This window comes from Tachyglossus aculeatus (assembly GCF_015852505.1).
Source record: "Tachyglossus aculeatus isolate mTacAcu1 chromosome 12 unlocalized genomic scaffold, mTacAcu1.pri SUPER_6_unloc_2, whole genome shotgun sequence".
NCBI classification, from domain to species: domain Eukaryota; kingdom Metazoa; phylum Chordata; class Mammalia; order Monotremata; family Tachyglossidae; genus Tachyglossus; species Tachyglossus aculeatus.
In genome coordinates, this window is record NW_024044829.1 from 12,215,107 (window position 1) to 12,287,195 (window position 72,089).

The 72,089-nt window shown below is 47.4% G+C and overlaps 1 pseudogene; it reads right to left on the reverse strand.

The window, feature by feature from the left end:
* Window positions 1-15,665: 15,665 nt before the first annotated feature.
* On the reverse strand, window positions 15,666-51,035 carry LOC119921368 (annotated as a pseudogene).
* Between the last annotated feature and the right edge of the window lie 21,054 nt (window positions 51,036-72,089).

Sequence of the window (72,089 nt, forward strand, 5' to 3'; positions counted from 1 at the left end):
TATGGGACCTGATGATCTTGTAACTACCTCAACACTTAGTACAGTGCTTGGCATATAGTGAGTGAGTGTGGCTTCGTGGCAACAGCACGGGCTTGGGGGTCAGAGGTCATGGGTTCTAATTCCAACTCTGCCACTCATCAGCTGTGTGACTTTGGACTACTCACTTAACTTCTCTGTGCCTCAGTTAGCTCATTTGCAGAATGGGTATAAGGATATAGGATGTTCTTCAGGAAAGGAACTGTTAAAATTTATACCCAATCCTGGCCCCAGTCAATCAATCAATCAGTGGTATTCACTGAGCACCTACTCTGTGCAAAGCACCGCATTAACTGCTTGAGACGTAGCATGGCCTAGTAGTACAATGCCAAGATCCTCCCTTTCCTCTCCATCCATACCACTACCCTGCTCATACAAGCTCTCATCCTATCCCGTCTGGACTACTGCATTAGCCTTCTCTCTGATCTCCCATCCTCGTGTCTCTCCCCACTTCAATCCATACTTCATGCTGCTGCCCGGATTATCTTTGTCCAGAAACGCTCTGGGCATATTACTCCCCTCCTCAAAAATCTCCAGTGGCTACCAATCTGCGCATCAGGCAGAAACTCCTCACCCTGGGCTTCAAGGCTGTCCATCACCTCGCCCCCTCCTACCTCACCTCCCTTCTCTCCTTCTCCAGCCCAGCCCACACCCTCCGCTCCTCTGCTGCTAATCTCTTCACCGTACCTCGTTCTCGTCTGTCACGCGATCGACCCCCGGCCCACGTCATCCCCCGGGCCTGGAATGCCCTCCCTCTGCCCATCCGCCAAGCTAGCTCTCTTCTTCCCTTCAAGGCCCTACTGAGAGCTCACCTCCTCCAGGAGGCCTTCCCAGACTGAGCCCCTTCCTTCCTCTCCCCCACGTCCCCCTCTCCATCCCCCCATCTTACCTCCTTCCCTTCCCCACAGCACCTGTATATATGTATATATGTCTGTACATATTTATTACTCTATTTATTTATTTATTTATTTTACTTGTACATATCTATTCTATTTATTTTATTTTGTTAGTATGTTTGGTTTTGTCTCCCCCTTTTAGACTGTGAGCCAACTGTTGGGTAGGGACTGTCTCTATGTGTTGCCAATTTGTACTTCCCAAGCGCTTAGTACAGTGCTCTGCACACAGTAAGCGCTCAATAAATACGGTTGATGATTGATGATGATTGGGACTGTGAGCCCACGTGGGACAACCTGATTACCCTGTATCTACCCCAGTGCTTGGAAAAGTGCTTGGCACATAGTAAGTACTTAACAAATACTATTATTATTATTTATTATTATTATTATTATCAATAACAAATACCACACTTATTAATTATCATTGGGAAAGTGTAGTACAATAGAGTTGGTCCAGTCCCTGCCCACAAGACTAAGCCCCCACTTTCCTCTGCTCACCCTCCCTGACCCATTGTCTCAGCTTGCTCCCTTTGTTCTACTCCCATCCCCACCCCACAGCACTTGTGTATATATATTCATATTTATAATTATGATTCTATTTATTTTTATTAGTGATGTACATATATCTATAATTTTACTAATTTAGTAAGATGCTACTGATGCCTGTTTACTTGTTTTGATGTCTGTCTCCCCCCTTCTAGACTGTGAGCCCGTTGAGGGCATGGATTGCCTCTATTTGGTGTTGAATTGCAAATCCCAAGTGCTCAATAAATACGATTGAATGAATGAATGAATGAACCCTTGTACTGGTGGTGGCCTACAGCCTGCAGATGGTGACAGAACCCCTGGAATGGTGGTGGCCCCTGGCCTGGTGACTGTGAAAATAACCCTGTATTGGTGGTGACTTACAGTCTAGTGAGGGTGACAAAACCCATTGATTAGTTCTGGCCCACATACTGGTGAAAGTGCAAGACACTCTGAACTGGTTATGGCCCACAACTTGCTCAAGGTGAAAAATGCCTGTACTGGTTTTGACCAATGGCCTGGTGAGGGTTACAGACCAGAGCCTGGTGAAGGTGACATAAAACCTAGACTAGTGGAGGCGTACAGCCTGGATAGTGGGACAGAACCGTTATACTGGTGCCAGTCCACAGCTTTGTAAGTGTGGTAAAGCACCCGGAGGGGTGGTGGCCCACAGATTCCTTAAGGAGAAAGAGCCCCTGGACTGCGCACAGCCTGGTTAAGATGACAGAGCACCTGGGCTGTTGGTGACCCACAGCCTGGCGAGGGTGGCAGAATCCCTGGCCAGGTGGTTGCCCAAATCCTGGTCAATGTGACAGAACTCCTAGACCCATAGTGACTCACAGCCTGGGGAGGGTGACAAAGCACCTGGACTGTGGGAGGCCCATATCCCGGTGAAGGTGAAAGGTCCCTGGGACTAGTCCTGGCCCATAGCATGGTGAAGATGACAGAACGCCTGTACAGGAGGTGGCCAGCAGCCTGGCGAGGGTGAAGGAATCCCTAGACTTCTGCATCACCCTGAATTGCTCCCTTTACTCGTCACCCTCCACCCAGCACTTGTGCATATATCTGTATTATATTTATTCATATGAATATCTGTCTGCCCCTCTAGACTATAAGCTTGTTGTTGGCAGAGAATATGTGTTATATTTCTGTGTTGTACTCTGCCAAGTCCTTATTATAGTGTTCCGCACACAGTAAGTGCTCAATATATATGATTGATTGGAATTCGATTGATTCAACGAATGGTGGTGTCCCCTAGCCAGGTGATGATTACAGGACACCTGACCTTATGATGGCCCACAGCCTGGTTAGCAAGAAAGAACCCCTGGGCTGGTGGTGGCCCACAGTTCCTTATTGACACCCATGCCCATCATTCCCGCCAGCTCTTCCATACATTCAACTCCCTTCTCAGGCCCCCGGTTCCTCCCCATCCTCCTTCCCTCACCCCCAACGATCTGGCCTCCTACTTCATTAACAAAATTAAATCCATCAGGTCCGACCTCCCCAAAGTCACTCCCCCCCCTCTTCTCCAACCCCCCGGCTCTCAACACTCTCTGCTACTCTCCCATCCTTCCCAGCAGTATCCTCAGAGGAGCTCTCCTCCCTCCTCTCAAGTGCTACTCCGGCCACCTGTGCTTCTGACCCCATTCCCTCTCATCTCATGAAATCTCTCGCTCCATCCCTTCTTCCCTCCTTAACTTCCATCTTCAACCACTCACTCTCCACTGGTTCCTTCCCCTCTGCCTTCAAACATGCCCATGTCTCTCCCATCCTAAAATAACCCTCTCTGGACCCCAACTCACCTTCCAGTTATCGCCCCATATCCCTCCTACCATTCCTTTCCAAACTCCTTGAACGAGTTGTCTCCACGCGCTGCCTCGAATTCCTCAACACCAACTCTCTCCTCGATCCCCTCTAGCCTGGCTTCCGTTCCCTTCATTCCACGGAAACTGCCCTCTCAAAGGTCACCAATGACCTCCTGCTTGCCAAATCCAACGGCTCATACTCTATCCTAATCCTCCTCGACCTCTCAGCTGCCTTCGACACTGTGGACCACCCCCTTCTCCTCAACACGCTATCTAACCTTGGCTTCACAGACTCCGTCCTCTCCTGGTTCTCATCTTATCTCTCCGGTCGCTCATTCTCAGTCTCTTTTGCAGGCTCCTCCTCCCCCTCTCATCCCCTTACTGTGGGGGTTCCCCAAGGTTCAGTGCTGGATCCCCTTCTGTTCTCGATCTACACTCACTCCCTTGGTGACCTCATTCGCTCCCACGGCTTCAACTATCATCTCGGCGCTGATGACACACAGATCTACATCCCTGCCCCTGCTCTCTCCCCCTCTCTCCAGGCTCGCATCTCCTCCTGCCTTCAGGACATCTCCATCTGGATGTCTGTCCGCCACCTAAAACTCAACATGTCCAAGACTGAACTCCTCGTCTTCCCTCCAAAACCCTGCCCTCTCCCTGACTTTCCCATCTCTGTTGACGGCACTACCATCCTTCCCGTCTCACAAGCCCGCAACCTTGGTGTCATCCTCGACTCCGCCATAGAGCGCCGCCATAGACGCCCGGGACTCCGTTCCCGAGAGGCCCGCCCGCCCACCCGCCATCACACCGCGAGACGCCCGGGACTCCGTTCCCGAGAGGCCCGCCCGCCCGCCATCACACCGCGCGGCCTTGCTGCTCCCGGAAGGCTCCTCTCCTCAGAGCGCGCCGCCATAGACGCCCGGGACTCCGTTCCCGAGAGGCCCGCCCGCCATCACACCGCGCGGCCTTGCAGCTCCCGGAAGGATCCTCTCCTCAGAGCGCCGCCATTGACGCCCGGGACTCCGTTCCCGAGAGGCCCGGCCGCCCACCCACCCGCCATCTCAGCGCCCCCACGGACGCTCCCCCGGCTTCCACCCCTCCACTTAGGAGGCCTTCCGTAAAGTGCCCCTCATCCCCCCCCCTTCCCGGTCCGGTCCTGACTGACTCTCCCCCCGCCCCCAGGTAAAAAGCCCTTGTTAGCACCATGTTACATTAACGACAACCTCATTCACACCTACTCAGCCCTCCCATGCTAGTTGACTGTTCGCTCCCCTCCCCAGTTATCTCTGCTCCCTGACCCCCCTTAAGTGACCCATCCTACTCCAGCTCTTAATAGTTTGTATCTGCTCTCTGTGGCATCATTATCTGCCAATTCTATTATTGCCATAGCATATTGATTGCTTAACTACACCCTGTGATGCCATCGCCTACTTTTATCATTGCTACTGTTTTATTGCTTCTGCATCTCAATTGTTAACCCCCCGCTGTACTGTCACTCGCCCTGCTGACCTCACCATGAACTTTCAGTTCCCTTGCTCCCAACTGCCATTCCCATTCCTCACCTTCCCCTTCCCCTCTCCCACCCAGCTGTTTCCCTCCCTCTCACCCACCAAGACCACTCCCCCTCACCCCCTACCAAGGATTCCTCTGTACCAGCGCAGGTCCTCCGCTTCTCCCTCCCGGCCCCCTCCCTCCGCTTCTCCCCGCCCCCACCCCATCCCAGTTCTCCTTTCCCATCGCCGCCCCCCTTCCCACTCTCCCCGCACAGGCCCCCGCCAACTCATCCCAATCCAAACCCTCCCCACCCCTCGCACCCTTCCCCCTCCCTCCCCACCCTCGACAGCTGCTGCCAAGTGTGGCCTCTGGAACCCCCGCTCCGTTTTAAGTAAGATCCCTTTCATCCTGGACCTTTTCCTTTCCAGTTCTCTACTCCTCCTCGCCCTAACTGAAACATGGCTGTCGCCGGACGACACAGTCTCTTCTGCTGCTCTCTGCAGTGCAGGCCTCTTCTTCTCCCACTCCCCCAGACTCACCGGAAAAGGAGGAGGTGTCGGTTTCCTTCTCGCCCCCCAATGTCGTTTTCGCACTATCCCTCCTCCCCCTTCCCTTTCCTTCCCTTCCTTTGAAGCCCACATTATTCGCCTCTACCACCCCCTCCAGATTCTTGTAGCCGTCATCTACCACCCTCCCGGCCCCACTTCCAACTTCTTTAACGACTTTGACCCCTTCCTCACCTTCCTTCTCTCCTTCTCCATGCCCACTCTGATCCTCGGAGACTTCAATATCCACATGGATATCCCTAACGACTCCTCTGCCGCCCGCCTTCTATCTCTCCTTGACGCTGCCAACCTCTTCCTCCACCCCACCTCACCCACTCACCAACTTGGTCATACCCTCGACCTCATCATCTCCTACCGCTGCACTGTGTCGACCCTCACCAACTCTGTAATCCCTTTCTCTGATCATAATCTTCTCACCTGCCTCCTCACTCACACTCCTTTCCCCTGTAAATCCGTATTACTCCCTCACAGAGATCTCCGCTCTCTGGACCCCACCCATCTTTCGAAGCGCCTCACACCCCACCTCGCCGCCCTCTCCTCTCTACCCAGTCTTGATGATCAGATTACTGCTCTCAACTCTACCCTTTCTACTCAGCTAGACTCACTCGCTCCCCTTTCCCTTCGCCGCTCTCGCACCACTAACCCACAGCCCTGGATCACTGCCACTGTCCGCCTCCTTCGCTCTTATGCTCGAGCTGCCGAACTCTGCTGGCGAAAGTCTAAACACCCTGCCAACCGCGTTCACTTCAGGTTTATCCTTTCCTGCCTTAACTCAGCCCTCTCTTCTGCCAGACAAAACTATTTCTCCTCCCTTATTGACACCCATGCCCATCACCCCCGCCAGCTCTTCCGTACATTCAACTCCCTTCTCAGGCCCCCGGTTCCTCCCCCTCCTCCTTCTCTCACCCCCAACGATCTGGCCTCCTACTTCATTAACAAAATTAAATCCATCAGGTCCGACCTCCCCAAAGTCTATTCCCCCCCTTTCTCCATCCCCCCGGCTCTCAACACTCTCTGCTACTCTCCCATCCTTCCCAGCGGTATCCTCAGAGGAACTCTCCTCCCTCCTCTCAAGTGCTACTCCGGCCACCTGTGCTTCTGACCCCATTCCCTCTCATCTTATGAAATCTCTCGCTCCATCCCTTCTCCCCTCCTTAACTTCCGTCTTCAACCGTTCACTCTCCACTGATTCCTTCCCCTCTGCCTTCAAACATGCCCATGTCTCTCCCATCCTAAAAAAACCCTCTCTTGACCCCACCTCACCTTCTAGTTATCGTCCCATATCCCTCCTACCATTCCTTTCCAAACTCCTTGAACGAGTTGTCTACATGCGCTGCCTAGAATTCCTCAACAACAACTCTCTCCTCGACCCCCTCCAGTCTGGCTTCCGTCCCCTTCATTCCACGGAAACTGCCCTCTCAAAGGTCACCAATGACCTCCTGCTTGCCAAATCCAATGGCTCATATTCTGTCCTAATCCTCCTCGACCTCTCAGCTGCCTTTGACACTGTGGACCACCCCCTTCTCCTCAACACGCTATCTGACCTTGGCTTCACAGACTCCGTCCTCTCCTGGTTCTCCTCTAATCTCTCCAGTCGTTCTTTCTCAGTCTCTTTTGCAGGCTCCTCCTCCCCCTCCCATCCTCTTACTGTGGGGATTCCCCAAGGTTCAGTGCTTGGTCCCCTTCTGTTCTCAATCTACACTCACTCCCTTGGTGACCTCATTCTCTCCCACGGCTTCAACTATCATCTCTACGCTGATGACACCCAGATCTACATCTCTGCCCCTGCTCTCTCTCCCTCCCTCCAGGCTCGCATCTCCTCCTGCCTTCAGGACATCTCCATCTGGATGTCCGCCCGCCACCTAAAGCTCAACATGTCGAAGACTGAGCTCCTTGTCTTCCCTCCCAAAACCCTTGTCCTCTCCCTGACTTTCCCATCTCTGTTGACGGCACTACCATCCTTCCCGTCTCACAAGCCCGCAACCTTGGTGTCATCCTCTACTCCGCTCTCTCATTCACCCCTCACATCCAAGCCGTCACCAAAACCTGCTGGTCTCAGCTCCCCAACATTGCCAAGATCTGCCATTTCCACTCCATCCAAACCGCTACCCTGCTCGTTCAAGCTCTCATCCTATCCCGTCTAGACCACTGCATCAGCCTTCTCTCTGATCTCCCATCCTCATGTCTCTCCCCACTTCAATCCATACTTCATGCTGCTGCCCGGATTGCCTTTGTCCAGAAACGCTCTGGGCATGTTACTCCCCTCCTCAAAAATCTCCAGTGGCTACCAATCAATCTGCACATCAGGCAGAAACTTCTCACCTTCGGCTTCAAGGCTGTCCATCACCTCGCCCCCTCTTACCTCACCTCCCTTCTCTCCTTCTACAGCCCAGCCCGCACCCTCCGCTCCTCTGCCGCTAATCTCCTCACTGTGCCTCGTTCTCGCCTGTCCTGCCGTCGACCCCCGGCCCACGTCATCCCCCGGGCCTGGAATGCCGTCCCTCTGCCCATCCGCCAAGCTAGCTCTCTTCCTCCCTTCAAGGCCCTACTGAGAACTCACCTCCTCCAGGAGGCCTTCCCAGACTGAGCCCCTTCTTTCCTCTCCCCCTCGTCCCCCTCTCCATCCCCCATCTTACTTCCTTCCCTTCCCCACAGCACCTGTATAGATGTATATATATATACATATATGTTTGTACATATAAATATGTTTGTACATATTTATTACTCTAGTTATTTATTTATTTATTTTACTTGTACATATCTATTCCATTTACTTTATTTTGTTAGTATGTTTGGTTTTGTTCTCTGTCTCCCCCTTTTAGACTGTGAGCCCACTGTTGGTTAGGGAGTGTCTCTACATGTTGCCATCTTGTACTTCCCAAGCGCTTAGTACAGTGCTCTGCACACAGTAAGCTCTCAATAAATATGATTGATTGATTGATTGATTGATTGACTAGTGATAGTCTAAAGCAATGATGAGGGTTAGAAAACCCATAGACCGTTGATGGAAAACAACCAGGGGAAGATGACAGAATCCCTGGACTGGTGATGGTGATAAAACTCCTGGAATTGTGGTGGCCTATAGTTTGGTAAAGGGTTCAGAAACCCTGGACTGGTGGTATTCTACAATTGGTTGAAGTGACAGTATCCCTGACATGATGGTGGCCCACAGCCCTATGAATGTAAAAGAACCCCTGAACTCTTGTTGGCCCACAACCTGGTGAGAATGTCAGAACACTTGGACTGATGGTTGGCCACAGCTTGGTGAAGGTGACAGAATCCGTGGTTTTGTGGTGGCCCACAGTCCGGAGCAGGCAATAGAACCTCTGGACTGGTGGTGGCCTGCAGCCTGACAGGAAAGACAGAACACCTGGACTGGTTATGACCCACATCCTGCTTAAGATGAGAGAGCCACTGGATTTGTGGTGGCCCACAGCCTTGTGAGGGTGACAGTGCTCCTCCACTGGTGGTGGCCCATAGCCTGCTGAATGTGAAAGTATCCCTCCACTGTTGGGGGCCTACAGCCTGGTGAGGGTGACAGAACACCTGGACTGGTGGTGGCCGGAAGACTGGTGAATGTGACAGAACCCCAGGACTGGTGGTGACCCCCAGCCTGCTGAGAGTGACAGAGCCCCAAAACTACTGGTGACCCACAGCCTGGACAGGATGACAGAAGGCCTGCACTGGTGGTGGCTCACAGCCTGGTGAGGATTATGGAACCTCTCACCAGGTAGTGGCTCACAGCCTGATGAGGGTAACAGAACTCACGGACTGGTAGTTACCTATTGCTTGATATGGGTGAAAGAATCCCTGGACTGGTGGTGGCCCACAGTCAGCTTAAGGTGAAAGAACCATTGGACAGGTGGTGGCCCACATCCTTGTGAAAGTAACAGACCACCTGGACAGGTGGTGGCCCACAGCCTGGTGAGGGTGGCAGAATCCCTGGACTGGTGGTGACCCTTCTTCTTTGATGTGTTTGACTTGTTTCTGATTCATAGTGATTTTATAGATCTTTTTCCGTAGAGTTTTCTTTGTAAAAAAATGCATGTGGTGCAACATTGCCTTCTTCTTCGCAGTAGAATCTTAAGTCTCTGCCATTGTCTTTGATCAACATTTTGATCACTTGATCATCCATCTTTGAATCTTTCCTATACCTCTTCTGCCCAGAGGTTTGTCTGATGCCTCAGCTTAGACCTTTCTGTTTCCCTTCCCCTCCTCAGGCTTATGGTCTGTGGCAGAGAGGTGAGCCCTGCCTGGTCTCTAACCCAGAGCCCCATGCAGAGAGCCTTTGATGCCTCGAGGCATCCCCATGTTGCTTCTAATGCAGCCCCCCCCCCCAAGGCGGTTTTCCCTCATTGTTTCTTCCCCTCCCTGGCTCCAAACAGCGGTCTGGGTTGTGCTCCGTATCAGCGTGGAGAGGGAGATTCAAGCTGCCTTGTTGACCCTGTGGTCCAAGGTGGCCCTGCAGCGCAGGGAGGGATCGCCCCAATGTTTTGATGTTTTGGGGGTGCCCCCTACCCCAGACCACATGGCTCTAAGATGGCGGATCGGGCCATGAGACAGAAATCAACAGACCACTGGAGGCGGGACGAAGAGCAATGAATGGGGACCACTGGAGAACAAGGTATGCCACCTTCGTGCTCAACCGCCAGTGAGAAGCCTCGGAACCTGATGGAAAGAACCGGGACCAATGAGGGTTCTGTCCTGTGGGAGCATAGTCGGGAGGGCCAAGGGAAGCTGCCTATGTAAGCTGGAGTGGGCTTATACAAACAAGAAGTTGTCTTAAAATCCCGCCCATGTAAGTGGCCTGCACTCAGTATGTAGACCGCTCAGTCCTCAATTCTTCCTGTGTCTGGACTGGTGGTCGTGGGATGAGTTCTCCTGGGAGGGAGTAGGTTTAGAGTTGCCTGACTTGGGGGAAACTGTGGTGTTTGTCTTTTCTATACTACACCTCACCGAGAGTGGTAGCTTTCTCCATTATTGGTGATCCTGAAGAGAGTATCTCTCAATGGCATAGCTCTAAGCTTCATTAATGTATGCAAACTCTCCTGCCACGATAAACTCTCCTGCTTCATATGAAAGAACCACTGGACTGGTGGTGGCACACAACCTGGTGAAGGTGACAGAAACCATGGACTGGTGGTGGCCCACAGCCTGGTAATGGTGACAGACCACCTGGACTGTTGGTTGCCCACGGCCTGTTATAGGTGACAGAAGCCCTGAACTAGTGGTGGCTCACAGCCTGGTGAGGGTGATAGAACCCCACAACTGCTCTCCTACTACCACCCGGTCTGCATACTTTGATCCTCTTTTGCCAACCTACTTACTATGCCTCGATGTCTTCTGTCCTACTGACGACTTCTTGCCCACATCCTGCCTGTAGTCTGGAAAACCCTCTCTACATATCCAACAGATGATCACTCTTCTGACTTTCAAAGTCTTATTAAAAGGACATCTCATGCAAGTGGCTTTCCCTAACTAAGCCCTCATTTCCTCTTCTCCCACTCCCGTCTTCATCACCTTTTCACTTGGATATGCACACTTTATTCCCCCTCCCTCAGACCTAAAGCACCTATGTCCATATCTGTAATGTATGTATTCAGATTAATGTCTGTCTCCTCCAAGATTGTTAGCTCCTTGTGGGCATGGAATGTATCTGCCAATTCTGTTGTATTGTACTTAGTAAACCGCTCTGCACACCGTGTTGCCCTCAGTAAATATTATTGATTGATTAATTAACTGGTGCTAGCCTGTAGACTCGTGAAGGAGTTGGAGCCACTAACCTGGTGTTGGTTCACAGCCTGGTGAAAGTGATTGACTCCCTGGCCTTTTAGGGCTCCATGGCCTAGTGAAGGTGACAGAACCCCTGGAATGATGGGGGCTCACAGCCTGGTGAGGGTTATAGAACCCCATGAATGGTGCTGGCCCAAAGTCCGGTGAAAGTGAAAGAACCTTTGAACTAGTGGTGGCTGACTGCTTATTGAGGGTGACAGAAATACTAGACTGGTGGTGACTCAAGGCCATGTATAAGTGAGAAACCCCTGACCTTGTTGTGGACCACAGCCGGGTGAAGGTGATTGTTGGAAGAGTGCCCTATCTGTGAATTCACCCCCGCTCTCCACCTGAGCAACCCACAGCAAGAACGCAGAACTGCTACACTACAATGTTGCAGAACGGGAACTGTCCCAATCAGATAAACATCCTGGGAACACGGGGAGGGCTAACCGGTATGAGGGGGCTTCACACACAAACGCATGATGAGTATATAAGAGGCATTGCTGCAATCATTAGTTGTAGGCGTTTAGAACTAGCCCTGCAGAGCCTGCCCTGCTGATTAGGACTCGGACCTGCTCCTTGGCTTGTTTGCTGCTCTACAGCTATGTGAGTACACCCAATAAAGAGGCAAAACTGATCACTCGGGGTAGATGTCTGGTCTTTGGCTCATCGTCACCCAATCTAAAGAAGCCAGAGCCACCCTGTGGTCAGCGATGCCAGCTGACTTGGGGGGCATCTCCCCACAACCGGCGTAGTCTGCAGGATTGAGTGGCGACATCCCAAACCCCAGACATGGATAAAAAGGAGGCGGGACCCCCGGGATCTCAGATCCCGGGGTTTAACTTGGAGGTGTGGACGGGTGTAGCTGAAGTGCTTGATATGGCTGCCCGCCCCCCCCCCCTCATCTCCGGGAATGGGGTACTCTAGTGGAGACCTCGAAAGGCATAGAGGACGCTCTGTGAGTCCTGGACACCCCTAAGATGTCGAAATCAGAGAAGAAAGCCGTAGCGAACGTGGGGTGGCTGCTGGTGGTGGCATTTCAACATGAAACGAATTTACAGCTGGAAAGTGAAAGTAAGGCCCGCGAAGCCGAAACGGCGGCTCGCGAGAACCAGGAGTCCAAAGAGATTTATGCGGGACTCCTACAAATGGCAAATAGGACCACCGAAGAAGCAGTTGAGAAGGGGGTCGCCCTGGAGGGGCTAACTGCAAAGCCTAGCAGGGTTCGAGGGGTGGCCAAAACTATCCGCTCCAGAAGGAGCAATACAGAATGTATCCCGATCCCAAATGTGGAGGGATTTAATAGCGGCCGGGACCAAAGGAGAAAAGAGAGACAAGCAGCCAAACACCGTGCTGTTCGCCCTGGGGAAAAAAATTACCCAAGGATCAAAGGTATATCACAGGGGAAGGCAGACCCATAGCTAAAGCACCCGAAGACATCAGCGAGCGCAAAAAAGGGGGCCAGTTCACTCAGCCCAGGGTGGTGCCTTCTGCACCGCTGTACCTGGACCTGAGCGAATGGAGAGGCCAGCTGTAGGGAAGTAGCCAAGGCCCCTCCCTTCGGGTCAGGTCAATCGGAGGGGATCGGAGGCCATACGTTACCCTGACCATTTACCGGGGTCCCCAGAATATTCAGTCCACCCTCGGTAGACACTGGTGCATACGTCACACCCATACACGGGGAACCCAGCAAATTCACGGGGCCCCATATGTGGATTGAAGGGTTTGGGGGGCACTGCACCTCTGCCGTGAGAACCACCCTATGATTTGGTGTGGTCCGGATAGCCCCGCCACCTATCAGGTACTCATCATGGCGGTACCAGATTATATATTGGGTTGGTGACATTTGAGGACAGAGGACTCCCTCCCTCGATCCCAATTTGCGACAACTAGCTGGTGGAGAAGGGGGAGGGGGCGCCGGCACCTGGAACATGGTACACTGACGGGTAAGCCAAAGGGAACCCGAGTCCGTGGGCTGCAGTTGCTGTCCACCCCCGCAAGGATACCATCCTCTGGGAAGAAAGATTCTGTCAGTCAAGCCAATGGGCTTGACCCAGGAGGTATGGATGCTCCTATCCATCCACCTTGAGGTAGATGCCTTGGCAACCGACTCATGGACTGTACACAGCAGACTAGCCTCATGTTTGGGGGTGTGGGAAGCCAAGGGGTGGATGGTAGCATGGGGCGAGGTATGGGAAAAGCGATGTGGTGTGACATCGCCCGAATATTAAGAGCCCGGGAGATCTGCCTCACTGTGTACCATGTGCCAGCGCATCGGGGAATCCCCAGGAATGAGGAGGCAGATGCGCTCGCACAAGTGAGGGAGGCAAAACCCACCAATGTCATACAGGGGGTACATGAGGCACTAGCTTAAACAGAGTGGATGCCACGTATCGAGCCCTCCGGGGACCAGGGTGGGAAGGAACCCGCAGGAAGGTACACGAATTCTTGCAAGATTGTTAACATTGTATGCAAAAGAATTCCCGGACCTATGGCCAACATAGGGCCCTGCCCCTAAGCCAGGGAAAGAGACACGCGCTCACCGTGTTGGGTATTTGTACGGGAGTGCGGTTCGCCTACCTGGTAGCAGCAGCCATGCAGGTTGCTACTATACAAGGGCTTCAGGTGATGGGGGTTGGATATGTCTTGCTGCCTACATAGATTCTGATCGGGGACCCACTTTATGAGGCACAAAGCCAAGGAGTGGGTTTCGCCACTTGACATTCTGTGGCCCTTACCCGGCTGGAAGGTGACAGAACCACTCCAGCGCCATTGATCCGCCGAACCGAAGTGTGGTGGGACGCCGCCCCTAAAGGATGACGGTTGCCTGCACTGTAATTGCAGTCAGAGAATACAATGGGCCGTGGGAGACTGTGAGCGTATTCAATACCATTGTGCAGGTGCCCTGCAACATGCTGGATACTTCTCATGATTTGAGTGTGAGCGTCATGATGTCAAAGACAAATGTCACCAATGTCACCACAGAGGGCAGATCACCAATGACACGGGCACGAAAATGGCCTGGATGCACCTCAACCCGAAAACCGAGAAACTGGCCAGATATGATGGTCATGGAACATTAGCAGCCCACATCCCGCTGCCTAGGAGATTGCACTCCTGGATCACCCCTCCATGGCACAAGTATGGTTATTGGCTGAAAGCCCCCACCCCGGACTGGGAAACTACCGCAGATGTTTCCTAGAACTCGGTCACACCCCTGCTGGTTGTCGAAGTGATGATACCGGACAATATGGACAATGGATACCCAGGGACCAGGGCCGCATATCGATGGGAATTCACCCTGGGAGGGGCTCGCCTGTTCACCTACACTCGACTACCAAGGCAATCTCCTGGTAGCTACAACCGTAGTGGGTAGATACCCATCACCCGAACTGCTCCACTGCTCTGGCCCAGCTCCGGCGACAATGAGCCTGGTGTGTAGGGAACTGGACTCCAACAACGGCCCCCGGACGACGGAAGAGAGACATCACCGCGTGGGTCGGCAGCATGCTGGGAGTATGGAAGCAAGCAGATATACAAGGCCTATGGGATGCCCGAGGCCGAGACCTCCAATATTCATTCATTCATTTAATGGTATTTGTTGAGCGCTTACTGTGTGCAGAGCACTGTACTGAGCGCTTGGGAAGTACAAGTTGGCAACATATGGAGACGGTCCCTACCCAACAGCGGGCTCACAGCCTAGAAGCCAGACTGTGAAAGCCAGATCCAGCAGCTAATTAGCACTGGAATGTTGCAGGACGCCGGGGGATGGAGAAGTATGGCATTGTCAACTGGAGCTCTGAAGACATACTCACAGGGGAGCTGGCCTGTTGGGCCCGAAACGTCGCCTGGTCAGATGCCTGCATCCAGCCTCAGCTGGGACTGCTACCATATCTCACCACCCTAACAGAAGAAGTAACCCAAGCACAGTGGCCTCCCAGCCTGGCTTGCCTGTATCCAGCCTCTGTCTCATGGTCTCATGGTCGGCCACTCAGCTACTATACAGCGGGTGTACCGACCATTACTGTAAACTGAGAGTACGCCCCCCGGTGGGCAACCTGTCCCTGCGAGCCACGGCCCTAGTGGGATTAGGGATACCGCAGGATGGTAAGCAGGTGGTCCCCCTGGGAGAGAGGTGTTGATGATGGAATGGGTCCAGGAATCAATGGGAGCCCTTCTCCCCTTCTGAATGTACCCAAGTAAAGAGGGATTGGTTCTGCTCACAGGACCCCAGGGGGCGTGAGGGCGTACAGGACAGTTGGCCTATTTCCATCACCGGGGTGGAGGAGGGAGACTACTGGTATTCGGGTAATGGGAAATTCTGTTGGACGTGGGGAGAATATTTAAACATAACCATGATCACTTTTAATTATAACGTTAGTGCAGCCTGTGCTAATTTAAAGCTTGTTTGTAATAATATGTCTTTATTAGGGTTGCACATTGGTAATTGTATCAGCCCCTCCTGATGAGAGCGAAATGAATGCCACACCCTCCTCTGGGATGTTCCGACGGATCTAGTGGACTCAGTAGCTTGGCTAGAGTAAGTGGAGGAGGCCACGAAAGTGATACTACAAGCCCTGGCTGATGCACAGCAAGACAAGAACCGCATCATGCTCCATGTAACCAAAGCCAGACTTCAGATACGAACACTGAACCAAAAGATGGTGGCAGACTGTGGGTGGTTCTCATGTCTGTCGGGGTGCGGGAGTGTGGGAACGGGACATTGGTCCCTGTGGATCGTGCTAGGGTGCTTCGTGCTCTGCAAAGCTTTGGTGCTTGGATGCTGTTACTCACACAGTCCCTCCACCAAGACTACTGTGGTCCCCAGCTCCAGGTTGCTCTAAGTGTACGGAGTGGGCGAGGTGGGTGGAGTGTGGGAAGAGTGTCCTATCTGTGAATTCACCCCCTTCCACCGCCTGAGCAACCCACAGCGTCCCCCCCCCTCCCCCCGCCCACCACCCCTGGCCTAGTCTACTGGTATCCCCAGCTCTAGGTATACGGAGGGGGTGAAGGAAGGGGTGGAGTGTGAGAAGAGTACCCTATCTGTGAATTCAACCCCTTCCTCCACCTGAGCAACCCACAGCAAGGACACAGAACTGCTATACTACAAGGTTGCCAAACGGGAACTGTCCCAATCAGGTAGACATCCTGGGAATAAGGGGAGGACTAACCGGTATGAGTGGGCTTCGAATATAAGAGGCATTGCTGCCATTTTTAGTTGTAGGCGTTTAAACTGAGCCCTGCAGAGCGTGTCCAGCTGATTAGGACTCGAACCCCCTCCTTCGCTTGCTTGCTGCGCTACAGCTATGTGAGTACACCCAATAAGAAAGCGGAAGTGATCACTGTGGCTCAGTGTCTGGTCTTTGGCTCATCATCGCCCAATCTAAAGAACCCAGAGCCGCCCTCTGGTCTCTGACCCCAGCTGACTTGTGGGACATCTCCCCAAAGAGGGACCGTGAGAAGGTTAGCACCAGAGGAGCAGAGTGTGTGGGCTGGGTTGTAGAAGGACAGAAGGGAGGTGGGGTAAGAAGGGGCAAGATGGGGGAGAGATTTGAAGCCAATAGTAAGAAGTTTTGCTTGATACGGAGGTTCATAGGCAAACACTACATTGCCTAGGATACAAGCAAAGCATATTGGATACAGTCCCTGTACCACATGGGGCTCACAGTTTCAATCCCCATTCTACAAATGAGGTAACTGAGGCCCAGAGAAGTGAAGTCAGTTGCCCAAGATCCCACAGCAGATAGGTAGCAGAGCTGGGTTTGCAACCCAGATCCTTCTGACTCCCAGGTACCTCTCCTTCCAAATATGCCAGGTGGATATATGCCTGGTGAATGTGACAGAACCCCTGGATTGGTGGTGGCTCACAGATGGTGAAAGTGAAAGCACCCCTGGTGCTGTCTCCCCCTTCTAGACTGTGAGCCCGTTGTTGGGTAGGGACCCTGTCTATTTGTTGCCAACTTATACTTCCCAAGCGCTTCGTACAGTGCTCTGCACACACGAAGCGCTCAATAAATGCAATGAATCCTTGACTCTGCTCTCTCATTAACCCCATGTATCCAATCTGTCACCAAATCCTTCCAGTCTCACCTTCACAACATCTGCCCTTTCCTCTCTATCCAAACCAGTACCAAATTAGTATAATTACACATTCTATCCCGACTAAATTATTGCATCAACCTCATTTCTGACCTCCTGATCTCCTGCCTCTCCCCACTTAAGCCCATACTTCACTCCACTGCCTGGATAATCTTTCTAAAGAATAGTTCAGGGCATGTCACCCAAATCCTCAAAACTCTCCATGGTTGCATCAATATAAATAAATGTAATTATAGATATGTAGATATATACATAAGCGCTGTGGTGTGGGGAGACGGGTAGAGCAAAGAGAGGGAGTCAGGTGTATGGGGAAGGAGGAGGAGCAAAGTAAACGTGGGGCTCATTCTGGGAAAGCTTCCTGGAGGAGGTGAGCTGTGGAGCTGTGGAGTAGGGCTTTGAATGGGGGAAGTGTGCTAGTTTGTTGGATATGAGGAGGGAGGACATTCCAGGCCAGAGGTAGGACGTCGGATTGACGACGGGACAGGCAAGAAAGAGGAAGAGTGAGGAGGTTAGCAGCAGAGGAGAGGAGTGTGTGGGCTGGGCTGTAGCAGGAGAGGGAGAGCAGGGTGGAGCGCACATATGAAGCCCAAACATGGAGAGGTGGGATTTTTTCTGGCTCCAAACCATGCTCTGGGTTGAGCTCCATGGTGAGGAAAGGGAGATTCAAGCTGCGTTAAAACAATGGGCCAGAGTTGTCCCTGTAACATGTGGAGAGGGGTCTCCAAGATGCTATTTCTGTGGAGACGAGACTACCTCTCCCCTCTTCCTGTCCCCTTTCACCTGTGGCACTGAAGGCCTGACCTGCTGCCACTTCAGAGTGCCCCTGCAGTTTTCAGAAGGTGCCTCTTTGCCTAAATTCATTGCCTCTACCCACTTGCCGCCCGCACCCCTTACCAGTCCTAGGGCCTGGCTCCATTGTCAGATTTGCTCCAGTGGTCCAAGACTGCTGCCCCATTCCCGCACACAACCTGATGTTGAGGTGTGGCTCCCAGCCCCTTTCCCGGAGTGTATCCCTCAGTGATTTCTGGAGCCACTACCACTGTAGGACTCTTTCAACCCCTGCCCCATCACATCTTGGGATGGACCCTTAGTGCTAGGTATTTTCCCAGTGTCTTGGAATCTGTTGTCGTTATTACCACACACCGCCCCCGCCCGCGCCCCCGCCCCCCAACCCCCCCACCAAGATCACGTCATTCTGAGATGGCAGATCAGGAAACAAAGTGGAAATCTGTGGACCATTCATTGGAGGTGGGACTAAGAGTGATGAGCGGGTGTCATTGGAGACTGATTGCCGCCAACTTCCTGCTCAGTTACCAAAGAGAAGCCACAAACCCAGCTGATAGCACAAGGGCTAATAAATGTTCATTCCCTAGGGGAGAGTCTTCTGGAGAGCCAAAGGGAGCTGACTGTGTCAGAATGGGAAGCAGCCTGCGTAGAGCACGGGCCTGGGCGTCAGAAGGTCATGGGCTTTAATCTTGGCTCTACCACTTGAATGCTCTGTGATATTGGGCAAGTCACTACACTTATCGCTGCCTCAGGTATCTCACCTGTGGGACTGAGACCATGAGCCCCACATGGGACAGAGACTATGTCCAACCTGATTGGCTTGTACAGTGTCCCACGCTTAGTACAGTGCCTGGCATATAGTAAGGGCTTGACAAATGCCATAAGTATTATTATTATTATTAGAATTGGAGAGTCCGAGGCCGAGAGAGGAGGCGAGGACCCTGAGAGGGAGGAAATCCAAAGTGCTGCTTAGTCCAAATACATACGATGCTCTGTGTTGTATCTCTGCCCCACTAGAGGCTTCATGCCCACATTACCAGCAGCCCCCCAAGGGAGGTGGAATGGAGAATTCGGGAGCTCATCAAGTGGTGATCACCTGCCTGTTTCTGCAGGTGAGGGAAGCAGTGACTAAAGAAATAGAAACTCCTTTCTATTGACTTTCAAGAATTCAATTTTCTTGTACACTCCTATCTTTCATCGCTGATTCCTTATTACAAACCAGATCAAACACTATGCTTCTCTAGAATCAGCTTTCTTACTGTTCCCCAGTCTTATCTATCTCACCACCAACCTTTTTCCACATCTTCCCTCTGGACTGGAATTCCCTCCTCCTCCGTATCTTCAGGACCACCAATCTACCCATTTTAAGGCCTTATTACAGTCATATCTCCCCCAAGAGGTCTTTCCTGATTTTTATTTCAGTAGAACTTGTTATATACTTGATATGTGCTAAAGAAAACCATACTAAGCACTGGGGTAGATATGAGATAATCAGTTTAGACAAAGTTCCTACTATATATAAAGGTCACAGTCTTAATCCTCATTTAACAGATGAGACAATTTAAGATGCAGAAAAATTGAGTGACTTGCCCAAGTTCACACAGCAGACAAGTGGTGGAGCTGGCATTAGAACCCAGGTCTTCTGACTCCCAGGTCCATGCTCTTTCCATTAGACCCCACTGCTTCTACATAGATCCAATTAAGCCATCTTTTTCACAGCTTCCATTCCCTTCTTCCTTGTCTCTACATTTAGAATGGTGATTGGGCATTTGATAGTCACCTTACCCGACAGCATTTGTGTACATATCTATACATCATATATTATAAATCACTTATTCACATTAATGTTTGTCTCCCCTACTAGACTCTAAGTACAATGTGGACAGGTAACATCTCTACCAACTCTGTTGCATTGTTCCTACTTGTGCACTATTTCCCAGCACCTAGTAAAGTGCTGTCTGAACAGAGTAAGTTCTTAATAAATACTGTTACTACTACTCTCCCAATCTCTTAGTACAGTGCTTTGCACACAGTAAGTGCTCAATAAATATGATTGATTGATTCATTGACTGTGGGTAGGGAGCATGTCATTTCATCATTCTGTACTTCCCAAGCACCTAATTCAGTGGGTGCTCAATAAATGTGGCTGCTGCTGCTGTTGCTGCTGCCCTTGAGAAGCAGCGTGTCCTAGTGGGAAGAGCATAGGCCTAGGAATCAGGAAATTTGCAATCTAATTCCAGCTTCACTCCTTGCCTGTTGTTTAACTTTGGGCAATTCATTTAACTTCTCTGGACCTGAGTTTCCTCATCTGTAAACAGTGGTTTCTAGATCTCTTCTCTATCCCCTTTAGACTGTGAGTCCTATGTGGAATAAGGACTTTTTCCTACTTGATCATCTGTGACCTTGGGCAAGCCACTTAACTTATCTGTGCCTCAGTTACCTCATCTGTAAAATGGGGATTAAAACTGTGACTGTAAAATGGGGACAATCTGAAATCCTTGTATCCCCCCAGCGTTCCAAACAGTGCTTCACACATAGTAAGTGCTTAACAAATACCATAATTATTATCATCTACCCAAACCTTTATTATAGTGCTCAGTACATAGTAAGCACTTAAAATATACCACGAGTTTTGGAAATTGGGGGTGAGAAAGAAGAAAAGAATGGTGTGCTGAGATTTGGGGTAATGGGAATAAATCAGGGACCATACCGGGGAGGGACAAGATTGTAAGAACTTTCCTCTTAGAACCATCCTCAGAGCCACCTTCATGTCCATGTTCCTCAGGCTGTAGATGATGGGATTCAGGGAGGGAGGTAGCACATTTTATAGCATGGGAACCAGTAGTTCGGTGACAGATGGAGCATCTCGACTCGTTTGGGTAATGTCAAAGCAACCGGTCCTGAGGAAAAGAGTGACTGCAACAAGGTGGGGCAGACAGATGGAGAAGGCATTGGACCGGCCCTCTGCTGATGGCACCCTCAGCACATCAGAGAAGATGTGAATGTAAGAGATAACGATGAGTATAAAACAGGTTGAAGCTAAGCAGATAGTGATGGCCACACTCACCTCTTCAGCCACATGTGAATCTGAACATGCCAGCTTCACTAGCTGGGATCCATAACAAAAGAACGGGTGGATCTTTTAATTCCCTAATTACCTAATTCCCAAGCACCTAATTCAGTGGGTGCTCAATAAATGTGGCTGCTGCTGCTGTTGCTGCTGCCCTGGAGAAGCAGCATGTCCTAGTGGAAAGAGCATAGGCCTAGGAATCAGGAAATTTGCAATCTAATTCCAGCTTCACTCCTTGCCTGCTGTTTAACTTTGGGCAATTCATTTAACTTCTCTGGACCTGAGTTTCCTCATCTGTAAAAAGCCATTATATGTGGAGAAGGTTTGGACCACAGAAGGATAAGGAGAATATGCTGGCTGTGTGCATGGTGGCATGCAGAGTGCTGGTGATTCATTCATTCATTCAATCGTATTTCCTGAACGCTTACTGCGTGCAGAGCACTGTACTAAGCGCTTGGGAAGTACAAGTTTGCAACATATAGAGACGGTCCCTTCCCAACAGCGGGCTCACAGTCTAGAAGGGACCAGGTTCTGGTCACCATCTGCACACAGGCTCCCCTGCTGCTTACCACCTCATATTGCAGAGGGTGGCAGATGGCCATGTAGCAGTCGTATGACATTACCGTGAGGAGAAACGCTTCTGAACCAGCAAAGAAAGAAAAAGACTTGAGGGGTCAGCCCAGGAGCGAGATGGAGTTGCTGTGGGTTATGGAGTTGATAATAGATTAGGGGATGATGACTGTGATGATACCAATATTGAGGAAGGACAGGTTTTTCAGGAAGAAATACATGGGGGTGTGGGGGTGTGGAGGTGTCGATCAAAGGGGGTAGCAGTGATGATGAGATTCCCCATTATGGCCAACAGGTAGACCAGGAGGAACTGTGCAGTGTGAACTAGCTGCAGCTCCCAGACATCGGAGAATCCCATGAGGAGGAATTCAGTCACTGTGGTGAAGTTGGCCATACCCGGAGAGATTTTGTGAATTGACTATGGATAGAAATAGGGGAAGAATTGTCAGGATTACAGGGAAGACTACCCTAAAGAGAGGGCCGTGTGGAGTGGATGAAGCTGGAGCGGCTTTGAGTTTGACAGATTGAGTCCCAACATTGCAACTGATTCTAGTGTTTCCTCGACTAGTTATTCAACTGCTACTGACACTTGTTGACAGGACTATATTTGGATTGCCATTAAATCTTATAGTCAGTCTTTTCTCTGCAATATGGTACTTTGCTGCAGTCATTTCCGCTTATGAATGACCCAGATTATCTAAAAAACCATCATATGCATTCTACAACATGCTGCACCCCCGCCTAACTACTCATTATACTCCACCACAGCAGGGACATTGTTGGCAGGATTAAGTAAGTGTAAATGAGGCTTTATCTTGATCCTTCCAGAAAAGACACAGTGCTGTATTTACATGGATGAAGTGTCTAAGAATAGCCGAGTTGGATTCGACTGTGTAGGTGACACAAGGAAAAAGAAATATTTGGGGTGGTGAGAGATTCATTCATTTAATCGTACTTATAGTATCAGTAGTATAGATTAGTCAGGGAAAACTTCCTAGATGAGATGCAATTTTAGAAGGGCTTTGAAAATGGGGAGATCAGTGATCTGTCATGTACGAAGGCAGAGGGAGTTCCAGGGAGGGTGTGAGCAAGGGGTCAGTGGCGAAAGAGAAGAGAGCAAAACATGATGAGTAGGTTGGTATTAGAGGAGCAAAGTGTGCAGATTGGATTGCAGCTAGAGAGGAACGAGGATAAGTACAGAGTAAAAGTTCTTCACTTCAGCACTTCTGAACACCAAACCACCCTTAGCATTACTGTATGTTTATCAAGTTACTTACTGTTTATATTCATTCACTCAATTATTCGTCTTCCAGCTTTGCTTCCCCTTGTGTGTTCTTTCTTCTCCTAAGTAGAAATGATTTATTTATGGGCATCTCTCCCATTAGTCTCTAAGATCCTTGAGATCCAGGACTCTTTCTTTTACTGTCTTGAACACTTCCAAATGCTTAGCTTATTCTGTTGTATTGTATTCATCCAAGCACTTAATACACTGCTCTGCATATAGTAAGCACTCAAAAATACCAGACTGCTTGCTTGATTATCTCACTGCTCCACCTACAGTAGGTGCTGTATCACAAGGCCCACCCTACTCCAGCACTTAATATTTTGTATCTGCTCTCTGTGACATCATTATCTGCCAATTTTATTATTGCCATAGCATATTGATTGTTTAACTACACCCTGTGATGCCATCGCCTACTTATATCATTGCTACTGTTTTATTGCTTCTGCATCTCAATTGTTAACCTCCCACCGTACTGTCACTCGCCCAGCTGACCTCACCATGAACTTTCAATTCCCTTGCTCCCAACTGTCATTCCCATTCCTCACCTTCCCCTTCCCCTCTCCCACCCAGCTCTTTTCCCTCCCTCTCCCCCACCAAGACCACTCCCCCTCACCCCCTACCAAGGATTCCTCTGTACCAGCGCAGGTCCTCCGCTCCTCCCTCCCGGCCCCCTCCCTCCCCTTCTCCCCGCCCCCACCCCATCCCACTTCTCCTTTCCCATCGCCACCCCCCTTCCCACTCTCCCTGCCCAGGCCCCCGCAAACTCATCCCAATTCAAACCCTCCCCACCCCTTGCACCCTTCCCCCTCCCTCCCCTCCCTCGACAGCTGCTGCCAAGTGTGGCCTCTAGTACCCCCGCTCTGTTTTAAGTAAAATCCCTTTCATCCTGGACCTATTCCTTTCCAGCTCTCTACTCCTCCTCGCCCTAACTGAAACTTGGCTGTCTCCAGACGACACGGTCTCTTCTGCTGCTCTCTGCAGTGCAGGCCTCTTCTACTCCCACTCCCCCAGACTCACCGGAAAAGGAGGAGGTGTCGGCTTCCTTCTCGCCCCCCAATGTCGCTTTCGCACTATCCCTCCTCCCCCTTCCCTTTCCTTCCCTTCCTTTGAAGCCCACATTATTCGCCTCTACCACCCCCTCCAGATTCTTGTAGCCATAATCTACCGCCTTCCCGGCCCCACTTCCAACTTCTTTAACGACTTTGACCCCTACCTCACCTTCCTCCTCTCCTTCTCCATGCCCACTCTGATCCTCGGAGACTTCAATATCCACATGGATATCCCTAACGACTCCTCTGCCGCCCGCCTTCTATCTCTCCTTGACGCTGCCAACCTCTTCCGCCACCCCACCTCACCCACTCACCAACTTGGTCATACCCTAGACCTCATCATCTCCTACCGTTGCACTGTGTCCACCCTCACCAACTCTGAAATCCCTCTCTCTGATCATAATCTTCTCACCTGCCTCCTCACTCACACTCCTTTCCCCTGTAAATCCGTATTACTCCCTCACAGAGATCTCCGCTCTCTGGACCCCACCCATCTTTCGGAGCGCCGCACACCCCACCTCGCCGCCCTCTCCTCTCTACCCAGTCTTGATGATCAAATTACTGCTCTCAACTCTACCCTTTCTACTCAGCTAGACTCACTCGCTCCCCTTTCCCTTCGCCGCTCTCGCACCACTAACCCACAGCCCTGGATCATTGCCACTGTCCGCCTCCTTCGCTCTTATGCTCGAACTGCCGAACGCTGCTGGCGAAAGTCTAAACACCATGCCAACCTCGTTCACTTCAAGTTTATCCTTTCCTGCCTTAACTCAGCCCTCTCTTCTGCCAGACAAAACTATTTCTCCTCCCTTATTGACACCCATGCCCATCACCCCCGCCAGCTCTTCCGTACACCTAACTCCCTTCTCAGGCCCCCGGTTCCTCCCCCTCCTCCTTCCCTCACCCCCAACGATCTGGCCTCCTACTTCATTAACAAAATCAAATCCATCAGGTCCGACCTCCCCAAAGTCTCTTCCCCCCTTTCTCCATCCCCCCGGCTCTCAACACTCTCTGCTACTCTCCCATCCTTCCCAGCGGTATCCTCAGAGGAGCTCTCCTCCCTCCTCTCAAGTGCTACTCCGGCCACCTGTGCTTCTGACCCCATTCCCTCTCATCTCATGAAATCTCTCGCTCCATCCCTTCTCCCCTCCTTAACTTCCATCTTCAACCGCTCACTCTCCACTGCTTCCTTCCCCTCTGCCTTCAAACATGCCCATGTCTCTCCCATCCTAAAAAAACCTCTCTTGTCCCCACCTCACCTTCTAGTTATCGCCCCATATCCCTCCTACCATTCCTTTCCAAACTCCTTGAACGAGTTGTCTACACTCGCTGCCTAGAATTCCTCAATAACAACTCTCTCCTCGACCCCCTCCAGTCTGGCTTCCGTCCCCTACATTCCACGGAAACTGCCCTCTCAAAGGTCACCAATGACCTCCTGCTTGCCAAATCCAACGGCTCATACTTGGTCCTAATCCTCCTCGACCTCTCAGCTGCCTTTGACACTGTGGACCACCCCCTTCTTCTCAACACGCTATCTGACCTTGGCTTCACAGACTCCATCCTCTCCTGGTTCTCCTCTTACCTCTCCGGTCGTTCTTTCTCAGTCTCTTTTGCAGGCTCCTCCTCCCCCTCCCATCCTCTTACTGTGGGGGTTCCCCAAGGTTCAGTGCTTGGTCCCCTTCTGTTCTAGATCTACGCGCACTCCCTTGGTGACCTCATTCGCTCCCACGGCTTCAACTATCATCTCTACGCTGATGACACCCAGATCTACATCTCTGCCCCTGCTCTCTCCCCCTCTCTCCAGGCTCGCATCTCCTCCTGCCTTCAGGACATCTCCATTTGGATGTCTGCCTGCCACCTAAAGCTCAACATGTCGAAGACTGAACTCCTTGTCTTCCCTCCCAAATCTTGCCCTCTCCCTGACTTTCCCATCTCTGTTGACGGCACTACCATCCTTCCCGTCTCACAAGCCCGCAACCTTGGTGTCATCCTCGACTCCGCTCTCTCATTCACCCCTCACATCCATGCCGTGACCAAAACCTGCCGGTCTCAGCTCCACAACATTGCCAAGATCCACCCTTTCCTCTCCATCCATACCGCTACCCTGCTCATTCAAGCTCTCATCCTATCCCGTCTGGACTACTGCATCAGCCTTCTCTCTAATCTCCCTTCCTCGTGTCTCTCTCCACTTCAATCCATACTTCATGCTGTTGCACGGATTATCTTTGTCCAGAAACGCTCTGGGCATATCACTCCCCTCCTCAAAAATCTCCAGTGGCTACCAATGAATCTGCGCATCAGGCAGAAACTCCTCACCCTCGGCTTCAAGGCTCTCCATCACCTCGCCCCCTCCTACCTCACCTCCCTTCTCTCCGTCTACAGCCCACCCCGCACCCTCCGCTCCTCCACCGCTAATCTCCTCACCGTACCTCGCTCTCGCCTGTCCCGCCATCGACCCCCGGCCCACGTCATCCCCCAGGCCGGGAATGCCCTCCCTCTGCCCATCCGCCAAGCTAGCTCTCTTCCTCCCTTCAAGGCCCTACTGAGAGCTCACCTCCTCCAGGAGGCCTTCCCAGACTGAGCCCCTTCCTTCCTCTCCCCCTCGTCCCCCTCTCCATCCCCCCATCTTACCTCCTTCCCTTCCCCACAGCACCTGTATATATGTATATATGTTTGTACATATTTATTACTCTATTTATTTATTTATTCATTTTATTTGTATATATCTATTCTATTTATTTTATTTTCTTAGTATGTTTGGTTTTGTTCTCTGTCTCCCCCTTTTAGACTGTGAGCCCACTGTTGGGTAGGGACTGTCTCTATATGTTGCCAATTTGTACTTCCCAAGCGTTTAGTACAGTGCTCTGCACATAGTAAGCGCTCAATAAATACGATTGATGATGTTGATGATGATGATGATGAAATTTTAAAGTGGATTTGGGGGCATTTCCTCCAAGGGTCCAATCTCGTCTTTAGGATTTTCCCGAGGGGATGGTGTACCAGAAAGAAATTCCTGGCAATGACCTCCAAATGGAAAATAGTGTGGTGGAAATCCATGTCCTCTGCTTTCCTCCCACTCCCTCTTAGCTGGGCCATCATGAACAGTGGGCAGCCTGAGGCTCAGAGAACTCTCTTGGATCTCAGCAAGGCTCAGCATCCCTGTTGAGAAACCAACTACTTGCAGATTTCTACATGGCAGCGTGGTGTCTGCTCTAATCACTGGCAAAGCCTAGCAACATCTCATCCCCAACCATTGTGCTACTGCTACCCACCCACCTCCTCCAACCAGCAACAATTCAACCATCTCCTCTGGGTATCACCGGATTAAGTTGTTATTGCTGTCATTCATTCAGTTGTAATTGATGTCATTTACCTCACCGACCTTACCATGACCCTTCAATCGCCCCCACTCCTATCAGCCCATCCTGTTCCTCTCCTCCCACCACTTCTCCTCTACCACCCAACTCCTCCCCTCCCCTTGTGCCGCCTCCACCCCTTCCCCCCAGTCCCATCCCTGTCCTCCTGTCCCATCGCCACACCTCCTCCTCCTCCTCCTTTTCTGTCCCCCGTAAACTCACTCCCATCCAAACCCTCCCCAGCCTTCGAGCTGTCCTCTCCCCAACTACCCCCTCCACAGCTGCTGCCCAGTGTTGTCTGTTGAACCCCTACTCCATCATGGGAAAGGGTCCCTTCAGTATTGACCAGTTCTTGTCCTGGTCACTACTTCTTCCTTACCATCAATGAAATCTGGCTCTTCACAGACGTCATGGTCTCCCCTGCTGCTCTCTCCAGGGGGGCCTCATAATCTCCCACTCCCCCAGGCTCACAGGGAAAGGAAGAGGTCTTGGTTGTCTTCTTGTACCCCAATGCCACTTTCACATCATTCCAGCTCCCCTATCATTTGAAGCCCATATCATTTGCCTCTACCACCTACTCCAGATTCTAGTAGCTGTCATCTACTGCCCACCAAGTCCCACCTCCAAATCCTTTAACCATTTTGATCCCTTTCTTACATTCCTTCTCTCTTTCTCCATGTCCATTTTGATCCTTGGAGAATTCACTATCCATATAGATGTTCCTGATTACCTTTCTGCTGCCTGGCTTCTATCACTCCTCAACTCCTTTAATTCCTGCTCCAGGCTACCTCGCCCACTTATCAGTTTGAACACACACTCAACACATCATCTCTAACCACTACACATCTCAACCCTCACCAATTCTGAAATCCTTCCATCTGACCACAACTTCCTCACTTGCCACCTCTCCCGCACATCTCCTCCCTGTAAATCTGTACTATTCCTCCACAGAGACTTCTAATCTGTGGAACCCATCTGATTTTCTCAACTCATTATACCTCACTTAGCCTTCATACCCAAACTACCCACCCTTCATGACCAAATAGATGGTCTCAACACCACCCTCCCTATTGAACTCAACTCACTTGCTCTCCTATCTGTTCATCTATCTCTTACCACTAACTCAAAACCCCGGATCCCCTGCATAGTTTTCCTCCTTCACTGTTGCACTTGAGCCACAGAGTGCTGCTTGCATAAATTTAAATATCAGGCCGACTTTGTCCTCTTTAAGTTTATTCCTGTATGCGTTAACTCTTCCCTCGACTCTGCCCGGCAAAACTATTTCTCTACCCTTGTTGACACCCACGCCTATCACCGTCGCCAGTCGTTCCAGACATGTAACTCCCTCCTCAGGCCCATGCTTCTCTGCCTCTCCCATCCTTTGCCCCCAATCACCTACTTTATTAAGGAAATTGATACCATAAGGTATGAGCTCCCTAAAATCACTCATACCCCTCCTCACCCCAACCTCCTGGCTCCCTCTTCAACTCTCCCATCTGTCCCAGAACTTTCTTTAGGGGAAGTCTCCTGCCTCCTCTTAAAATCCATCCCCTCCACATGTAAAATCCATCCCCTCCACATGTACATTGGACTCCATGATTTCACACCTTAACAAAACTCTCTCCCCCTCCCTTCTTCCCTCCCTAACGGCCATCTTCAACTGTTCACTCTCCAACGGCTCCTTCTCCACTATTTTTCCAACATGCCCATTTATTCATTCATTCATTCATTCAATCGTATTTATTGAGCACTTACTGAGTACATAGCACTGTACTAAGCGCTTGGGAAGTACAGGTTGGCAACATATAGCGGCAGTCCCTACCCAGCAACGGGCTCACAGTCTAGAAGGGGGAGACAGACAACAAAACAAAACATGTGTAGAGGTGTCAAGTCGTCAGATAAATAGAATTAAAGCTAAATGCACATCATTAACAAAATAAATAGAATAGTAAATCTGTACAAGTAAAATAAATAGAGTAATAAATCTGTACAAACATATACAGGTGCTGTTGGGAGGGGAAGGAGGTAGGGTGGGGAGATGGGGAGGAGGAGAGGAAAAAGGGGGCTCGGTATGGGAAGGCCTCTTGGAGGAGGTGAGCTCTTGGTAGGGCTTTGAAGGAAGGAAGAGATGTGCAGAGGTAGGGCATTCCAGGACAGGGGGAGGACGTGGGCCAGGGGTCGACTGTGGGACAAGCGAGAACGAGGTACAGGGAGGAGGTTAGCGGAGGAGGTTAGTGGCAGAGGAGCGGAGGGTGCAGGCTGAGCTGTAGAAGGAGAGAAGGGAAGTGAGGTAGGAGGGGGCGAGGTGATGCAGAGCATTGAAACCGAGAGTGAGGAGTTTTTGCTTGATGCGTTGGTTGACAGGCAGCCACTGGAGATTCTTGAGGAGGGGAGTAACGTGTTCAGAGCGTTTCTGCACAAAGATGATCGGGGCAGCAGCGTGAAGTATAGACTGAAATGGGGAGAGACAGGAGGATGGGAGATTAGGTGCACTAATCCAGTAGGGATAAGGATGAAACCAAGATTGTGGGCTTGTGAGACAGTAAGGATGGTAGTGTTGTCTACAGTGACGGGAATGTCAGGGAGAGGGCAGGGTTTGGGAGAGAAGACAAGGAGTTCAGTCTTGGATATATTGAGTTTAGATGGTGGGCAGAAATCCAGATGGAGATGTCCTGAAGACAGGAGGAAACACGAGCCTGAAGGGAGGGATGGAGAGCAGGGAGAGAGATGTAGATTTGGGTGTCATCAACGTAGAGATGATAGTTGAAGCAGCGGTAGCGAATAGGTTCACCAAGGGAGTGAATGTAGATAGAGAACAGAAGTGGACCATGTCTCCCCTACCTTAAAAAGGCCCTCCCTTAACCTCATCTCTCCCTGTAGTTATTGTCCTATCTCTCTTCCACCATTCATCTACAAACTCCTTGAGTGAGTTGTCTTCACCTGCTGTTTCAAATTCCTCTCCTCTAATTCTCTCTTTGACTTGATCCCCCTCCAATCAGGCTTCTTTCCTCTTCATGCCACAGGAACTGCCCTCTCAAAGCACACCAGTGATCTTCTTTTTGCCAAATCCAATGGCTTCTACTCGATCCTAATCCTCCTCGACCTCTAAGCTTCCTTTGATACTGTGGATCACTCCCTTTCTCTGGAAGCGGTATCCAACCTTGGATTCACTGACTCTGTCCTGTCTTGGTTCTCCTCTTGTCTCTCTGTCCATTAATTCTCAGTCACCTTCGCGGGCTCCTCTTCTGCCTCCCACCCCCTAACTGTGAGGGTCCCTCAAGGTTCCGTCTGGGTCCCCTTCTATTATCTACACTCATTCCCGTGGAGAACTCGTTCACTCCCATGGCTTCAAGATTCTCCATCACCTCGCCCCCTCCTACCTCACCTCCCTTCTCTCCTTCTTCAGCCCAGCCTGCACACTCCACTCCTCTGCTGTTACCCTCCTCACTGTGCCTCGTTCTCACCTGTCCCGCCGGCGACCCCTGGCCCACATCCTTCCTCTGGCCTGGAATGTTCTCCCTCCACACATCTGCCAAACGTGCTCTATTCCTTCCTTCAAAGCCCTATTGAGAGCTCACCTCCTCCAGGAGGCCTTCCCAGACTGAGCCCCCTTTTCCTCTACTCCTCCCCTCCCCGTCGCCCCCCCGATGTACCCCTTTCCCCTCCCTACAGCAATTGTATATATTTGTACATATTTATTACTCTATTTTATTTGTACATATTTACTATATATATTTTATTATTGATGTGCATATAGCTGTAATTCTATTTATTCTGATGGAATTGACACCTGTCTACTTGTTTTGTTTTGTTGTCTGTCTCCCCCTTCTAGACTGTGAGCCCGTTGTTGAGTAGGGACTGTCTCTGTATGTTGCCGATTTGTACTTCGAAAGCACTTAGTACAGTGCTCTACGTACAGTAAGCGCTCAATAAATTCAATTGAAAGGATGAATGGACTACCATCTCTATACCCAAATCTGCATCTCCTCCCCAATCGCTCCCTATCTCCAGTCTCGCATTTCCTCCTGCCATCAAGGCATCTTCATTTCAATGTCCTCCCGGTACCTCAAACTTGACATGTCCAAATCAGAACTCTTTAGTTTCCCACCCAAACCTTGTTCTCCCCCTGACTTTCTCAACGCTGTAGATGGCACAACCATCCTTCCTGTCTCACAAGCCCATAACCTTGGCAATATCCTTGAGTCCTCTCTGACATTCAACCCACATATTCAATCCATTACAAAATCCTGTCGGTCCCACCTTCCCAACATAGCTAGAACCCACTCTTTCCTCTCCATCCAAACTACTATCCCGTTAATGTAAACATTCAACCTACCCTGGCTGGATTACTGCATTAGCCTGCTTGCTGAACTCCCAACCTCCTGTTTTTCCCCACTCCAGTACTTGCTTAACAATACTACTACTTAATAGTAATAGTTGGAAAGAATACACCAGTGGAAATTTGACACTGACTTTTGAGGTGCTCAAAATCTATGAATCTAGGAGAGTGAGTGGGGAGGACTGGATACAGACACATTGGGAGCAATGAAACACCAAAATATCAAAATAATGTAAGTGACAAGGACAAACACAGAAGAGAAGCAGCGTGGCTCAGTGGAAAGAGCACAGACTTTGGAGTCAGAGGTCATGGGTTCAAAGCCCTGCTCTGCCAGTTGTCAGCCGTGTGACTTTGGGCAAGTCACTTCACTTCTCTGTGCCTCAGTGACCTCATCTGTAAAATGGGGATTAAAACTGTGATCCCCCCTTGGTACAACCTGATTACCTTGTAACCTCCCCAGTGCTTCAAACAGTGCTTTGCACATAGTAAGTGCCTAATAAATGCCATCATTATTAAATACACAATACCCAAAATAAAAATAGAAGTCAATAGGGAGCTGTGGCTAGAGGAGCAGAACTTCTCTTAGCACTTCAAAGTCCAGAGCAATGGCTTTTGCGGCCACCAGTTTTCTCGAGCTTACATGATGCCTCATGCTAGAGGAGTTGTTCTCATTCTTGACGGGGTGGTAGAAGACAGGATGGGTTTCCCACTTCTTAAAAATGATTCCTCTAGCTATGCCTTCTTTCATTTCATTTTATTTCATGCCATAGTATATTTTAATATCTGATTCCTCCCTATAGACTACAAGCTCCATCTGGTCAGGGAACATGTCTACCAAATCTATTATATTGTACTAACTCAAGCACATAGTACAATGCTCTGAACACACTTAGTGCTTAATAAATGTGATTGATTGTCTTGAATTTCTTCCACCCACACTAAATAAAATACATTTTCTCCTTCCCTCTATATGTTTCTTTCTGATATCATATTATTATTTTTGTTCTTATTACAAATAACAATATTCGTAATACGAACAACAATAGTAATTTTGGTATTTGTTTAAGCGATTACTATGTATTAAGCACTGTACTAAACGCAGGGGGTAGATACAAAATCAATAGATCCCACATGGAACTCACAGTCTAAGTAGAAGGAAGAATGACATTGAATCTCCATTTTGCAGGTGACGAATCCATGGCACAGAAAAGTAAAGTGACTTGCCTAAGTTTACACATCTCCTAAACCTGTAACCTTGGTGTTTTTCTCGCCTCATCTCCCTCATTCCACCTACATATTCAATCTGTCACCAAATCCTGCCGATTCTACCTTCACAATGTTGCTAAAATCAACACTTCCCTCTCCAACCAAATCACAACTATGCTGAACCAAGCAATTATCCTTTCCCACCTTGACTTCTGCATCTGCCTCCTCGCTGACCTTCCAGCCTCCTATCATACTCCAGTCCACCCGACTCCAGTCCATACTTCACTCTTCTGCAGATCATTTTTCTACAAAAATGTTCAGGTCATGTCGCCCCATTTCTCAAGAAGTTTCAGTGGCTTCCCATCCACATCCACATCAAATAGAAACTTCTTTTTTTTTTGGCTTTAAAACATTCAGTCAGCTTTCCCCATCGTACCTCACCTCACTAATCTCCTACTAAAGCCCAGCCTGCACACTCTGCTACTTTAGCGCCAGTTTACTCACTGTGCCCCAATCTCATCTATCTCACTGCTGACTCCTTTCCCACATCTTTCCCTTTTTCTGGAACTCTATCCACTTTCCTCTCTGCTAGACCACCACTCACACCACCTTTAAAGCAGTATTAAGGTCATATTTTCTCCTAGAGGCTTTTACTAATTAAGCCAGCTTCCTCTTGCTTTCCCCAGCTCTCTCTTCTGCATCATCTGTGCACTTTGACACTGTGACCTGTGGACATTTGATATTCATCCCACCCCCAACTACACAGCTCTTACGTACATGTCTTTAAATTATATATTATAAATTACTTAGTTATTCATACTAACATCTGTCTCCCCGTTCTAGACTGTAATCTCATTATGGGCAGGGAACACGTCGTACTCTTCCAAGTAGTTAGTACAGTTCTCTTCATATAGTAAGCACTCAATAAATATGATTGATTGGTTGATTTATACAGGAGGGACTTTATGGGGAATACAAGGCCCTCTGACTCCCTAGCTCATGCTGTTCTAGACCACTAGGAGACGCTGCTCTTCTCTCCTCTGACTTTTTTTTCTCCATCTGCTAACAAGTTTAAGTCTTCCAAATTTCCCCAAGTCAGCTATTGATCCTACCACATCCTCCAGATGTCATCTGATCTCTCTCATTCATTCATTCAATCATATTTATTGAGCACTTACTGTGTGCAAAGCACTGTAGTAAGTGCTTGGGAGAGTACTATACAGTTATAAACAGATACATTCTCTGTCTACAATGAGCTTACTCTCTGAAGGTACACATTCAGTTGCAGCTTTCTAATCTATGATTCCCTCAAAGCCTTACTGTAAATCTTTGTGGTTCTGGTTCCTCCAATTAAAAATTTGGTTTCAATCATACCTCTATGACATTATCAGGGATTCTCAGCCTTTAATTCCAGCTGGACTAGTCCCTGAGTCATTTTGGGAGTGCCCAGACCCTAGTTAACTTCCTCTGGTTCCTAAATAATTTACAGTTCTAATTTACAGTTCTTCCGTTATTGAAAAAGCTGGTTTGATGAAATTCTGCACCGTGTACTCCCAGGTCCCTGGACTCCTCTGACTTCTACCAGCCCTCAACTGAAGCCCTGGCATCTCCCTGAAGGCTAAGAAGTGATCAGGGACCCGTCTACCACTTCTGTCCTGGACTGGCTCCAGAAAGCTCACAGAGGAAGCTCTATCTCCCTCTTCCACAACTTCCCAGGTCCACGTGTCTCCCTGGACGATGGAGATTTTCCTCAATCAATCAATCAATCAATCGTATTTAATGAGTGCTTACTGTGTGCAGAGCACTGTACTAAGCGCTTGGGAAGTACAAGTTGGCAACAAATAGAGACAGTCCCTACCCAACAGTGGGCTCACAGTCTAGTAGTTCTCCAACCCTTACAACCGACAGGCACCAAGATCTGAGCTCTTAAGATTGTTTAATAGTTCTTGATTCTGGTGCCAATGAGAACAAATACAGTTCAAATTGCCTTTATCTGGATCTAGTATTTTTTATGGTATTTGTTAATTACTTACCAATTACTAATTACTTATTATGTGTCAAGCACCATTCTAAGTGCTTCTCCCCACAGGACCCTCTGTACATGTCTTGGGCATCCGAGTGGTCTCGTTTCCCTGGTCCTTCCCGTTCTTTTTCTGGGGCATCCCAGGTTCCATTCTCACCTTGTCCAAGTCCTTCAGATGTAGGGTCTTTCAGTGTCCTTTCTTCCCTTCAAGGGCAGGAACCTCAGTCTTCTGGAGTCCTAGTCACTGGATCCCAAATGTCCATGGAATCCTAACTCTTACCAGGGATAGTCTCCAATCCCTCCCTATTTCCTGTGTCTGTTTAGGGTCACAGCACTACTTTTCTCTATGACTTGTTCCACCGGCACATGGCTTGCAACCTTTCAGCTCCAGGATGGCCAGTGGTCTTCTCCAACTACCTGGCCTGCCAATCTCCCCAGTCTATGATTGACTCAACTAAATATTTACACTTCCTTCAGGGAGGGGCACCATGGAGTGACTCTCCTGGCTTTGTCCTCCCCTTCCTAAATTGAGGGTGAAAGGAACTGGCCATTGCACCTTCCTGTCCTTTTCTCCAATTCCCCACCTCCCTACACCCTGCGACTGGATCTGATTGGAGGGAATGTCTGCCCTTTGAGCACCTCTTGTCAGTGACACAATCCTCTCTAGTTCTATTCATAGGGTGGAGCAGTGTGGGCTTTGGGGAGGTTAGTGTTCAGTGGACTCTCAGTTCCTACCATATCTTGCTTTCATGGCAGCAGTCATTCGGTTTCCCTGGTATTGAGATTGCCAGTTCCACGGTCTTCCTTTAGTAAATGTAAAAACTCTGGTTAAAAAGGGATTTTGGAAACCGTGAGAGGCATTTGGGAGGAGTATGGTGGAGGTGGATCTGGATGTAATAACTGGAGTTTAGCATGGGAAGGAACAGAGGCATTTTTCTCCCCTTACAAACATGAAGGCATGATTCATGAAGGCGTGATTGATGATGATTGATGAAGGCATTTCACTACCTTTTGATGTGAAGCAGTGCTGTCTAGTCGAAAGAACACAGGCTTCAGAGTCAGATCTAATCCCAGATATGCCACTCACCTGTTGTATGTCAGTTAGCTTTTCTTTGCCTCAGTTTCAGTAACCGTAAAATGGGGATTCAGTCCTACTTAGACTGTCAGCCCAATGTTGGAAAGGGACCCTGTCCACTCCAATTAATTTATACCTGCCTCAGAATGAAGAATAGTGAGGGCTGTGTTCTTGTAAGAAGTGGGTTGTAGGGAGAAGCAGCGTGGTCTAGTGGAAAGAGCATGGGTCTGGGAGTCAGAGGAGCTGAGTTCCAATCCTGATTCCACTAGGAGTATCTGCTATGTGACCTTAGGCAAGTCACATAACTTGTCTGTCCTCAGTTTCCTCAACGGTAAAATGGGAGTTCAAACCTGTTCCCTCATCTACTTAGATTGTGAGCTCCAGGTGGGACCTGGTTATCTTTTATCTATCCAAGAACCTAGTACCATGCTTAGCAGCAGTTAACAAATACCACAATTGTTATTATTATTATTATACAAGAGGGAGGGAAAGCAGAAAATATTTTCCACCCAGGATTGGTTCTAGGAGCACCTTCTTGGAAACTTTTCTCTTGCTTCCTCATTAATCCCCATAAAAAGTCCATAGTTTTCTTCCTTTCTAGGCATCAAGAGGAGAGGTGAGGGGCGGTAGGAAGAGGTTGCTGGCGGAAGCACAGTGTTAGGACCCAAGCTTCTACCTCCAGGAAAATCGGATATCAGTGGATGGGCACTGTGGAGATGGCTAGAGCTTGGTCCCACTCAGGGGGCACCTTGGAGTTTTCTTGTGCTTGCCCACAAATTCCCTTGATGAATCTGGGTAGGGCCATGATCCAGCCTGTTTATTCCCACCTTCCCTCCCCTTCTTCACTAGCAATGCAGAAACTGAGCCTTAAGAAAGGGCATAGTCTCTTTGTAAATCATTTAATCAATGGTATTAATGTAGTGCTTACTGTGTGCAAAGCACTGTACTAGGTACTTGGAAAAGTATAGAATAGTAAAGAATAGAGCTGGTAGACATGATCCTCACCCATGAAAGCTCATGGTCTACAGGAGGAGACAGACATTAAGATAAATTTCAGCTAGGGGAAACAGAAGAGAATAAGGCTATTTAGCACATAGCACATTAGTGCTCTGGTGTTGAGGTGCTTAAAAAGTTTTTCAAAAGTCCCTAGGCAAGTACATAGGTGATGAAGAAGGGAGGGTGGATAGGGGAAATGTGGACTTAGTCAGGCAAGGCCTCTTGGAGGATCAGTGATTTTAGGAGTGTTTTGAAGGTAGGGAGAGTAGTGGGCTGTTGGATATGAAGTAAGATGGAGTGTTGGGAAGAGGGAGGACACAGAACATATCTGGGTGCCTGCCTGCCAAAAGTACCTAGGCAAGTACATAGGTGATGAAGAAGGGAGGGTGGATAGGGGAAATGTGTACTTAGTCAGGCAAGGCCTCTTGGAGGAGTAGTGATTTTCAGAGTGTTTTGAAGGTAGGGAGAGTAATTGGCTGTTGGATATGAAGTAGGATGGAGAGATGAGAAGAGGGAGGACATTCATTCATTCAATCGTATTTATTGAGCGCTTACTGTGTGCAGAGCACTGTACTAAGCGCTTGGGAAGTACAAGTTGGCAACCTTATAGAGATGGTCCCTACACAACAGTGGGCTCACATTCTAGAATGGGGAGACAGACAACAAAAAAAAAACATATTAACAAATAAAATAAATAGAATAAATATGTACAAATAAAATAAATAAATAAATAAATAAATAAATAGACATAGAACATATCTGGGTGCTTGCCCTCTTTCAAGCTTGCATTTTCCCCTCAAAGAAGCTATGTCAGGCCTCTTGTAAAGTTACAGCACTATGGAAGAGTTTGCCACTATGGACACTGGTAATGAATTGGCATGGCACATCTTTGAGGAAGTATGGAGGAAAGGCAGAGAAGGAGAGGGAACTAAAGTGGAGAGAGGCTGCAATGAAAAGAACATAATAATAATGATAATGATAATGATGATAATGATAATAATAATAATAATAATAATAATAATAATAATAATAATTGTGTTATTTGTTAAGTGCTTACTGTTTGCTAGGCAGGGTACTAAGCACTGGGGAGGATACAACTAAATCAGTGTGGACACAATCCCTGTCCCATATGGGGCTCACAGTCTCAATCATAATAATGGTATTTGTTAAGTGTTTACTATGTGTCAGGCACTGTACTAGGCACTGGGGTGGATACAAGCAAATCGGGCTGGACACAGTCCCTGACCCATGTGGGGTTCAAAGTCTCAATCCCCATTTTACAGTTGAGGTTACTGAGGCACAGAGAAATAAAATCAGTTGCCCAAGGTCACATAATAAACAAGTGGCAGAGCCGGGGATTAGAACCCATGACCTTCTGACTCTGAGGCCCTTGCTCTACCCACTATGCCATGCAGCTTCTTTACATATGGAGAGGACCCAGAGGAGAAAGGGACCTTAGGAGCAGAGAAATAGAGAATCATAGAGTGTAGAAAACAGAGAAGGGAAATTGAGGTGAAACACTCTGAGGGGCCAGGGGGTTAGAGAAAGGAGGACAGACACACAGACCACCATCCAGAAAGGGCATATGTAGATAGAAGGAGGGTCCCAGGGAGATAGTTTTAGGGAAAGAGTACAGAAAAGTGGGCAAGTAGTGAAAAGGAGGATATAGAAGATAGAAACACAGGCTTATTTACCCAGAAAGGAGATCAGTTGCTACTATGAAGAGCCTGTTGCATCTGTTCACATATAAATGCTAAACCATAGATGATGAATGGGTTTCTCTTGAGTCCCGTATTTCAGGCTTGCTCTTCTAACCATGTTTCTTTCTACATCCCCAAATTGAATACAAGAGCAATGTTGTTATAAGGGAAGAATGTTGTTTTGTTAGTGTCATCTACCTGGGAACGTAGAGTTGCCATTGACTCTGAGATCATGCAACACAAATTATCACTTTACAGGAACACTTGACTTGCACCTGATGTTCATAAGTCCACTCACAGAACTGCTTGAGGGAAGCCAAAAGGAGTTTCAGGGGAAGAAGGTAAGGGTTGATCCACCGTGTGGTCACATTGAAAAAATGTTGGACAGGGCTTCAGAAGACCAGAATTCTGGTGCCAGTCCTACTACTAATATGCTCTGGTACATCGGGAGTGCCAATGAAGTCCTATAAGGCTCCTTTAATGTCTCAGGGATGTTGATATAATCCATGCAATAAAAATAGGTGGAAGCTCTTGGGAAATTGAAAGTTATAAAGATGTCCTTAAATAGGGCAGGGAGAAATAATCCCACTTTATGTGTGTCCTAATCGATCCACATGAGGACCTCGAAGGTAGTACTGATTCAGAGGTGTCAGATACCCAGGGAGATACCTAGAACATTTGAATATTGTACTTAATGCTGGAGTCCAAGGAATGGAAGTGGGTTGATTGGGAGTATTTGTGCAAAATCAGAAGACTGTTGGCAAACCCTGCTCTCTTCCAGCACACTGATGAAGATGCAGTTATAAAAACCAACCAGCCAGGAATTTCAGCAGAAACTTCAAGCACCCTGCGTCCTATGGAGTTAATTAGGTGAGGCCGCTGGGGAGCCCAGACTGAGAGGAGAAGCAGGGTGGAACTCCTTGAGAACTCCCTTTGTTCTCAACGCTGGACAAAGAAATGGCTTGTCCTTCATTACCATATATTTCTCTAGGTGACATGACACCAGTGCTCAGATCTTCCACTAACAAGATATTGATAGCTCTACTCTGCTCCAGTGATACCTCAGTTACTATGAAAAAAGGGGGAGCTGAGGGATAAATTAGTAATAACCTCCACACTGATGAAATATTTAATGGCCTTGAACTTCTCCAGATCCACTCCTTCCTCTTCGTCTGAACAAATACCACTCTTTGTAAGGCAATTATCAAATTCTGGCTTGACTTCTCTTATCAACCTCCTCACTGAACTGGTTTCCAGTCTCTCCCCTCCACAGTTTAAACTTAACTCTACTGTAGTAATCAGTTATCTAAAATATTGTTCTGTTCATGTTTCTGCACAGATTGGAAACATTCAGTGGTTACCCATTACTCTCCACATTGAACAATAAATTGTCCACACTCCTTTCCCACTGCACACTAGCTTGGACTCTTTAATTCTCACAGGTTAACCTACTTATTGAACTTTGATCTTACCTCTTCCACCTCCAATCCACTGCTCGCACTATTTTTTGAGCCAGGAACTCTCTTCCTCTTCAAATTCCTCAGACGACAGCCCTCCCCATATTCAAAGCCCTTCTGAAATCATGCTTCCTCCAGGAGTTAATCTATATTTATTTTTACTTCTGTTCAGGTCACATCCAATGATATGCCACCTGTGCCCTTGGACAATAAGCATTGCCTAAAGGACAGAGCAATTGCCTGCTGTGGAGCCGTGGGCAAATCACTTCACTTCTCTGTGCTTCTATTTCCCCATCTGTAAAATGGGGATTAAGACTCTGAGCCCCATGTGGGATGTGGACTGCATCCGACCTTATAATCTTGCATCTACTTCAGCCCTTAATACAATGCCTGATACATAGTGGATGCTTAACAAATATCATGAAATGAAAGAACCAACTGCAAGACTCCTGTACTTAGCAATTTACTGCATTCTACTATTCAAGCACTTGATCCCTGCAGTCAGGAGACAGTTCTACCACCTCTATTGTATTGAATGATCCCAAGAATCAATCAATCAATCAATCAATCAATCAATCAATCGTATTTATTGAGTGCTTACTGTGTACAGAGCACTGTACTAAGCGCTTGGGAAGTACAAGTTGGTAACATATACAGACAGTCCCTACCCAACAGTGGGCTTACAGTCTAAAAGGGGGAGACAGAGAACAAAACCAAACATACTAACAAAATAAAATAAATAGAATAGATATGTACAAGTAAAATAAATAAATGAATAAATAGAGTAATAAATATGTACAAACATATATACATATGTACAGGTGCTGTGGGGAAGAGAAGGAGGTTAAATGGGGGGGGTGGACAGGGGGACGAGGGGGAGAGGAAGGAAGGGGCTCAATCTGGGAAGGCCTCCTGGAGGAGGTGAGCTTTCAGTAGGGCCTTGAAGGGAGGAAGAGAGCTAGCTTGGCGGATTAGCAGAGGGAGGGCATTCCAGGCCTGGGGGATGACGTGGGCCGGGGGTCGATGGCGGGACAGGCGAGAATGAGGTACGGTGAGGGGATTAGCGGCAGAGGAGTGGAGGGTACGGGGTGGGCTGTAGAAGGAGAGAAGGGAGGTGAGGTAGGAGGGGGCGAGGTGATGGAGAGCCTTGAAGCCCAGGGTGAGGAGTTTCTGCCTGATGCGCAGATTGATTGGTAGCCACTGGAGATTTTTGAGGAGGGGAAGTCTGAAACAGAATGGGCTTTGAATTCAGAGGACATGGGTTTTAATCCAGCTCCACCACTTGTCTACTGTGTGACCACGGGCAAATCAGTTAATTTATCTAGGCATCAGTTTCCTCATTTGTAAATTGGGGATTAAATCCTAGTATCTCCAATTGAGACTGGGAGGTCTATGTGGGGAAGGGATTGTGTTCAACCTGATTATCCAGCAGTTAGTACAATGCTTGGAATAGAGAAAGCACTTAGTAAGTACCATAAAATAGTACTTAATATACTGCTCAACACATAATAAATGCTCAATTAATACCATTGACTGATTTTCCTTTTTTTTCTCCTATCAGTTAATTATATTGTGCCTGTCTCCTCTACTACACTGTAAGCTTCTTGAGGGCAGAAATCATACCTTTTAACTCAACTGTAGTTTTTCAAACTCTAATAATGTGCTCTCCACACAGCTGTCACTGAATTAATACTATCAATTGATTGCCTAACGGGATAGAACTAAATTAATTGAGAAGTAGGTTTGCCTAGTGTATGCAGCATGGGCCTGGGAGTCAGAGGGATCTGGGTTCTAATTCTGACTCTACCACTTCACTGCTGCATGACCTTGGGCAAGTCACTTAATTTCCCTGTGCCTCAGTTGCCTCAGCTGTGAAATGAGAATTAAGGTTGTGAGACCCATGTGGGCTGATTACCTTGTATCTATCCCAGTGTTTGGTACAGTGCCTGACACATAGCAAGCACTTAACAAGTATCATTTAAAAGTAGGTTTGGATGACAGCATGACAAACATGGGTTATAAATTAAAATGAACGTCCTAAGAGTTACTTTTTTTAGGTATTAGATTGGCTGGTTAAAAAAATGGGTCCAATCTTTCAATACAATTGTAAAGAATGGTTTGATTGGCCCAAACCATTAACTAATTTAACTAGTTAAATACAACAATACATTGTTTTCTATTTTATTTTAGTTTGGCCTATTCTATTCTTCTCCATTCTATTTCAGTCCAGTCGATTACACTTTATTTTCTCAACATTTCTTAATATTCTCAGTGTCCATAATATTATTGGACTCTATGATCACTCCTTACCTTTTCAAACATATTTCTAGGGTTTACATTATAAAATGAGACCCAAGCTCTCAAAGTCAAATGAACACCAGATATTAGGCAAAGAAATAGGTAAAAGGTGGAAGGGATATCATTTTCTCAAGAGTAATTATAATCACCATTTGTCAGCTTATCATCAGCTTCTAATGTAGAAAAATCTTGATACTTAGACAAGAGCAGTGTGGCCTTTTGAAAGAGCATGGGCCTGGGAGTCAAAACCAAGGTTGATGTTGACCATTTTGTGGGAGAACCTATAGATAGCCAGATAGCCAGAGAAGACAAAGGGAATAGGCATATTTTGAAAGGGGAAATCAGAAAAATCTCCTTTTGAGTGTTTGGATCTTATCCCCTTCTTTCAATACCTGGGATTGTATCAGTATTCCTACCACTCTCAGAACAACCCAGAGAAAGTGAAATTTTAACTGATCTCTTTCAAATTCCAGATGCTGCTCTGATGGGGGCACTAAATAGTCCAGACCTCTGCATTCTATGAATTGTATTTTCTGAAAGAGGGTTTTATTTCCTATTCCTGTTTTAGGAAAATGAAGCAGCATTCTGTCCCCTGGGAAATGTAGTTTCTGAGTTTCTAACTCCTGCCCCTGCCCCACCCACACAGCCCCTTGCTAAACCTTACCTCAAAATTGTGTATTCAGTTTGGCCATTTCTCTTGGGCCTTTGAGAGAAGTACAATCCTCGGGGCCTGGAGGCTTCTAGCCTCCTCTGGATTTTTGACTGATCAAGACAGCTTGGTTCTGGGCAGGGGTCCGGGCAAGATGTATTCTAAGGGCAGAAGACAATGGAACTGTACCTGGTAGGTTAGGGCCATCATGAGGAAGTAGCTCGATGTTGCAGTCAACAAATATAGCATAAGATTTAGGGGAAAAACGCCTGTTGCTGCTGCTCACTGTCCTCCAAAGGGAAGACAGAGACGGTCCAGGAAGGAGGAGACCTTTTCACCGGGGATGCTTGTGCTGGTGTCAGCCTGTCCCTGGACTGAAAACTGACAAAGATTAATCATCTCGCAGTAGGAGAAATTCTGAAAGCCCCTGGGTTGAGGGCTTAAATGACGTTAGAGATCTCATTGTCCTTGGGTTGAGGGCTTAAAAGAAGCAGGATCCTTTACTATTCATGTTTTTTGTCGGGTAATAAATGCTTTCTTACTGTGATGCTAAATATCATGGTAAAGTTTCAGTCGGTAAAGGAGAGTCAAGAATCCCCCCCCTCCCCCGCACCCCCTGTCCTCAATAGACCTTACTGAGACATAACATAAATGGTTTCAGCAGTGGGATTCTTTGTTTCAGACTTTGCGACCGAATATACTCACGATCTCTCTCTCTCTCTCTCTCTCTCTCTCTCTCTCTCTCTCTCTCTCTCTCTCTCTCTCTCTCTCTCTCTCTCTCTCTCTCTCTCTCTCTCTCTCTCTCTTTCTCTCTCTGGAGAATTGCTCTCACACTTCGGACTTTATCCTCCAGTTCCGTCCTACCCCCAGTTGTCAGCATATTGCATGCTCTTACTAAGTGATTTGGATTATTTGATGCAAATGGAGACCCTCTCAGAAGATTGTATAGCACTTATGAAGAAAAATGGGTGGGCTGTCATCCCCTGGGAAAGCGAATGGCTAAAGGTAGTATTAGAAATCAGGAAGCCTTAAGCGTAGAATTAGAAGCGTGGCAGATGGTGGCTAGGATTAAGTCTGGAAAGGGAACGGAGGTGGGTAGAGAAGAAATTGAAAGTTTGCAAGCCTGCCTAAACCATGCAGAGGATAGCCAGGGAGCCACGAAACTAGACGTGGGTGCCTGGCAAACAAACTCTCAGGTCTTAAAGGGGTGGGTGGCCAATTTGTAAAGGACCCTAGAGCCCTTAGTGAAACATTCATTAGAACAAGCTGGATGGAAGCCAGTTATCCTGGTGGATGGGGTGACAGATCAAAAGCCACGGATGCAGATATGGAGAAACAGCTTGACCTAGTGGAAAGACCACAGATCTGGGAGTCCGAGGATATGTGTTCTAATCCAGACTCTGCCATGTGTCTGCTGCATGACCTTGGGCAAGTCACTGAACTTCTCTCTGCTTCAGTTTCCTCATCTGTAAAGTGGAGATTAAGTACTCCTCCCTCAAACTTACACTGTGAGCCCTATGAGAGAAAAGGACTGTGTCCAACCTAGAAAACATCTACTCCAGTGCTTATAACAGTTCTCAACATGTAGTAAGTTTTTACAAAATATGATATATAAAAAAGATATAAGATGAAAGGCCAGGCATGCCAAATGAGCAAATGACCACCTGTGGAGGAAATGATACTGTCACCTGAAGAAAAGAACATGAGTTAGGATGTGTGAAAGACAAAATATACTATAAACCTCTAGTTAAAACTAGTTGAGACCAGGGCAGCAGGGGTCCCTCAATGAGTTCAAAGGACAACAAGGTACCTGATCACCCTAGTTGGGTATAAGTTGGGTATACGTAAGGGAATCAGTTAACCTGTATTGAGTTATATCTCTTGTTGGTTGCCAGGTTGAAAAGCTCCTGTTAAAGTGAACCCAAAGTACGGGGGTAAAGTAGCAATAAAGTTTATTTTTGTACCATACACGGGGCTCAGGCTTTTTTACTGTTGGAGGGGGAGGAAGGGGTAGAGGGAAGAACATTTTAGGAGCTCTTGGCCACCGGGGATAGATTTCCCCATAATAGAATCCGAGCAGGATCCTTCTCGCTGCAAGAAGATGTTAGCTTCTGTTGATCAATGTCGCAAAGCCACACACGAGGTACGGTGAGGAGAATAGCGGCAGAGGAGCAGAGGGTGCGGGGTGGGCTGTAGAAGGAAAGAAGGGAGGTGAGGTAGGAGGGGGCGAGGTGATGGAGAGCCTTGAAGCCCAGGGTGAGGAGTTTCTGCCTGATGCGCAGATTGATTGGTAGCCACTGGAGATTTTTGAGGAGGGGAGTAATATGGCCAGAGCGTTTCTGGACAAAGATAATCCGGGCAGCAGCATGAAGTATGGATTGAAGTGGAGAGAGAGATGAGGATGGGAGATCAGAGAGAAGGCTGATGCAGTAGTCCAGACAGGATAGGATGAGAGCTTGAATGAGCAGGGTAGCGGTATGGATGGAGAGGAAATGGTGGATCTTGGCAATGTTGCGGAGCTGAGACCGGCAAGTTTTGGTGACGGCTTGGATGTGAGGGGTGAATGAGAGAGCGGAGTCGAGGATGACACCAAGGTTGCGGGCTTGTGAGACGGGAAGGATGGTAGTGCCGTCAACAGAGATGGGAAAGTCAGGGAGAGGGAAAGGTTTGGGAGGGAAGACAAGGAGTTCAGTCTTGGACATGTTGAACTTTAGGTGGTGGGCAGACATCCAGATGGAGATGTCCTGGAGGCAGGAGGAGATGCGAGCTTGGAGAGAGGGGGAGAGAGCAGGGGCAGAGATGTAGATCTGGGTGTCATCAGCGTAGAGATGATAGTTGAAGCCGTGGGAGCGAATGAGATCACCAAGAGAGTGCGTGTAGATCGAGAACAGAAGCGGACCAAGCACTGAACCTTGGGGAACCCCCACAGTTAGAGGATGGGAGGGGGAGGGGGAACCTGCAAAAGCGACTGAGGAAGAACGACCGGAGAGATAAGAGGAGAACCAGGCGAGGACGGAGTCTTTGAAGCCAAGGTCAGATAGCGTGTCGAGAAGAAGGGGGTGGTCCACAGTGTTAAAGGCAGCTGAGAGGTCGAGGAGGATTAGGACAGAATATGAGCCGTTGGATTTGGCAAGCAGGGAGATACTCAGAGGCTGCAAGAAGCAGCTTTATTACCAGTGCATATCAAGGAAGGGCACCACATCAATAGCAGTCTGATGAATAAACTGTCTGTAATTGCTGTAGAATCCATCCCGATAGGTACAATCCACGTACCTACATACACCGTTCTTCACATCCATTGGTTGCCAGTGTTCCATCCGGGTGTCTCTTGGACTTCTGCATCATCTGTGACCTACCATATCGTGCTACCCTCATATTGAATCCTCACCCCTGATCTGGTAGGTGGTTTCCTTGTGCTGGCCTCTGCCCACCAACCTGGTCACTTCTTTGTTGCCTCCATAAGTTTCAAAGAAGCCTCGTTCCACTGTCATCCCTCCATTCAACTATACACCCACCACCCTTAAATAGATTCTTTCAGGACTCTAGCAGTCTGAGCACTAATTCCCCCAAAGCCTAGCATATAATTACAAACTACAAAGCATAGGGTTACAAGTATTTTTGTTGTAATAATGATGATAGTAATAATAATAACAACAATGATATTAGCACTTACAATGTGCCACACACTGTGCTAAACATAGGGTAGGTTCAATCTAATCCAGTTGGACACAGTCCCTATCCTACACGGGGCTCATTGTCTTAACCCCCATTTTATGAATGAGGTAACAAGCACAGATAAAAATTTAAGTGAATTGCCCAAAATCACACAGCAGACAAGTAGTAAAGCTGGTGTTAGAACTCAGGTCCTTCTGACTCCCAGGCCCATGCTCTATCCACTAGGCTCTGCTGCCTCAGGGAAACATTTCCTAGAAACAACATTTTTGGTCGGAAAGATTTAGTTCTGACCAGGTTCAGTGTACAATTCAGTCAAACAACAAAGGATAGGAATTGAGCAGTTGGCCTGCTAACCGTGTTCCTGAACAAGGTCACTTATGCACATGTGCCCCCGGTATAGGAGAAGGGAAGTTAATTTTTGAGACAATTAGATGGTTCATTCAAAGAGTAAATGTGGTGAATATGTGAGCTCCTCGGAATAAGACCCAACAGGATTTAGCAGTTGAGTGGATGTGAATGCTAATGAGGATTTCAAGATGTGCTAAGGGTGTCTGCTTCTGGGACAGGGAGAATGGTGGTGTTAATGTCAAAGAAAGGGAAGTTAGGAGGAGGACTGCTTTTGTGAAGAAAGATATAGAAGTTAAGTTTGGGTCATGTTGAGTAATGATTATAATTGTCATATTTGTTAAGCATTTTCTCTGTGCCAGGCATTGTATGAAGCACTGGCCTGGATTCAAGCAAATCGAGTTTGACACCATCCCTGTCCCACATGGGACTCACAGTCTCAATTCCCACTTTAAAGATGAGATCACTGAGTCACATAGAAATTAAGTGGCCTCCTAAAGATCGCATAGTAGACAAGTGGTGGAGCTGGGATTAGAACCCAGGTCCTTCTGACTCCCAGGTCTATGCTCTATCCATTAGGCCATGCTGTTTCTCAGTTTGAAATGTTAGCAGGATATCTATGTGGAGATGTCATGCAGACAAGAGGAAATACAGGATTGTAGCTTAAGGTGAGAGGTTGCTGGTGTAGAGGTAGATTTGGAAGTCATTTGGGTAGATTTATAATTAAACTAATGGTCAGTGGTTTCAGTTTGATGCGAAGTGGAACATCTCCACCTGGATGTCCACCAACCACCTAAAACTCAGCATGTCTAAGACTGAGCTCCTTATCTTCCCTCCCAAGCCCTGTCCTCTCCCTGACTTTCCTGTCACCGTGAATGGCACTACCACCCTCCCCATCTCACAAGCCTGCAACCTTGTGTCATCCTTGACTCTGCTCTCTCATTGTTGACGATTTGTACCTCCGAAGCGCTTAGTACAGTGCTCTGTAGACAGTAAGTGCTCATTAAATACGATTGAATGAATGAATGAATGAATGAATTCACCCCACATATTCAATCCATCACCAAAACCTGCCGGTCTTACTTTCACATCATCGCCAAGATCTGCCCTTTCCTCCACTCAAACTGCTACCTTGTTGGTACAGTATCTCATCATAACTCTACTGGATTACTGCATCAGCCTCCTTTCTAATCTCCCAACCTGCTGTTTCTCCCTGCTTCAGTCCATACTTCACTCTGCTGCCCGGATAGTCTTTCTACAGAAACACTCTGGGCATGTCACCCCCCTCCTCAAAAATATCCAGTGGTTGCCTATCAACCTCTGTATGAAACAAAAACTCCTCACTATTGGCTTCAAAGCTCTCCGTCACCTTGCCCCTTTTTACCTCACCTCCCTTCTCTCCTTTTACATCCAGCCCATAAACTGTGCTCCTCTGGTGCTAACCTTCTCACTGTGCCTTGTTCTTGCGGGTCCCACCGTCAATCCCTGACCCACATCCTACCTCTGGCCTGGAGCACCTGCGTCCTCAAATCTGTCAAATAATCACTCTTCCCCCCCTCCTTCAAAGTGCTACTGAAGGCTCACCTCCTCCAAGAGGACTTCCCAGACTGAGCCCCCTTTTGCTCTGCTCCTCCTCCCCTCCCCATCGCCCCACTCCCTCCCTCTGCTCTACCCCCTTCCCATCCCCACAGCACTTGTGTATATTTGTACATACTTATTATCCTATTTATTTTATTAATAATGTGCATATATATAATTCTATTTATCTATTTTGATTCTAACGATGCAAATCTACTTGTTTTGTTTTGTTGTCTGTCTCCCCCTTCTAGACTATGATCCTGTTGTTGGGTAGGGATTGCCTTTATCTGTTGCTGAATTGTATTTTCCAAGTGCTTAGTGCAGTGCTTTGCACACAGTAGTGCTCAATAAATACGATTGAATGAATAAATGAAAGGTAATCACTGACGGCTTTTTGACTGGAGAGATATTTGCAGAATGGTCAAATCTTTTCGTTTGGAAAGATAATCCAGCACAGCAGAATAAGGTATAGACTAGAGAGGGAAGAGGCTAGAACAAGGGAGGTAAATGAGGAGAGCCAAGTAGTAATGATTGTGGTATTTGTTCATCACTTAATGTGTGCCAGACACTCGTCTAAGCACTGGAGTAGATTCAAGATAATCGGGATGTGCCACGTGGGGCTTACAGTCTTGATCCCCATTTTACAGATGAGGTAACTGAGGCACAGAGAAGTTAAGTGCCTTGCCCAAGGTCACACAGGAGACAAGTGGCAGAGCCAGGATTAGAACCCATGTCCTCTGACTCCCAAGCCCTCTTTCCACAAAGCCACGCTGCTTCTTTAATAGTAGTAGTCTAGCCAGGATATGAAGAATAGCTAGATTAGGACTGTGGTCATTTGGACTGTCAACAAAGAATGGATGCAGGACAAATTATGAGGGCAAAAGATAGGATGTAATGACAGATTGGATTGAATAGTTGTTAGGTATAAAGAGTCAAGAATAAAGCTCAGGTTGCATAATTTGAAGACTTCATATATAATAGTAATAATAATAATAATAATAGTTATGGTATTTGTTAAGCATTTACTATGTGCTAGACACTTTACTAAGCGCTGGAGTGGACACAAGCAAATTGGGTTGGAAAGAGTCCCTGTCCTACGTGGTGCTCACAGTCTCAATCCCCATTTGACATATGAGGGAACTGAGGCCCAGAGAAGTGAAGTTCCTAGCTTAGGGTCACCCAGCAGACAGGTGGGGTAGCTGGGATTAGAATCCATGACCTCCTGACTCCCAGGGCCGAGCTCTATCCAGTTTGTTTAGTTTCAGAGATCAGGCTGCTACATCTCCCTGACATCAGGGAGGATGAGGCCTAAGCTAAATGATGAATTTACAGAGTTTGGTCATCCAATCATGGTCTCTAACTCAATGGGGCACATCAGTGAGTCTGCAGTTCCCAGGACTCTATGATTTATTCAGCGCAGAACACAGGGAATGAACAATTCATTTTCCTGGGACTGGGGAGAGGTCAGTGCCACAAACAGGTAAATTACTCTTCCTGAAGGTTCTTATCCTCCTGTTACTATGAATCATCAAGAATGGACTTACAGCCGAGAAGGAGAATGTCAAAATCATGTGTATGTGTTCAGAAGCAGAGGCAAATTTTTTCCAGTGTTGATTAAAACAACCAGGGTGATGGTCTTCCGCACATACAGAAGGATGCAGAGGGTCACCAGGGCAAGAACACACCTGGCCGCTCTGACCTCGGGCATCTCCCTGGAGGAGTGTCCAGATCCACGAAGGTGATGGACATGCCCGTGATGTCTGTGCTGGACAACCACTATGTAATGGTTGGACCCACTCATGAGCCCCACAAAAACAGACCCCGAAAGGAGAGCACGATTGCATTGACCAGGGTGGTTATTGCACTTATGGTAATGGAAGAAAAGTATTTCAGAATGTTGACAGTGTGTCTACTTGTGCTGTTCTGCGGACCTGTCACGAGAATGGGTGTAGTAACATCCATCAGCATATTGAGGTTCCAGGAGGGAAGACAAGTGGGGGTGATACACTTGGGTGATTTAGCTTTAAGTCCTGCCCACTGGGAGGTGCTGGGACTGATGGTGAGGGCCTGGAAGATGCTTGGGAGGCAGGTGGTGCAGATGGCCAGGCCTCGGGACAGTCTGTATAGGTAAAGGAGGGTTTTACAACCAACATCATTCAGGAAATTTATCAGTCCCCAGGCTGACAGGATGTCTGGGGTGCCCTTGGCCAGAAGGGTCACGGTGTTGGCCACGGTTAGGTGGGCAATGATTAGGTCTGAGGACTTTGTCTTTTTGTTAGACGAGACCAGGTAGGCGTAACTCACGAAGAGGAACACATTCCCTGAAACCCCGAAGTTGATCACCAGTAGGATCAGGATTCCAAAAATGATCTCCGTAGGATCCATCCTTTGGATTCACCAATAGAACCAGAAGAGTCTTCCTGCAGGGCAAACCGCCGAGCCTGAGAGAAGAGATGCAGCATTCGTTAAAGCACCCAGTCCATGCCAAGGCTCATGCCACGTTCCAAATTGCCAAATCATGTCCAGACTCTAAAGACTGTTCTCAGCTTCCACGTATTTGTTGATAGACATTGACTCTTCCCACCTTACAAACCTTACTAACAACACATTTCCTAAAAGAGGCCGTCCTTGACTAAGCCCTCATTTCCTCTTCTCCCACTCCCTTTCAAGCAGGCCTTTCATTAGGATTTGCATTCTTTTTTTACCCCCCTCCAGCCCCATAGTACATATGTATGTACCCATAATTAAATTTATTAATTTTTGTTAATTTCTGTCTCCCCCTGTATACTGGAAGTTTGCTTTGAGCAGGGAATGTGTCTACCAACTCTGTATTCTCCCAGGCCCTCAGTTCAGTGCTTGCTCCCTCTGCTCTACCCTACTCCTTGCCCCACAGCACTTGTATGTATGTATGTATGTATATATTTGTTATTCTATTTATTTTATTAATGATGTGTATATATCTATAATTGTATTTATTTGTATCGATATTATTGATGATTTTTAACTTGTTTTGATGACTGTCGCTCCCCTACTAGACAGTGAGCCCATTGTTGGGCAGGCATTACCTCTATTTTTTGCTGAATTGTACTTTCCAAGTTCTTAGTGTAGTGCTCTAAACACAGTAAGTGCTCAATAATATGATTGAATGAATGAATAAATAATCACAGTGAGCACTCAATATATACAATTGATTGACTGATTGATTATTTAGCAAAAAGAGTGTGTCACAACATTCAGCCTATAGGACAGGGATTGCCTTATTACAAGGACTTATTACAATGTTTTGTGCATAGTAGATGCAAAATAAATGCTATTGACTGATTGATTCAATTCCCCTCAATCTAGACCTGCTCCCAACAGAAAAGAGGCAAGTTCTGCTTTCTATTTGCCTTCAGAGAGGGAAAAGAAACATCAGCTTGAGGTTCTCATTGCTCTTTTACCATTGGACAGCTACCTGGGAAAGAGAGACAGCCCAAACCCCATACAATTTTGGAATCCCATCAAACCCTCCTCCAGGTGGCCAGCATGAGAAAACAATATTAACGTTTCTGTAACCACTTTTCAAATGTCGTGGTGCTTGTGGATATGGCTGTTGTGACTTTTGGGCTCTTACCAGCCCTAGCTGAGACACGAGGAGTTTAAAACACTGATCCTTCAGTCACAATACTTTGTTGGTTTTGTATTGATCACTGGTCTTGTCTTTTCATGAAAACTTTCCTTTTTCTATTTCATTTCTTCTTATGTATTCAATTCTAATCTCCTCCTCCTTTTCTAGCCTTTATTCTTCCATTGTGAGCCTCTTGTTTTCAGAATATTTATGGTATTTATTAAATACCTGACACATAGTAAGAGCTTAACAAATACTGCTGTCAATCAATCATTCAATCATATTGTTATTGTACAAAATAACGTAAAAAACACATTCCCTGTCCACAGTGAGCTTACAGTTTAGAGGATTGAATAAGAAAAGGCATACCTATGGAAATATTTTAAACCATGCTACTTACACTTTCATCTGGACTGTTTCATGGAGTTTTAGGAAGTACATGGTAGAACTGGAGGAAATAAAGCATGGGGAATGCTGCTTCATGCTGCTGCCCGGATTGTCTTTGTCCAGAAATGCTCTGGGCATGTTACTCCCCTCCTCAAAAATCTCCAGTGGCTACCAATCAATCTGCGCATCAGGCAGAAACTCCTCACCCTCGGCTTCAATGTTCTCCATCACCTCGCCCCCTCCTACCTCACCTCCTTTCTCTCCTTCTACTGCCCAGTCCGCACCCTCCGCTCCTCTGCCACTAATCTCCTCACTGTATTTCGTTCTCACCTATCCCACCATCGACCCCCGGCCCACGTCATCCCCCTGGCCTGGAATGCCCTCCCTCTGTCCATCCGCCAAGCTAGCTCTCTTCCTCCCTTCAAGGCCCTACTGAGAACTCACCTCCTCCAGGAGGCCTTCCCAGACTGAGCCCCTTCCTTCCTCTCCCCCTCGTCCCCCTCTCCATCCCCCCATCTTACCTCCTTCTCTTCCTCACAGCACCTGTATATATGTATATATGTTTGTACATATTTATTACTCTATTTATTTATTTATTTTACTTGTACATATATATTCTACTTATTTTATTTTGTTAGTATGTTTGGTTTTGTTCTCTGTCTCCCCCTTCTAGACTGTGAGCCCACTGTTGGGTAGGGACTGCCTCCATATATTGCCAACTTGTACTTCCCAAGCGCTTAGTACAGTGCTCTGCACACAGTAAGCGCTCAATAAATACAATTGATTGATTGATTGATTGATTGGGAAGGGGCAGCTGCTTTAGAAGAAAGATCAGCACAGCTAGCCTGAAAATATGCAGCCGGAGGTCTAAGAAATCTGCACATAGTAAATGATCAATCAATCAATTAATTGTATATATTGAGAGCTTACTGTGGGCTGAGCACTGTACTAAGCACTAGGGAGAGTACACTATAGTAATTATAACAAACACATTCTCTGCCCATAACAAGCTTACATTCTAGAGGAGACAGAAACTAATATGAATAAAAAAGTAACATAATATATAATTCAAAGATATGTTCATATGTTCCATGGTGCTGGTGGTGGTGTGAATATTAAATGTCTAAAAGTCGCAGATCCAAGTGCAAAGATGACACAGAAGGGAGAGCCATCAGGGGAATACAGGGCTTAATTGGGGAAGGCTTCTTGGAGTCTATGTGAACTCTGTAATGCTTTGAAGGAGGAGAGAGTTGTGGTCTGATATATATGGAGGAGGAGGGAGTTCCAAGCTAGGGAGAGGACATGGATAGAGACATAGATGAGATCGGAGCACAGTGAATAAGCTAACACTAGAGGAATGGAGTGTGCGGCCTTGGCTCTGGTAGAAGATTAGTGAGATGAGGTAGGATGGGCCAAGCTGTTCGAGTGCTTTAAAGTCAATGGTAAGGAGATTCTGTCTGATGCAGAGGTGAATGTGCAGCCATTCAAGATTCTTGAGAAATGGAGAGTCATGAACTGAACATTTTTGTTGATAAATGATCCAGGAAGCAGAGTGAAGTATGGATTGTAGTTAGGAGAGCCAGGTAGCTAGGAGGTCAGTGAGGAGGCAAATAGAGTAGTCAAGGTGGGATAGGATAAGGGCTTGGACCCGTATAGTAGCTGTTTGGATGTAGAGGAAAGGGTTTATATTAGCAATGACGTGAAAGTTGAACTGACTGGATTTGGTGACACTGAATATGAGGATGGAATGAGAGAGATGAGTCAAGGACAACGCCGTGGTTATGGGCTTCTGAAGTAGGGAGGGTAGTGGTGTTGTCTACAGTGATAGGAAAGACGTGGGGGCAGGATTTTGGAGGGAAAATAAGGAGTTTAGTTTAGGACATATTTAATTTGTGATTTCGGTGGGATATTAGATATATTAGACACAGCCTTGAAAGCAAGAGGAAATGAGAGATTGCAGGGAAGGCAATGTCAGGGCTGGAGATGTAGATTTGGGAATCAACTGCACAGAGATGGTAATGGAAGCCATGGGAACAAGTGAGTTCTCCAAGGGAGTGGGTGTAGATAGAGAATAGAAGGGGACCTAGAACTGAGCCTTGAGGGACTCTTATTGTCAGAGTGTGGGAGGCAGAAGAGGAGCCATTGATAACGATTAAGAAGGAGAGACAGGAGAGACAGGAGGAGACTCAAGAGAGGACAGTGTCAGTGAATCCAAGGTTGGATAAATTTTCCAGAAGAAGGAGATGGTCTACAGTGTCAAATACAGCTGGGAGGTCTAGGAGGATTATGATGGAATAAAGACCGTCAGAATTTGTCATTAGTTACCTTGGAGAGGGCTGATTCTGTGCAGTGAAGGGGACAGAAGCCAGATCGGAGGGGATCTCGAGAGAATTGGAGAAGAGGAAAAAGAGACAGCAGGTGTAAACAAGTCTCTCAAGAGTTGGATATAATTGGTAGGAGGGAAATTGGGCCTTCCTTGGAGAACAGGGTACAACCTGGGAGGCCCAGCCATTCGTATTGCCTTGGATTCTCTCCAGCAGCTGGAGAGTGAGTGCTGGCAGCAGGATGGGTGAATATGAAAAGGGAGAGTACTCCAGGCCAGGGGCAGGACATGATCAAGAAGGTAGGTGGTGAGGTAGATATGAATAAGGTTTGATGAGTAGATTGTCATTGCAGGAGCAAAGTGGGCAGGCTGGATTGTAGTAGGAGAGTAGTGAGGTGAGGTAAGAAGGGGACAAGGTGATTGAGTGATTGATTGAAAACAAGGACCAAAATGGGATGTCCACCCTGACTCTCTCACCCAAGAGACGTCCTTGTTTCTGGCAACACATCTTAAACTACTATCATTTGTGTGAAGGAGTGCTCCCCTTCCTTCTCCCAAATTCTTACCTATCCTTTCATTATGGTAGGAGGTGGCAAGGGGTGGTGGGTAGAAGAGGTGAAACAGCCAGAAGTAAGGGAATATCTATTGGATCTATTCCTTCAGGGGTGCTTCAGACCACCCAGGATGTCTCACATGGTGGGCAAGCTCAACAGGAATCCTGAAAAATAACTGGATAGAGGGATGGTGAAGACTACAGAGGATATCAAGGTAGCTGCCTCCTGGGTTAAGTGGCTACAGTACACTTTGAGCACTATTCTATGGTCAAATCCCTTTCTGTGCAGTTTGCAGTGTGTTTGTTACACTCCTGCCTGCTTACTCCCTCACTGCACTCAGTGCTGCAGTAGAAATGTGGCTGACATATATGAGAGAGTGCAAATGATGCTGAGAGATCCTTTGACTATCTAATAAATTATTTCACAAAGATTCTCAGTCCCAAAGACTTTGAAAGTGGACTGAGGTTCATCTGTTATTTACTGTAGAAGAATCTATTATCTGGAGGAGCCCCCTGTTCCAAACCCAGTTTGCTTTCCCCATTTTCAAAGTCCTCCTAGGATCTCACTGCCTACAGAAAGCCTTTTTTAATTATTTCCCAACATTCCAATTTTATCAGCCCAGCACCCACACTTAACAAACCTGTGCACTTCAGTGTTACCTAAAACACTCATGTACATACATTTTTATTTATGTATGTATTCTATTCATATGTTAATGTGTACATTCAATTATTTGTTCGACTGTTTCATGCTGATATGTTTGTACTACGTCCTTTTTCTTCTAGGTTATACTGCTTGCAAATGACATCTCCCCATTAAATGGTAAGTTCCTTGAGGGTAGCGAACATGTCTCTTGTAGTTGCATTTTCCCATTTGCTTAATACAGTGTCAAACACTCAAATGCCATTGATTGTTTGGTTGATTGATTGCCATGGGAATGCTCTGGGGAACACCAGTGTGGGACCATCCTGGGGCAGGATGTTGAGGGGCAGAGCTGAGGAGAAGGGACACTAGACTTGAGCCTGCTGTAGGGAGGGTCAGTCCATTCTCTCCAATCACCATCATCAAAATAATTATCAATCTTACTCCTTCTCATGTCCTTCTCCTCTTCATCATCATCATTATCATCATCATTGATGGCCCAGGGGATAGAGTATGGACCTCTGAGTCAGAAGATCATGTGTTCTAATCCTGCCTCTTCCACTTGTCTGCTGTATGATCTTGGGCAAGTCATTTCACTTCTCTGGCACTCAACTTCCTCATCTGTAAAATGGAGATTGAGACTGTGAGCCCCATGTGGGACAGGGATTGTGTCCCATCCGATTTGCCTATATCCACCTCAGTGCACAGTACCATGTCTGGCACCTAGTAAGTTCCTAACAAATGCTACAATTATTATTATTGTTCACCATGTAAGAGTAATAAGAGTAATATTTATTGGAAGATCACATCCCTGAGTCACCTCTAGCCCACAGAGGAAATTTAAGCATAGAAAGACAGATCCAGCACTTAGTACAGTGCCTGGCACACAGTAAGCGCTTAACAAATGCTATTATTACTATTATCATTATCATTATTATTAACAGTCTTTGCCCTCAGGAAGCCCATAGAAGGTATGAGTTTAATGTTACAAACTTGGCTCTGGCCCAAATTGCCACTTCAATACCTCCAACACCAGGATGGACACGTGCATTTTCAAAAGGAGGGAAGATTGAGCCCTGTGGAAAGAAATATATTTAATAGTTTAATGTTTACTTTATGCTAAGCTCAGTGTTAGATACAAGATATACAAGAAAATCAGAACAAAGATGATCCCTAAGTCATGTGACAGTTCATGATCTAAGTGGCAGTAAGAGCAGGTATTTTATCCCTATTTACTGAAATTGTGATAAAAAGGTTAAGTGACTTATACAGGGTCACACAACCAGCCTGAGGCATGACCAGAATTGAAAGATCTAGCCATGGCTGAATCTAAGCCATAATACCTCTAACAAAAACAATCATAAGTATTAATAATAATAGTACTTTGTTAAGCACTATGTCCAACTTGAAAGAATTGATCTACCCCAGTGTTTAGAACATTTCTTGGCACAAAGAAAGTGTTTAACAGGTGCCAAGTACTGTTCTAAACACTAGGGGTAGATCAAGTCAATCCGGTTGGACATAGCCCCTGTCCCACATGGGGCTCACACTCTTAATCCCCATTTTACAGATGAGTTAACTGAGGCCCAGAGAAGTTAAGTGACTTGCCCAAGGTCACACAAGGCTCTCCATCACCTCGCCCCCTCCTACCTCACCTCCCTTCTCTCCTTCTACAGCCCAGCCCGCACCCTCCGCTCCTCCGCCGCTAATCTCCTCACCGTACCTCGTTCTCGCCTGTCCTGCCATCGACCCCCGGCCCACGTCATCCCCCGGGCCTGGAATGCCCTCCTTCTGCCCATCCACCAAGCTAGCTCTCTTCCTCTCTTCAAGGCCCTGCTGAGAACTCACCTCCTCCAGGAGGCCTTCCCAGACTGAGCCCCTTCCTTCCTCTCCCCCTCGTCCCCCTCTCCATCCCCCCCATCTTATCTCCTTCCCTTCCCCACAGCACCTGTATATATGTATATATGTTTGTACATATTTATTACGCTAGTTATTTATTTATTTTACTTGTACATATCTATTCTATTTATTTTATTTTGTTAGTATGTTTGGTTTTGTTCTCTGTCTCCCCCCTTATAGACTGTGAGCCCACTGTTGAGTAGGGACTGTATCTATATGTTGCCAATTTGTACTTCCCAAGCGCTTAGTACAGTGCTCTGCACATAGTAAGCGCTCAATAAATACGATTGATGATGATGATGATGATGATGAGCTGGGATTACAACCCAGGTCATTCGGGCTCCCAGGCCCGTGCTGTATCCATTAAGCCACACTGCTTCTTCTCCATGAGAACAAGAAAGTACAAGTTCTTAGGGTTCTTGCACTTGAATTTGTGATCTATGGGCATTTGATAATCCCCCAACCTTCAGCTCCACAGCATTTGCATATTTATCTCTAAGTTATACATTGTAAATTATTTATTTGCATTATTGCCTGTCTTCTCCTTTAGAGTGTAAATTCAGTGAGGACAGGGGATATGCCAATCAACTCTTGAATTATACTTTCCCAAGTGTGTAAGTATAGTGCACTTAATACAGTGTTAATGGTATTTACAGTACTTACCATACGCTCAGCACTGTACTTAAGCACCATTAATGATGAAGTCAGTAAGTCAGTCAGTTGTATTTATGGAGTGCTACTATGTGCAGAGCACTATATTAAGCACTTGGGAGAGTACAGTAGAACAGTAGAACTAACACATTCCCTGCCTACAATGAGCTTACAGTCTAGAGGGAGAGACAGACAATAATATAAATAATTAAAATTATAGATATGTACATGCGTGCTGTGGGTTAGTTGGGGGATGAATAAAGGGAACAAGTTAAGGCAACATAGAAGGGAGTGGAGAAGAAGAAAGAAGGGCTTACTCAAGGAAGACTTCTTGGAGGATATGTGCCTTTGTGAGAACTTAATGTCAGGCTTCCATAGTTTTCTCTCCACATACCTTTTTCTCTCCTTAACTAGCTAACTCCTTTCCCCTTTTGCCTGGGTCAGCGCTGCCAGAGTTACGACAACCATTTTGTTGACCTCCTAGTTTGTCTTTGTGCCCTATAAAGCCTATCAACCGCGAGGCAAATGGGTTGAATGACTATCCTACATGGCCCTGCCTCCCCTCCCCACCTCTGCCTTTCCCTGACTCATTTGGTGTAATTCCAACTGCCTGTTCCCCATCAACTCCCCAACCTCTGGAGAATTCAGATTCCCTCCCTCCAGAGGTAAGATGAGTCCGTTAGTCATCTGTACTTAAGTTTTCAAGCATTTGGAAATTAATTAATAGGATTTGTATTTTAAGCTAACTGGCTTCTACAAATTATCAATTGTAGACCTGGGATCTGTATTGCATTATATGACTTTCAACACAAAGTTCCATCTCCCTCTTCCCCAGTGCAGCCCTCCTGCTCAGAAAGTCCAGCGACCTCCGAATATAAAGTTTGCAGAAACCTAGTGGGGTGACTTCATGAATCACTGCTCAATGGGATCATCTCGAAGAATTACGCTTCATTAGCATGTCACAAAGCACAGTCCTGAAAACCATTGTGGAACTCTTAGGTCCCTTCTCTACTTAAGCTAACTCTCTTATGCCTCAAACTGGCTCCCTTCTACTCTTCTAGCTAACTAACTCTTTCCATTCTCTACTAGGTCTCTTCCCTACTCCCTAGATATTTCTGTTAAGGTGGATGACATTTGAGGCTAGTGTGGAGGGAAATTATTGTTTTACTCAAATTGTATAGGCAAGTGGTTTATGAGAAGGAACAGGAGGACGGGGTGAATCAGACACGCTCATGGCACAGAAGTGAATGAAACACGAGACAGGATGATGGGATCAGAACAGCTACTGGAAACAGCCATGAATGGCAGTTGAATTGCAGTAAGAAAGAGATCTTCCCATCACGTCCGGAAAGAGCCTCAAAACCACAGTTACATAAGGAAGAAAGGGAAGGTGGGGGCGGCGGCTGGGGGAGGGGGCAGTGTGTGAAAGCAGTAGTCACAGAGGGACAAGAAACCTCCTCCTGACTCCAGGTGATCATTCATTCATTTATTCATTCATTCATTCATTCATTCATTCATATTTACTGAGTGTTTAAGGTCTGCAGAACAGTGTACCAAGTGCTTGGTCGAGTACAATACAACAATAAACAGACAAATTCCCTGCCCACAACAAATTTACAGTCTAGATTTGGGGAGACAGACATCAGTACAAATAAATAAATTACAGATATGTATAAGTGTTTGGGGGCTGGTAGGGGGGAGAGAAAAGGGAGCAGAAGGGAGTGGGAAATGATGAAAGGTGGGGCTTAGTCTGGGAAAGCCTCTTGGAGAAGATATGCATCCACCAAGCTAGCTCTCCTCTTCCCTTCAAAGCCCTACTGAGAGCTCACCTCCTCCAGGAGGCGTTCCCAGAATGATCCCACTTTTCCTCTCCCCTTCCCCATCCCCCCTACCTCCTTCCCCTCCCCACAGCACCTGTATATATGTTTGTACAGATTTATTTGTCTATTTATTTTACTTGTACATATTTACTATTCTATTTATTTTGTTAAGGATGTGCATCTAGACTGTGAGCCCGCTGCTGGGTAGGGACTGTCTCTATATGTTGCCAACTTGTACTTCCAAAGCGCTTAGGAAGTACAGCCTTCTATCTCTCCTCGACGCTGCCAACCTCTTGCTCCACCCCACCTCACCCACTCACCAACTTGGTCATACCCTCGAACTCATCATCTCCTACCGCTGCACTGTGTCCACCCTCACCAACTCTGAAATCCCTCTCTCTGATCATAATCTTCTCACCTGCCTCCTCACTCACACTCCTTTCCCCTGTAAATCCATATTACTCCCTCACAGAGATCTCCGCTCTCTTGACCCCATCCATCTTTCTGAGCGCCTCACACCCCACCTCGCCTCCCTCTCCTCTCTACCTGGTCTTGATGATCACATTACTGCTCTCAACTCTACCCTTTCTACTCAGCTAGACTCACTCGCTCCCCTTTCCCTTCGCCGCTCTCGTACCACTAACCCACAGCCCTGGATCACTGCCACTGTCTGCCTCCTCCGCTCTTATGCTCGAGCTGCCGAACGCTGCTGGCGAAAGTCTAAACACCATGCCAACCTCGTTCACTTCAAGTTTATCCTTTCCTGCCTTAACTCAGCCCTCTCCTCTGCCAGACAAAACTATTTCTCCTCCCTCATTGACACCCATGCCCATCACCCCCGCCAGCTCTTCCGTACATTCAACTCCCTTCTCAGACCCCCGGTTGTGCCCCCTACTCCTTCCCTCACCCCCAACGATCTGGCCTCCTACTTCATTAACAAAATTAAATCCATCAGGTCCGACCTCCCCAAAGTCACTTCCCCCTCTTCTCCAACCCCCCGGCTCTCAACACTCTCTGCTACTCTCCCATCCTTCCCAGCACTATCCTCAGAGGAGCTCTCCTCCCTGCTCTCAAGTGCTACTCCGGCCACCTGTGCTTCTGACCCCATTCCCTCTCATCTCATGAAATCTCTCGCTCCATCCCTTCTCCCCTCCTTAACTTCCATCTTCAACCACTCACACTCCACTGGTTCCTTCCCCTCTGCCTTCAAACATGCCCATGTCTCTCCCATCCTAAAAAAACCCTCTCTTGACCCCACCTCACCTTCTAGTTATCGCCCCATATCTCTACTACCATTCCTTTCCAAACTCCTTGAACTAGTTGTCTACACGTGCTGCCTCGAATTCCTCAGCACCAACTCTCTCCTCGATCCCCTCCAGTCTGGCTTCCGTCCCATACATTCCACGGAAACTGCCCTCTCAAAGGTCACTAATGACCTCCTGCTTGCCAAATCCAACGGGTCATATTCTATCCTAATCCTCCTCGACCTCTCAGCTGCCTTCGACACTGTGGACCACCCCCTTCTCCTCAACACGCTATCTGACCTTGGTTTCACAGACTCCGTCCTCTCCTGGTTCTCCTCTTATCTCTCCGGTCGCTCATTCTCAGTCTCTTTTGCAGGCTCCACCTCCCCCTCCCATCCTCTTACTGTGGGGTTTCCCCAAGGTTCAGTGCTTGGTCCCCTTCTGTTCTCGATCTACACGCACTCCCTTGGTGACCTCATTCGCTCCCACGGCTTCAACTATCATCTCTACGCTGATGACACCCAGATCTACATCTCTGCCCCTGCTCTCTCCCCCTCTCTCCAGGCTCGCATCTCCTTTTGCCTTCAGAACATCTCCATCTGGATGTCTTCCCGCCACCTAAAACTTAACATGTCCAAGACTGAACTCCTTGTCTTCCCTCCCAAACCCTGCCCTCTCCCTGACTTTCCCATCTCCGTTGACGGCACTACCATCCTTTCCGTCTCACAAGCCCGCAACCTTGGTGTCATCCTCGACTCTGCTCTCTCATTCATCCCTCACGTCCAAGCTGTCACCAAAACCTGCGGGTCTCAGCTCCGCAACATTGCCAAGATCCGCCCTTTCCTCTCCATCCATACTGCTACCCTGCTCGTTCAAGCTCTCATCCTATCCTGTCTGGACTACTGCATCAGCCTACTCTCTGATCTCCTATCCTCATGTCTCTCCCCACTTCAATCCATACTTCATGCTGCTGCCCGGATTGTCTTTGTCCAGAAACGCTCTGAGCATGTTACTCTCCTCCTTGAAAATTTCCAATGGCTACCAATCAATCTGCACATCAGGCAGAAACTCCTCACCCTGGGCCTCAAGGCTCTCCATCACCTCGTCCCCTCCTACCTCACCTCCCTTCTCTCCTTCTACAGCCCACCCCGCACCCTCTGCTCCTCTGCCGCTAATCTCCTCACCGTACCTCTTTCTCGCCTGTCCCGCCATCGACCCCAGGCCCACGTCATCCCCCGGGCCTGGAATGCCCTCCTTCTGCCCATCCGCCAAGCTAGCTCTCTTCCTTCCTTCAAGGCCCTACTGAGAGCTCACCTCCTCCAGGAGGCCTTCCCAGACTGAGCCCCTTCCTTCCTCTCCCCCTCATCCACCTATCTATCCCCCCATCTTACCTCCTTCCCTTCCCCACAGCACCTGTATATATGTATATATGTTTGTACATATTTATTACTCTATTTATTTATTTATTTATTTTACTTGTACATATCTATTCTATTCATTTTATTTTGTTAGTATGTTTGGTTTTGTTCTCTGTTTCCCCCTTTTAGACTGTGATCCCACTGTTGGGTAGGGACTGTCTCTATATGTTGCCAACTTGTACTTCCCAAGCGCTTAGTACAGTGCTCTGCACACAGTAAGCGCTCAATAAATACGATTGATTGATTGATTGATTGATTCGTACAGTGCTCTGCACACAGTAAGTGCTCAATAAATATGATTGAAATGCGATGAATACGATTGAATGTAGCTATAATTCTATTTATTCTGACAGTTTTGACACCTGTCTACATGTTTCGTTGTGTTGTCTGTCTCCCCCTTCTAGAATTCTAGAAGTCTAGAAGTCTAGCCCGTTGTTGGGTAGGGACCATCTCTATATGTTGCCAACTTTTACTTCCCAAGCGGTTAGTACAGTGCTCTGCACACAGTAAGCTCTCAATAAATACGATTGAATGAATGAATGAATGAATATGCCTTTAATAATGCTTTCAGGGAGAGGGAGTTACTGTCTGTTGGATTTGAAGAGGGAGGGCACTCCAGACCAGAGGCCTGGATTTAGGGGTTAGAGGTTGGTGGTTAGGTAGGTGAGATTGAGGCACAGTGAGAAGGCTAGAACTAAAGGATCAGAGTGTGCCACTGGGTTGTAGAAGGAGAGAAGTGAGGTGAAATAAGAGGGGGCAAGGCAGTGAAGTGCTTTAAAGCCAATGGTGAGGAATTTTTGTTTGACGCTGAGGTGGATGGGCATTGAGTGGAGTTTTTTGAGGAGTGGGGTGACGGCCTGAGTTGCACATAGTAAGTGCTCAATGAATGTCATTATCATTATCAGAACTAAAGGACTGCAATGGTAATGAGTTTTTGTTTGATGCGGAGGTGGATGGGCAACCACCAGAATTTTTTGCGGAGTGGGATGATATGTCCTGAACATTTCTGTAGAAAAATGATCTGGGAATCAGAGTGAAGTATGGACTAAGTGCAGAAGTAAAGAGGATGAGACCACAAGATGGGTAACACCCTTAGGCCCTGTGGACAGGATACATGTGTGTGTGGGCTTGAATGTTGGAGGACATTTCTCCAGAATCAGTTGATCATACCATACTGCTCAGAGGAATGGAGCATAGGTTCATTGGAGTGAAGAGACTTGGGGGAATGCCTCATGAAAGCATGGGGAAAACTTACTGATCCTGAACTTAGGAGAGAATCAGAAATGCAACATGGAGACTTGGTAGCACAAAAATTACAGAGTTACCTCGCTAAGGCAGGGGCTTAGTGGAAAATTAAGATTGCAGAAAAGGGACCAATGCTCGTGTGGTAAGCACTCACAGGTCATTTTGTTGGCCAAGAAGCCCTTTCACAAATGACTGTTTTTTTGAACCTGTGAGCAACGACATGGAGGAAGGAGCTGGGCTGCTTTGCAGCAGGGCAGATAGTTGCAGGGTAGCTCCGTGGAGTAGACATAGGGGGAGAAGTAGATTTCTCTTCCAGCTTTACCCAGAAATGGATCTGGACCAATCAACAACCGCCACTTAGGAGCTGCTCTGATGCTTAAAACAGTGAACTGCTGTGATGCCCAAGGGAGAGGCAGATGAAAGGTAGTTGTCTTGAGTCACGAGGAGCCAGCCAGAGATGAGATGACATGACAAAGACGCGGTCACAATGAGCTAAGAATCGGAATGTGAAATGGACCATGGCGAAGTAGCTTGGCCCTTGTGAACTGTGAAACAGCTAAGACTCGCATCGGGAGTCCACACTGCTGCTCGCAGCCATCATGGCCCCCCCAAGCCAGCCGAACTCCCCAAGCTCCTCTGCCACAAGACTATCTCAACGAACTTGGGCAAAACAGTCAGACTGGTAGAGGGTGTGTGTGTGTGTGTGTCTGTGTGTGTGTGTGTGTGTGTGTGTGTGTGTGTGTGTGTGTGTGTGTGTGTTTCCACCTTCAATCAGAATTGGAATTGAATAAAGTTTTGCATTTTTGAACTTGTCACAGAGTGCCAAGTCTAGGAAATTCCTGGTCATTACCTGGCAGTCGGTTAGCATAGTAGGCTTCCTCAGCTAAGGAGGAAGGGCTTATTTAGAACCCATAGAGCAGAGACCGGGACTTCTGACAGGTTGGAGTACTGGGGGGGATCATGCAAAAACTCCTCACCCCCCGCTTCAAGGTTCTCCATCATCTCTCTCCCTCCTACCTCACCTCCCTTCTCTCCATCTACAGCCCAGCCCGCACCCTCTACTCCTCTGCCTCTAATCTCCTCACTGTGCCTTGTTCTCGCCTGTACCACCGTCGACCCCGGCCCACGTCCTCCCCTTGGCCTGGAATGTCCTTCCTCCGCACATCCACCAAGCTAGCTCTCTTCCTCCCTTCAAAGCCCTACTGAGAGCTCACCTCCTCCAGGAGGCCTTCCCAGACTGAGCCCCCTCCTTCCTCTCCCCCTACTCCCCCCATCCCCACGCTTTGCCTCCTTCCCCTCCCCACAGCACCTGTATATATGTATATATGTTTGTACATATTTATTACTCTATTTATTTTACATGTACATATTCATTCTATTTATTTTATTTGTTTTATATGCTTTGTTTTGTTGTCTGTCTCCCCCTTCTAGACTGTGAGCCCGCTGTTGACTAGGGACCATCTCTATATGTTACAAACTTGTACTTCCCAAGCGCTTAGTACAGTGCTCTGCACACAGTAAGTGCTCAATAAATACGATTGAATGAATGAATGAATGAATGGAAATGAAAACCTAGGTACATGAGTTATAAAATGCACTAACCAATTTTGCTAATACACAATGACAGGCTGTTGAGAGATGATGGGAGGACGTTGGATGGGTCTGAGGGATCCAACATGACTTCTCCAAATCACAATGAGCATTCTGCCGGGGAACCACAACAGAGAGAAAGGGGGCCGCTATCAGTATGAGACCTGGAAATTTGATCTGTTCCCTAGAAGCATGTAAGATATGATTTCACCAGGAAAGACATATGTTTTAGGTGTGGTGCCAGATAAATGAGAGGGATGAGGGTCGTCATGGAAGACCAAGAAGAGGGAGGGCAAAAGTACACTCAACACAGCCTTTTTTAAGAATGAGGAGGTTTGGCCCTGCACCCTCATGAAGCTGGACCACAGCGGCAGACCCTGGGTAGTTTGGAGTGCAGTAGCTGAGATCCAGGATGTGGAGTTACTGATTGACCCTGGGTCTGCCTATGATTTTCCTACTGGACAGAACGCAAAATTTGGGGCAGTGGCACATGGCCTTTGGAAAGTGGATTCAGGTGTGGTAACCTCTAACCCCTTGGTAAAATGTCTGGTTGATCAGGGGAATGGGCTGATTTGTGAGGGGTCCAACATGTAAGTATTGAGCTTACCCCATTCTTGCAGCCGATACTAATTGATTGGGTGAACCTTATCTTGTGGGGGCGGGGATTACACTGACTGGGCAGGAGCAGAGTTTGATGACTGCCTGCTGTGTAGTTGATAGAGCACAGACCTGGGAGTCATAAGGTCGTGGGTTCTAATCCCAGCTCTGCCATTTGTCTGCTGTGTGATCGTTATTTTCCTGGTCCTCAATTACCTTATCTGTGAAATAGGGGTTGTGAGTGTGAGCTCCATATGAGACAGGGACTGTGTCCACCCCGGTTTGCTTGTATCCAACCCATAGCTTAGTACATTGATTGTATAGCAGATTGATGAGGAGAGAGTGGTACCAGTGAATTCTACATACTGCTACCTTAGCAATTTGGGTGAGGAAGAAACAGCCTGTAATGACAACGGCCCTGGGGGCAGGGGGTGGGAAGAGATGAGAGAGTGAGGAGGAGGGCATATCCCTTTCTTTTCCATATACCTAATTCCTCACAGAAGGGTCAAGGGGGCCTTCAGAGGGTGAGTTCAAAGGTCATTTTGTTGCTAATGGCCGAGTTGGGTCCTGAGGTTAAGTGTCAGACTCCCTTAAGTGGTTGCCTCTTTGTCCCTCTAAACCTGACACACCTTATCTCTCTTTCTTGTACGTTCCCTGATAATCAGTCAACCAATCGACAGTATTTAGTGAGAGATTACTGTAAGCAGAGCACTGAGCTAAGCTCTTGGGTGAGTGCAGCATCATAGATTTGGTGGACAAGACCCCTGCCCAGATAGAGTTTACAGTCTTGTCTTATACTGTTGAGTTGTCTCTGACACTTAACAACACACTGATGGATACATCACTCCCAGAATGCTCCACCACCATCTGCAATCATTCTGGTAGGGTATCCAGAATGTTTTCTTATGAAGTATACAGAGATGGTTTACCATTGTCTCCTTCTGTCCAGTAAACTTGAGTCTCCACCCTCGAATCTCTCCCCAAGCCGCTGCTGCCCAGCAAAGGTGAGCTTTGACTTGTAGCAGGTTGCCTTCTACTTACTAACCACTGCCCAAGCTACGAATGGAAATGCCTCTCCTTCTTCCTGTAGTCGAGACTGGTAGAGTCCTGGAAATTCTCCAGGTGCAACCCTGAGTGGGTGCTTACAGTATAGCAGGGAAAAACACATTAAAATAAATTACAGCTGGGGAAGCAGCATATGAAGATAGGGACATATATCCCTATGGGGTAGGGTGGTGGGGTTTCACTTCAAGTAATCCGTCGCACGTGTTCACTGAGCAATTGCTATGTGCAGAGCACTATACTAAATGCTTGGGAGAATACCATACAACAGAGTTAGCAGACACATTCCTTGCCCATAATGAGCTTATTAAAGTCCAGAGAAAGAGCTTACACATTTTTTGGGATAATTTCCTTTTGATTTAAGTGGGGGCGTGTGCATGTGTGTTTCTTTCTCTTTGCTGATAAAATTTAAAATTGTCCCACTTCCCGGATTTCTATTTTCTTTCTGTCTCATTTATATGGCATCAATTTCTTTCCTATTTATTCTTCATAAAGCTATCAGCCTTTTAATTTCTGCAATCCCGTTTCAATTTCTCCATCCCGCATTTAAATCTGGAGGTCTAAGATTTGTTGAACTCTAATAACCAAGTCCTGGCAGACATTAACAGAAGGGTCGTGTGAAGATCAGCGTCCCTTGAGTTAGCCTCTTCAGGACTTTCCCAGAATTGCGAACCCCTTCTTTGCCCATAAAATTATTCCTCAAGGGCCTCTTTGTGTAGGACTCTGTACTGGGTGCTTGGAAGGTACAAGGAGCAGAATAAGAAGGCATCCTTGTCTTCAAGGAGCTTACACAATAAAGGAATAAGGAAGCCAGAAAAAATTCAAAAGGACATCACTGTTTATTGTAGCAAAAAGGCCACATCGGAGCAGTAGGAATGAGAAGAAATGTCCAGGAGTGACCATGGGCCGCAGGATGGTGGAAAGATAGACTTTGATTTAAATATCTAACTCTTCCAAAAGCTTTCCATCATTGGTATTTATTGAGCACCTACTGAGTGCAGAGCACTAGCCTAAAGTTTCAGTTGAGTAACTCAGAGAGTTGGTAGACATGTTACCTGGGCAGTCTGCTCCCCTCCTGTCCCCCTCACGCCCCCCGCCACCTGCCCCACCTCCTGTGGGAATCTGTCTCTGCAGATGTGAGACAAAATACCACAAAGAAAAGCCATGGGTAGAAACAGGGACAACAGTTGAAAAAAAATTCATGGTGCATGTAATCTCCAGTGGGGCCTTGCCTAGGGAGTTGAGTCCCTAAGCTGGTCAGGACCACCTGCCTTCCTCTTGGGTGTACTAAGGAAAGCAAACAAAAATCTAATTAGAGGTAATGTGGAAAATTAAACACATTGTAACAAGCTTTTATGTTGTATACCTCTCAGTGGGTTGCATTCCAGCACCTGCTTTTTGTCTCAGGTGCCCTTCCCCTCTTCTTTTTGCTTTCTTGTAGAAATCAGAAAGGGGAGACTGATTTCCCTTTCCTCTACACCTCAACCAATTAGATCATCCCTGATAAATAGGTTTAGACTAAATCCCCACCACTCTTCTTATATTACTTGGGTCCAAATCTGGCTACCTTGATCAGTAATAAGGGAACGGTGGACAGAAGGAAATATACAGTGTGACTTAGTGGTTAGAGCCCAAGCCTGGGAGTCAGAAGGACCTGTGTTCTAATCCTAGCTCTGACACCTCTCTGTTGTGTGACCTTCTGCAAGTCACTTGACTCTTCTGGGCCTCAGTTATCTCATCTGTAAAATGGGGACTAAGTGTGTGAGCCCCATATAAGACAGGGTCTTTAACCAACCTGATTCGTTTTTATCTACCCCGGCACTTAGAACAGTACATGACACACAGTAAGTGCTTAACAAATACTATCATTATTATCTAATATCTCCGCTATAACAAGGGCTAAAACAAAGCAAGCCCTGCCTGCTGTCTGTACTATAGCTTGGCGAATGGGCCAGACAAGTCTTGAAGCAGACCAGTGTTTGTCATTAAAGTAACAGATAGATATGGTGCTGCAGGGTACTTATCTACCTAACAATTCTATGTTTAAGATTGTATCTTCCATGTTTCAGCCCAGTAGGATATATTGGCTTCCAGACAGGTCCAGCGTAGGAATCGTAGCTCAGCTGCCTCCCTGAAGGTTCGGTTCTGGGGGTCCCCTTCTATTTTCCATCTACACCCACTCCTTTGGAGAACTCATTCGTTCCTATGGCTTCAACCACCATGTCTATAAGGACGATACCCAAATCTACATCTCCAGCCCTGACCTCTTTCTCTTTGTGCAGTCTCTCATTTCCTCTTGCCTTCAAGAAATCTCTGCTTGGATGTCCTTCCACCACCTCAGCTTAACATGTCCAAAACAGAACTCTTTATCTTCCCACCCAAACCCTGTTCCCCTCCTTGACTTTCGCATTTCTGTAAACAGCACCAACATCCTTTCTGACTCACAAGCCTGCAACCTTGGCATTAACCTTGACTACTCTCTCTTTTCAACCCACATATTCAATCCATCACTAAGTCCTTTTGGTCCCACCTTCCCAAGATCACTAGAATCTGCCCTTTCTTCTCCATCCAAACCTGCTACCACGTTAATACAGTCACTCATCCAGTACTGCCTGGATTACTGATTCAGGCTCTTTGCTGACCTCCCAGCCTCCTGTCCCTCCTCACTCCAGACCATACTTCACTCTGCTGATCAGATCATTTATCTACAAAAACGTTCAAGACATATCATCCCCCTCCTCACAAATCTCCAGTGATTGCCTATCTCTGTATCAAACGAAAACTCGTCACCATTGGCTTTTAAACACTCCATCACCTTGCACCCTCCTACATCATCTTGCTTCTCTCCTTCTACAATCCAGCCCACATACTTCGCTCCTCTCGTGCCAACATTCTCACCGTTTCTCGATCTTATCTGTGTCACTTCCAACCTCTGGCCCATATCCTGCCTCTGGCCTGTAACACCCTCCCTCCTCACATCTGACAGACAATTACTATCCCCCCTGTTCAAAGCCTTACTGAAGGCGCATCTCCTCGAAGAGTCTTTCCCAGACTAAGCCCCATTTTTCCTCATCTCCCACTCCCTTCTGCATCTCCCTGACTTGCTCTCACTGTTCTTCCTCCCTCTCCCAGCCCCACAGCACTTATGTATGTATCTGCTATTTTATTTATTTGCATTTATGTCTGTCTCTATCCACTAAGACTGTAAGCTCACTGTAGACAAGGAATGTGCCTGTTTATTGTTGTATTATGCCCTCCCAAGTACTTAGTACAGTGCTCTGCACACAGTAAACTCTCAATAAATATGATTTAATAAATAAATGAATGAATGAGCTGCTTCCCAGAGAGCCTGTGGTTTCTTTGAGTTGTGATGTGAAAACATCATCAGGGAAAGAAACATGTTCCCACCATTGCACTCAGTTCAGAGACTTTGGGCACCAGTATCACCTCGATTAATCTGGGGACTTCAATAACATAAAAACATTTGTCTACGTTAGGTGGATTGTTTTATACAATTGTTGGGATGATCTTTATAGTTAATTGTAAACAGAGAGCAACCCAACACCTGCTATATCAGTAACACTTATGTTATAGCCCCCTTCCACTTTCTCCCCTCTTCCAGGACTTGTGTTTGGTCCCAAACCCACACCCCCTTAGAGATACATCCAGCAGGACTAGCCCTCAACTTCCTGCTGCAATGCTTGAAAAGAGAAAACTGAATCCAAGAAGGAATTTACCTCATCTGTAAAATGGAGATTAAGACTGTGAGCCCCATGTGAGACTGTTTCCAATCTGATTATTTTATATCTACCCCAGCGCTTAGTACAGTGGCTGGCACATAGTGAGAGATTAACAAATACCATATAAACAACAACAACAAACACTTCCACCATCTCCACTCCGTACTTCATTCTGATGCCCAGATAATTATTCCAAACACTGTCTTGTGCACATTTCCCTACTCTTCAAAATCCTCAAATGTTTTCCTGTTCCTCTTGGCATCAAGAAGAAACTCCTGTTGATTTGCTTTAAAGCACTCAATCGTTTTCTCTCCCATTTCTCTCCCCATTGCTTATGCTTGATTCTGTCCCACTACAACCCAGCCTGCACACTAATATAAATTTGCTTAGTGTGTCTCAATTTCATCTCTTTGGCTGCCTCAATTTCACCTCTCTGGCTAACGACCCCTTGTTAGTGCCATCCCTCCTGCCTAGAATGCCTCCCCTTCAAATCTTCCAAACTATCATTCTTCCAATCTTCAAAACTCTATTAAATTAGCCTCTTCTCCTTGCCTGACTAATCTCTCATCTCGCCCCCCATTTCCTCCCATGTACTGATACTTCATTTATTCCATGTGACCTAAGCATTTAGGTACCCCTCCCATATCCCTTCCCAAAACA